At 41.4% G+C, this 72,089-nt stretch overlaps 2 protein-coding genes and 3 pseudogenes across 2 annotated transcripts; 2 read left to right on the top strand and 3 right to left on the bottom strand.

The window, feature by feature from the left end:
* Positions 1-18,773: 18,773 nt before the first annotated feature.
* Positions 18,774-20,558, bottom strand: LOC119725983 (annotated as a pseudogene).
* Positions 20,559-34,316: 13,758 nt separating this feature from the next.
* On the bottom strand, positions 34,317-40,005 carry LOC119725981 (annotated as a pseudogene).
* A 235-nt stretch (positions 40,006-40,240) lies between these two features.
* Positions 40,241-42,699, bottom strand: LOC119725980 (annotated as a pseudogene).
* Positions 42,700-53,796: 11,097 nt separating this feature from the next.
* Positions 53,797-63,565, top strand: LOC119725978 (deleted in malignant brain tumors 1 protein-like). Its single transcript, XM_038197603.1, has 11 exons — positions 53,797-53,896; positions 54,085-54,195; positions 54,711-54,818; positions 55,849-56,163; positions 57,252-57,563; positions 58,293-58,607; positions 59,342-59,653; positions 60,248-60,559; positions 62,065-62,163; positions 62,938-63,036; positions 63,192-63,565. Exons 1-11 carry the CDS (start codon positions 53,812-53,814, stop codon positions 63,563-63,565), a joined length of 2,442 nt encoding a protein of 813 aa, XP_038053531.1. The 5' UTR covers positions 53,797-53,811.
* A 394-nt stretch (positions 63,566-63,959) lies between these two features.
* On the top strand, positions 63,960-67,624 carry LOC119725966 (angiopoietin-1 receptor-like). Its single transcript, XM_038197592.1, has 9 exons — positions 63,960-64,334; positions 64,442-64,552; positions 64,874-65,043; positions 65,404-65,517; positions 65,698-65,768; positions 66,446-66,486; positions 66,641-66,737; positions 67,098-67,203; positions 67,465-67,624. The coding sequence occupies exons 1-9, from the start codon at positions 64,154-64,156 to the stop codon at positions 67,537-67,539; spliced, it is 966 nt and encodes a 321-aa protein (XP_038053520.1). The 5' UTR covers positions 63,960-64,153; the 3' UTR covers positions 67,540-67,624.
* The last annotated feature ends 4,465 nt before the right edge of the window (positions 67,625-72,089 follow it).

The following is a 72,089-nucleotide window of genomic DNA, read 5'->3' as shown; positions in this document are numbered from 1 at the left end:
CGCTCATTTAGTCTGCGCGCATGCGCACTCAAAATATGAAATACGGATAATCAGCAAATGGATGCCTGCAGTCTCAGTTTAACCCACTGGAAGTATCGGCTAACATCACGCTCGAAGTACTTTGATACTTTTCTCTTTCCACGTGGACAGGAATTTAAGGCAGTCAAAGTCACTTTGCAAACTTAGCGTAAAAACACAGAGAGGAGTTGATGCAATTTATTTGTTTTTTTTCCGTGTCGTGTAGTACGAAAGTATTGGGTCACTAATTCAAAACAGGCGGCAGTTTAGGGGATAATTTGTCAGTTTTGCCGAGTAATTATAAACTTGTGTTCACTGAAACATGGTAAATGATGCCACAGAAAGTGCGATGTATAAATATCATTTAAGTCAGAAATTATTTTAATGAGAAAAGTAAGGTCTCAGGTTATACGTTTCTTCGTTGCGTGTAACGTTATTGTGCACCTACACTGTACACGGACCCTGGATCTACCCCGTCTAGCCACGCATGAATTGCTAATTCGTTTGCACGAATTGCTAATTCGTTCGCACAAATTTCTATTTCGTTCGCACGAATTGGTAATTCGTTCGCAAGAATTACTATTTCGTTCGCACGTTTTCCTAAATCGTGGAAACGAATTGCCAACTCGTGCATCCGGGAACATGCCAGTAATTCGTGGGAACAAGTTGGTAATTCGTGGGAACGAATTAGCAATTCGTGCGAACGAGTAAGTAATTCGTGGGAACGAAATTAGTAATTCGTGCGCACAAATTAGTAATTCGCGGGACGAATTAGTAATTCGTTGGAACGAATTAGTAATTCGTGGGAAAATAATTAGTTAATTCGTGCGCACGAATTAGTAATTCGTGGTAACGAATAAGTAATTCGTGCGCACGAATAAGTAATTCGTGGGAACGAATGAGTAATTAGTGCGCACGAATTAGTAGTTTGTGGTAACGAATTAGTAATTTGTGCGAACGAATTAATAAGTCGTTCCCACGAATTACTAATTCGTTCCCACGAATTGTTATTAGTAATTCGTTCGAACGAATTTTACTAATTCGTGCGAACGAATTACTAATTCGTGCGAACGGATTAGTAACAAGACTAGATGGCACTCTAACATTTTACGACGTCACCTGTAATACCTTTCTGAATTACAGCATAGGTAGACACTCACATCGTTGAAAGCAAGTTTACATCTTTTGCCAATTTCAAATTATAAGGCTTCGCGTGATTTTGCACTTAATACCAATCATGAAGACCATGCAATATTGTATCGATTACCATAAAAGAAAACAAATTCAAATCTGTTACAGTTGATTTTATATTGATTTTCAAAGATTAAACATTGGAATCTTTATTTGTTTGTAATATGATACTTGATTATTTTGACAAACAGTTCCCGAGAAGAATTTGCTGAACAGAATAACAAAAATAGTAAACTTGTACAATAACTTCAGCCCAACACCTAAAAAAAATAGCGACTCGAGACCGACTCGTGAAAACGCCAGAAGTGAGTCGCGCATATCACATGGCATTTTATGTTACTTCGTGATGAGTATGCAGGCAGTTTTCACGCGAAAGAATGGTATAGTAAACTTCGAGAAAACCCATGTTCACGTTTGACCTATTGAGTGCCAAACGTGAATTAACTTTAATTAAAATTTTGACAAAACTATTTAACTCTGTGTAGTAGCTTCTTGAGGTGACAGATTATGTGTCATTATTCACCAATTAGGGGAAAAAAATCAAAATCACAAAATATCGATTTTTCGATGTTAGTGTCACTTTGTGGTGACGGTGATGAATTATCTCTAACAATCAGACGTTTCCCAGAGGAACTTTATTCGTGATGTGGTGGGGGCGGTTGCGGTGGCGGCGGCAGCGTCGCTTAATAAGATCTTTCTATATACTGAATTTCTTATTTAAGACTTACCACTCACTTATCTCAGCAAAGATGGACCCATGTGTCGTGTTCTCTGCCAGAGCAATTTCAGCACCGCGCTTGATGTTCACAGCGAAGTCCAAACGGAAAGGCATACTGAGTGGCTTCAGGATGAACTTGAACGTGGGTCTATGTGCAGCCACGGTAGAGAAGGAGCAAGCTGTTTTGCCAAATTAAAATCAAATCATCTAATTGTTTTCCTCTCGAAGCACTCTCAACTGTGAAATGTTGAACACAAGTTAAACAAGACAATACACTGCGTCCAGGCTGACGCGGGCGCCCTTAAGACGTGCATGTGTGGAGTGCTGTGGCCTCGTGGTTAAGGGCACAGTATTCGTGGTAAGTGGGTAAAGCTGCGGGTTGTGGGTTCGAGTCCAGCCTGGGGTCATGGAGCGTGTGCCCTTGAGCAAGGCACTTTGTCCCTCATTGCTTCTCTCCACCCAGGAGTTAATGGGTACCTAATGGGTACCTGCATCGAGCTGTATACTCCCCAGGGAGCTGAGATGGTATTTCGAATGTTTAATTGGTCCAATGATCGGGGGAAAACGCTTTGATCTTAGTTGAAAGTGTTTTATTATTATTATTATTTAACACGTGCCAACCCTAGTCATCGAAAAAAAAATGCAGTAGAAACTTGCGTCGAACGGTATGTCTGCCACCAGTGTCATACTGTTAGGATAGCAGCTTTCCAGTTCCTCGAAATACATATACTACGTGTCAAAAAGGCCAACTTTTGATCTGAATTACCAATGGGATCAAACCAAAATTTAAGATCATGTAAACAAGGCATGACAAATGTCATGGAGCTAGTTTCGTCAGCTTTTTGCAAAAGGGTACACTATACGGGGAAAAAAATAACCACTTTCAGAATCTGCCACTTTCAACTTGGCGTGCGCCAGTGTCGATACAGAGCTGGAGATAGTGACAGAAGGCGTGTGCTGCCGCCAAAATCTTTTGAAAGATGCAGGATTGCCCCTGAAGTCATTGCACACCTCTCCAATCAATTGGCGCAACACACGATCAAAGAAGAGTGCAATGACATCAGAGACGATCCTGCATTCTTTCAGACGCGTTTGGCCGCAGAACGTGCATTCCGCCACTGTTCTCAATTAAGCGCAGTATCCACATTATGTAAGTGCATACAAAGCTGATGAAATTCTCTCAATAAACTTTGCCAGACTTAATCTACATGATCTAAAATGTTAGTTAAATTTCATTTGCAAACAACAGAGTTATTTGGGATCAAAACTAGGACAATTAGGTTTTTTAAGTATTGAGGGTGATATTTCAATAATGAAATATGAACTCTTTTAAGATTGTCTCTGCAGAAAACGAAAAAAAAAGGTCAGCCGACAGACTTACTTCCATTGTTCGAGTCGACTTTCAATATAAAAAAAAAAAACATTTATCCAACAACTCAGAATGAAAATTCGCCCTGGTGCGTAACTCTCCCCATTTCCTTGACCCGATTCTCTCTTCTTTTGCATTAAGCTGTATCTTATTCAAAAACAAACAAACAGGAAATAAGACAATGTTTTCATTGAGATACATGTCTATTCAATTCGCTTCGACCTTTTATTGACGTCGATTTAATGGCAAAGCTATAAAGCACCTACTTACATTTGCTCTCATCCAGTTGGTCTTTGTTTAGCCGACATTCTTGTCTGAACGCCGCGAATGTCTTGTCACGGAGTGTGGTAAGATCATCACCGGCTGCAGCCTTCATCCTGGCACTACACATCTTTCCTCGTACAGGCAGCACAGCGAAGATGACCAAACCAAAAGGTAAGAACACAGCGAAACTCAGAGGATGCATTTCTACAACTCAGCAGAATGAGACTGAACTACCAGATCAAAATGTGCAGCTTGTAACGAAGCCGGTGCTCCGAAAATTAGAGTGAAAATAGTCCACAACCATGCACTCCTTAAAATGAAATAGCTTTTCTCTATTTTTCGTTTCCATGGTTGCAGGTGTAGGAGCCTAACTATAAATGATCTATATTACCGATGTTTTATGCATGGTTAAACGCACAGTGCCAAGAATAATTGACCTCCTGTTTTGCTAATTGGGTTGCTGGAAGCAAATAACCAGGAATTTGGAATTAAGGTCATGCTGATGATATAACGTCGGTGACAGACTTCAGTCGTGTTATGTACTCGACTGCCAATTAGAACTTCATCACAGTACACGACTTGAAAATGTCAACAAGGCATAAAACGTGAACAAACTTCACGGCCTAATTGTGTGTATGTAAACGAGCGACTCTCGCAAAGATAACAGCAGATTGATAACTTTATAAATGGACGGATGGCTCAAATTCAACGGAAACATCAAATTGTATTCTAGGTAGAGGTCAAGTCTCAACAGATCTGAGAATTAAACATCAGATGTTTCCATGAATTTGACAAATTATAATAAACCACTATAAATTACGTTGGTTGGTTTTTTTGTTAGTTAAGGAAATAAAAATGCAATTAAGGCAACTCTGAAAAGAATGAACTGCACACTTGACAGGCAAATCGTGAATTCGCGTAGAAACGGGTCCAGTAATTTCCTGACTTCATGCTGCTTCGTTTCACCCTTACGCCTGAAAACAGTTTCCTTCTAACGAAGACTAAAAGAAATTACAATGAAAAAAAAATGATCCATTTGGATATTTGACCTTTATCCGACATGAAGGAAGGAGAAATATTATCTGAAACTTGAAATTGCACAGGAATTTGACTCTCTCTCTCTCTCTCAAAAAAAAAACCCTCTCTGGACTTATAGAGGTAAGATTGAGTGGTGCCTTCTGGTGGCAAATTTGGACGAGAATCGCTTGCCTGCAATAACCAAGGAAAGACTAACACACCTTTGGCCTGGCACTGGGTCAATTGTACACTTGTACAAATGACTCAATACACTTGGTATCATAACAACAATTCTCATTTGACCAGTTCTGAGCAAAAACGTAATTTCCAGAAGTTCCTGGGTTTCAGTAACGACTCAATAGAAACGGATTTGTTGTGTCACTAAAGAATTTGGAGGACATCTTCCAGTCGTCGAGATCAATCAGCCGACTGACGAAATGTGCTTCGTTGGATGAATTTCATTGCTTTTATTTTTGTACTTCGTTTTGAATTTCGAGGTTTCTGGCAGTACATTTGATAAGCTCCTTCAAATGTCAAATATGGTGACATAGTTGAGATGTTTCTGTGTATTTGTATTCGAGTTTTAGGACTATAATAATTGTGTCCCTCTACTGCCTCGTGGTGGCATAAGACCGCAATTAAGCGATCACCCTCTCCAATTTTAGACATCGTTCTCAACCTGGCACAAAACTTGGACGGAAATGCTAAGTTATCAATTGGGATTTAGAATTTAATGGACAATGGGTAGTTAAAATAAATAGCTTTTCTCTGTTTTTCGTTTCCATGGTTGTCTATGAATTATCTATGTCGTAATATTACCGAGGTTTCATGCATAGTTAAACGAACAATGCGAAGAATAACTGACCACCTGTTTTGCTAATTGAGTTGCTGAAAAGCAAATAACACAGAACTTAAAGTACGCATTTCTCGAAGTCAGTCAGGAGAATAAGACTGAACAAGCAGATCAGAATCAGCAGCTTGCAATGAAGCCTCTGCCTTGAAAATCAGAGTGAAAATTGTGGACAATCGGTGGTAAAAATACATAGGCCTAGGTTTTTTTTCCCTGTATTCCTCGTTTCCACGGTTACGTTTAAGTCTTAATCTTTGAATTATTTACGTCGTTATAATAGAGAGTTATCGTGGTTACAACGACGTCCAGAATAATTGGTCTTCTATTTCAAATTCTAATTGTGAGTTATATTCCTGGCCAAGGTCACGATGCTGGAATGCAGAATAAGGAAAAATGCAGAATTAGGAACGGTGACATGATACATGTAGGATATTGTACTGCAAGTGCTTTTACATATATACAGTATTTTCACAATCACAAGAAAACAGATTTAATTGCATCATTGCATACACCGATGATCTCTTGCTTTCTTGGGGGCCGGGGGGGGGGCTGATAATGTCTATATGGCAAGGTAAAATACGATACCGGGAAAGTATCTCCTTAAACCAAGAGAGAAAAATAATCTTTGAAAATGTATTCATATATGTTGGGCATCTTTTGCTAGATACTTTTTTACTGATTACTAAACAAAAAAATATGAACAAAATAAAACCAAATAAATGGGTTATTTTTTTTTGCCATAGGTGTGTGAGCTGCCCCAACTGTTATTGAGGACACACAAAAACAGTGTTTCAGTTGAATTAATAGTATAAACATACAGTTCCTCAATTATTTGTATGATAGATTTTATATTTAATGTTTGTTCTGATACGATCAACACTTTGGGACCTCGCCTTAAATTAGGGGGATTACCTTGGGATTAGGGGCTTCACAAATCAATAACCAGTGATGACTCAGTATTGTTAACCCTGGCCTGATAGGCAGAGAAAGGTTTGCCAAATATATTTCCTGTAATGCACCTACATAACGAACTACATATTGAAACAACATGCACACATTCATGTTTACGTTGGTGGGCGAACTATTTGAAAACAAATATTTTCTCCCGTTTGGAAGACCGCATCCTCATGCAACGTTCAGAGTTTATTTCCCTTATAATGATCCAAGTATGTGCTAAAAATCTTTGTGATATGTTCATTACTTTTTGTTGAAATTTGAAAAATAGGCCTGGATACGTGCATTTTTGAAAGTTGTAACACTGCCATTTGCAATATCTGTCAATCGTGTCAAGCCTAACGAATATTAATAGGTTCTGATCCATTATTGTGTGCAGTAACAATTTGCAGAAAAGCCTCCTTCACGAGTTATTAATTGATAAATATCACCCTTTTTGCCGGCTTCCATTGGTCGATACCGAGACTAGACCCACGCCAAGTCTTGCCGGGTCTCGCTAATGGATATGTTAATATCCCCGTCGTCATTACGTGTTAATGCCGTACCGAAATCGGTCAACCGTAGCGTCTATAGTTCGAGGTGTACACAAGCAACAACATATTAGAGCTGAAATTTGGAATAGGCCTTTACTTAGATGATATAAGTCTTCAACAGACTACTCGTAAAATAACAACTTTCGGAGATTCCCAGAAACTGGTATCAATACATAGATTTGGGGAAGTTTTCGAACGATTTCTTCCAGACTTGAAGGTCAGCTTTACTAGTAACCAGTATTGACGTTTCGGCATCGATGACGGCGATTTTTTTTTCAATGACATGAAGTTTAGAATTTCTTCTTCCCTTGTAATTTCATGCTGAGCATATTTTCTGAGAAACACAATTGCCCAAAAGGCCATGGGTTCACGAATTTCACTGCTCTTTACAACGTCTAAGTACGTAATCGGATTATAGCTTTGCCTTCGCAACCACATGGCTGTATTGAGCAGGGTTTTGCTTTCATTCCACTGAAATCTGCATAAACACATTCATACAATACAATATCATAATTTTTGAACAACTGTTTTATCACCTTTTTGTATCACTGTTTTGAAACGGAATATTTTGTTGGGTGTGGGGGGGGGGGTATTTGGGAGAGGTTTGTTTGTATACTGATTCATATCTTCCACATTATTTAAATTTATCATTAATTGATCAAGCAAATAACACGTCATGTGCATGTGCACAAGTATGAAATTATGTAAGAGCGCAGAGTAACAACCGTAGACGTTTTGTAGTTTAACCTGTTTATAATCTAATCTTGTTCTGTAGATTACTGGGTATGTGTGACCTTCTGTCGCCTAAGAAAATATTGAATGGAAAGGGTTTTATTTAACTTATGTAAGCACGCCCATTAAAGGATTGATCACTTTCCAAATTAGAACAAGGGAAGGGATAAATTAGAGACAAGGGAACCCTTCACGGTTCCTCTGATGCATTGATCAACTTGCCGGAGTTTCGTCAAACCCAGTATGCCTCGATTGACGCCAAAGTCCAGTGGCGTAGCCAGGGGGGGGGGGGGGGGGGGGGGCGTGGGGGGCGACAGCCCCCATGAAACCTTGTCGCCCCCCCCCCAGTCGCCCCCCTGAGATTTTGAGTTTCTAAAAAAAGTATCACTGATGTCCATGACGCCCCCCCCCCCCATGAAATGTTCCAGCTCCCCCCCCCCGCCCCCCACTGAAAAATTCCTGGCTACGCCACTGCCCACGTCCCATCAGATGTTGTGGCGGAACTTGGTGTCGACCAGTTTGCATCCTCTGCCGACTTGCAGAATGGTTTCTTCCATAGGGTCTGTGATTTAGTGGTCGACCGTACCGGAGCAGGGAGCTTTCCGAAATTGGACATGACCAGACTGCGGCAAGGTGGCATAAAACCGTGTGACTGTGAACTAAAAAAAGACAAAAAAGACAACAGAAAAAAAAAACATGTGGGAGCATAACTAAAATCCTGAGGTTCTCATGTGGGGTACGGTTTAAATATACCAATAATTTTTCTATTTTTTTTTTTATGTAGCTGATACATAACATTCGATCTTAAACTTGAACATTTCAAGTTGGACAAACTGTAATAAAAAAGTTTGGCTTCCTGATGAAAAATGATCTAAAATCTAGAATCTAGAAAAATCTAGAACATGCATGTAACATGAAACTTGAAACAAAAAACATTATCTAGCAAGCACTCATGGCGTGCGAAAAGGTTTCTGACTGCGTCAATAGAGGGCGCTGTTTTTTTACTCATGCAGAATTGTCGGCGTTTTTTATCCCAGATTTTCTCGTTCGATTCCCAAACAAACTGTGGATCGGGGAACAAATGTTTTTTGTTGTTGATATAATACATCATAATCTACATGTCTAGAAAGTTAAATAAAATTCGGCGGACCAGATCGCGTATCTCGAAAACTAAAGCGTTTTTGGCCTCTCGTCCCACATACAGACTACATGCATATCCGCCGCATCCTCGACGCGTCGTATCCATCGTATCGTACGTGCTGTCGACTGAAAAGCGCCCTCATGAGGGTGCTTTACAAATGAAAGCCGTGCCAATTTCATGAATTTGCAGTTTAGGGCAGGCTCGCACTGAATTTCCACTACTCTTTCGACGAACATTTATCCACCTAATCCTCTGGAAAATCAACCACGTCATTCCATCATTGCGAATTTGAAGTTTATTTTCTACAACACAAACACAATTTGTCCGTATCTGTTTGGGATCACATTCACATCGCTAAATTGAGCGGTGGCTGGCTGCTGGCTTAATCTTTATCATGTTAATCATCGGAGTTCGAACGCAAAAATGGCGGAGAGCAGTGATTCACAGTCACACGGCGACATTTGTGAACAATTTTCCGGCTGTAATCGCACAGAACTCAACAGTTTGGTTCTACATCAGGAAGTGCCGGAAAAAATCAGATACCCGATCACCACTTACCTGCCGCCAAACAAATAAATTCTCACCTCACCTTGTGATGTCAACCAAGAGGAATCCGGTGTTTTTAGAGCACATTTTGCATGCACATGTAGTGCAGATCTGAGTTGAAACAGCCGGTCAAAACTGATTGAAGTGTCTGGAACAGCGGTACGTTATACGCATGACATCGATAACCATGACGTCGCATGAGCCGGCCAATGATAGTGCAATACGTCATTATGAATATTTATTTTCTCATGAATATTTAGTTCATTTCAATGGATACTTCAAATACGTCCAAAGATTGATCATTGCAACAGCGATCGGGCGCGGCCTAGCGGTTAAGAGTCTCGTGTATCAAGCAAGCGTCCGAGGTTCGAATTTCAATAAAGTAAGTGACTGATTGATAAATAGAAATTAAGGAAGGAGAGGGTGGAGGGAATAACCATAAAAGATGTAACTTTTGGCGCTAGAAAATTAATTGAACAAAATGGTGATCGAAGTGCCACATATGTACATTTATTAGAAAGATTCCCATCTTAAACTTCTGGTCAGTGCGCCGTTAAAAATAAAAAGCGGGAGGGGGGGGGGGGTAGTCCCACTAACTGGGTCGCCTTTTTTGACATTTGATTTGGAATGTTACTGTCGTACTAGCGACCCACTAAGGAACTAGTGTTAATGTATTAATTTCTCAAAATCACGCAAAAAACTTAACAAAACTACGAAATTTGGGTAATCCTTATCTTTAGGACACCTCTATTTTTACGGGTTCTGTTCAAAACTGATATTTGCAGATGACTGTCCAGTACCAAAGTGACCTTTGCAGGCTGAAGCAGTCTTTTTTTCTTCATATTAACTCATGTTAGTTGTAATTTTGAAAGCACTCTCAAAGAAAACGCGACTTTCATACCTTTTTGTGCAGTCAGACGTGCATGCTGACAGAGTGAAAGCCTACATAATGAAAGCCCGATGCTGATTGGCTGCTAAAAAAAATAAATAAGATGATTATTTTGTATCAGCCAATCAGCATCGAGCTTTCATTGCATCAAGCTTTCATGTTTGCCATCTTAAAGGCCAAGTTCGCGCAAGGACTATAGTTGACCAATGGTTAACTAACGTTTGCCCGAACTCTGTCTAGTCGACGGTGGTTGACTACGCTAGTCGACTATTTGGAACCAGCCTACTGGGGTTGGTTGCTTCGCTGGTAACCAATAGCCGCGCGCATTCATAACGCTAGCAGAGAGCCAGGATCCAGAAGTTTTGCGACGACATTTTGACCAGCGTTTGACTAGAGACGTTCGCACGTTGTTATCTTTGCGCAGGTGTAAGGTACGTCACAAATCAACCACTAGTCGACCAATGGTCCTTGCCCGAACTTGGCCTTGCTTTTTGAGTCTGTTTTTTGATTGTCATCGTCGTCTTTTACCCCTTAATTTCCCTCATAAATCAAAGCCCTGCTCTCTTTCCACAAAATTAAACCTGCTAATATTCAAGAAGATGTCATTGCCAATTGTTCAGATTTATCAAGGAATGTCAGAATGTCAAGTTTGAGTGTCATTTAGTCAACTGTTTTGGTGAGTCTTTCCCTTCCTATATCAATGTATATAGGAACGGGGTCCTAAAAGTAAGGATTACCGAAATGTGCACCTACTGGCTTCTCCACATGTCAAAGACAAAGTAATCGGGCTCCAATGATACTCACGATTATTTTTGGGGCTGCAAATCCGTGAATTTCAAACACTATAGCACAGACATTATCATACAGCGATCATTGATGGCTTTGATCTATCAACGCATTTCTATATGCACGTCACCATGGACATGTTTGTACATGCAAACACGTACGTGAAGCATGGGGACACGACCATGACCTGCGTCGGTAAACAAACTCCGCATGTACAACCTCGTCCCCAGGGTGTCGAGCAATATGCGCCCACCACTAGCTGCTCTCTCACCCTGGTATTGGATCATTTGCATGTGCAAGATTTTTGAACACGTATGCAAATGAGGACTAGTCTGGTGCCTGCATGTGCGTTACATTAGCGTTTGTTTTTGTATGCGGTGTCTTGGGTAAAAACAGAGTCAATTCGTCGCAGCGCGAGCATGGCGTGAGTTACGAAAACACGATTTATTCAATTAAACTGTTACGATTTTATCGAAACAACATGCAGTATCACATTTCATATTAATATGAACACATTGGAAAGGAAATGAGTATTTTCGAGAAGTCGTGAACAATTGATCGCGAAAACACGTACTGCACGTTTTGAATAACAACACCAAGTACACGATACAATCCATTTCTATCCAATTGAGGTATTGAATCAGGATACAGGAAGAAAGTTTCCTATCCAGGGTTTACTATTGGAAACGCGGTTGGAAATAAAGTAAGCACTGGGGACGAGGTTGCCGCATGTAGGCCTAGATCGGGGATGTACCTACGACTGTTTCATGGCAAGGCAGTCACTGCACTGTACATGTATCATGTAGCTTGTCACGCATGCACGACGATTGGACAATGGCTATGTGCTTGTCATGAAACAGTCGTAGGTGCATCCCCCGCATGAGGAGTTTGCGTGATTTTTAGAAATTGTTACATTGACAATAGTTCCTTAGTGGGTCTCTAGTACGACAGTAACATCCCAAATGTCAAAAAAGGAGTTCTAGCGACCCAGTTAGTGGGACTAGGGGGGGGGGAGGCTCTATGGATCGCTTTTTTAACATTTGGACACGGTCGGGCGATAGTAGAGTCCTAGGTACGTGGCCGTATACGGCGCAGCCTGCATATATCGCATAGCCGTGTATGCGAATTGTGCAGGCTGCGCGCGCCATTCAGGAAACAGTCGCCGGTGTACGCGTGCACACACGATATGCCCAACTGTGAATGCGGGCGTGCGCTTGGCCGGCGCGTCGTACGTCATCAGTTTGACCTCGCAATTTGAATGAATCGTACACAACAACAACAACATTCAAGATGGCTTTTACCGGCACGACAGCTCGGCAAGGCTTGGTTTCCGAATTGAAAGTGAAATTTCTCTTTTCTTCTCTAAGGTTTGTGAACCTAACCACCACCATTTGTATTTAAGGGTCGCAGCCTAAAAATAGGGTCGGTCGGGTAATCGGAAGCAGAAGTATTATTTTTTTGGGCCCAATCGTTCTGGAATGTTAATGAGTTACCGATATGAATCAATCAGGGCACCTTTTTGGTGGATTTGTGTTGGGTCATTCCATGTCAATTCAACAAGATTTTGGACCCGATCCTCACAGATTAAAACGGTATTTGGTGTGATGATTGGCCTATATGAGAACTCCCAAGAACTGATTTTTTTGTTGTTGTAAGGGAGCACGGCGAATACCCTGATGCAGGAAAGCCTTTGCAATGTCGAGCTTGGCCGCGGCCCCTCGGCCACCTAATCCTCCCTTTGTGTTTCATTCAACAAAAGGCAGCCTGGAAATCATTAAAGCCGAACGTCTGGCAGTCCTTGTTGAGCCACGGCCCATCCAAGCGTAGCTCATTATCTCGGGACCTTTGTTGGAGGTTTATTGTTCACTAAATGGAAGTAACACACGGACATTTCTTCGAGGGGCCGACAAGGTCCTATCACGGTGGAGACAAGGAAATGCAGATCAATAAAGCTGGGCTTTCTGAAGAGCTGTTTTTTTTTTGTATGAAGTACAATGTACAGTGTACATGTAGTTTTAATAGTACAAATTCAGTTTTGGGAACTCATTCACTGTTAAGTTTTTCTGGGCACAACTATTTATACATTTTAGTACCATGAACTACAACATTTGTTTTTCACTATGAAATTTGCTATTGAAAGAATTTTTTTTTTTCCGAAGCCTAAAATACGCCGATTTCTTGTTACAACTGAAAAAAAAAAAGAGCCTGATAAAATACATGTCACGTCAGGCCTTGAACAATTTTTTAAAAAAGGAAGTTGCCTTTCGGGCAGGGGATGCTTGAAATCTGGTTGCCCGTAAATCATTTTCCGTTGCCCAATAACTGACGAACTTTTAACCCTCCGGCGCAGAATCTAGCCCTTTTGGGGACCCAATTTGGTTAATAACCTTAATTAAAAAAAAAATTCAAACCAATTCTGGTGATCTTCCATCTAATCCTAGCAAGAGACACCCTCTACGGATATATGCAGTCACCTTTAGTGTGTGACCCTGGGTCAGGCATGTCTGAGCCTGACAACCTGGGCTAAGGACCGACGCAATTTCTGCCCATCCAGGGACCCACCACATTACGAATTTCTCCCATTTAAACGAATCCGAGTTAGACCTTTCTAACTCGGAAAGAAAACATCCATTCCTAAGTGACAGCTCCCCTCAATGGACATAAATTTAATACCCCCTTGTGGCGGTCAGCCCAAGAATATATGGCCTATTGACCTCTACAGGTACACCATATGCCACGTGGGTAACGAGTAATTGACTGATTTGTTTCATCCACTGATGGTAGTGGTCACTACTTAAAACCACCAGCTTGTATGTGTAGGATTATAAAAATTGACTAGAAAACCTTGAAGACAAAACGGGCAGGAAAATTCTCTATTGGAAGTCCGGTTCAGGCGATTGATGAGTTAGAAAGATGGTGTGCTGCTAAGGTACAGTCAGAGATGATAATGTTAGGGGTCATCTAGTGAGTTTTACGGGATATATCCTGGAGATGATATCTTGGTGGATGAGGATTCGATTAGACATCCAATACTTCACTATGAAGAGCAACAGAGACGTAAGTAACATGTTGAACAATAACATCCCATACATTAATTAGTTGTAGGCATATCAATAAACTGTAAATGAGTGGATATTTCACCCCTTCTCATATACTCAATCAACTTGATTGGAAAATAAATATCTAATCAACAAAAGGATACTTGAAATTTATGAATACCAACAATTAACATCTGACGCAGAGTTCACGATGAACGATCTTATATGTACCGTACCAAAAGAAAAAACCCAATTTGATAGGATCAGTAAAATGGCATAATTTTATTTATTTACTAGTAGGCCTAAGCAACATTTTGCATAATGGATAAATATTTCCTGTGAAATTTATTGTGATACAGAATTCTTACATGGATTTTCTTTATCAGAACAACATAAAGGCTATGACACCCCAATAAACCTAATAGAAAAATATTGGAAGGTTGTCCCGTATTGGTCAATTATGATCATGTACATGAATATCACAAACTGCCATTTTGAAGCAAGGTTAACAATAATATGACATTTTATGTTTGCATCTAGACTTTTCTGGCAGAACAAGGTTAACCAAACATCTCAGTGCATGAATACATGTACACCAATATTCCCCAATAAATACAAAAAAAACATACACCCCTACGTTTGAAATTTTGCTTTCGGTGAACATACAGCTTTACGTTTGAATATTTTGCTTTTAGGTGAATGTTATCCTGATGTCAATTATCATCATTACAGAAAGCTGCAGGCAAGCCTCCACCAAAAGAAGACAGTGTAAGGCTAAGAGGAAACACTTGCAGTTTTTGAGAGAGTGCCAGCAAGACGATCTGGTTGAAACAGTTGATGGCAGGATGATTTGAGGAATGGCAATATTCAAACAGTGGATCCCTTCAAAAGGCTTATTTTCCTGCAAGACGGAGCTGCAGTAAGCCTTGATAACATTTCATTGCCAGGTAAAGATTACTCAGACCAATTTTTGTAATGAATCAAGAGACAGTAAACTAATGGCAAGTTGACTCTGTAACGGTGATGATTAATTGAATGATTGTTACCATATACAGTCTTTTTAAGGCAACACTAAGGGACAGTCAACAAAAATGTACCATGTCCTTGTCAATGAGCAAGCAAAAATCAATTCCAAGAAATTTCCAGATATTGTAAGATATTCGGTTGCAGAAAAAAAAATCCTTGATGCATTATTGAAAGTAAACGATTACATACCGGACCTAACAAACTACTCAGGAAAAATTAATCAGCAACCAACACTTCGTGACAAATATTTCTGTATAAAGAAAACACGTATATGATAAGTCTCATTAAAAAAAAAAAAAAAAAGTACATGTAAATCAAAACAGTCTAAGACTGTTTTAAATTTGCGTAAAATAAAATACTTTTTTCAACATTAAGATTGTAAGGCTTACAATCTTAATGTAATTTTTTTTTTTTAAACATCATTTAAGTACTCACAAGGTTTCATTCCCTGAACAAGCAAAGTTATTTCGCAAAGAGTATTCAGGGCTCTCTAATATTGAAGAACACATATATCTGGAAATGTGGAAAGCAAAGAAGTGGCTGAGCATCGAACAGAAAAAGCAAACAACTACGGTGGACGATTACAACTCTGCAGTTGCTCATTTATACAAAACTCTTTAATTTAAAATTCTGAACAACGAATAGTTTCTTTGTAATTAACATTTGGAATTATACGTCATAAAGCCTGATCTTTTCAAAAGGACAGAGATCGGAATGCATCTTTAAAGAAAAATCAAATAGGTCAGTTCCAACCAAGTATTTTTGTATATAACACCAATTAATCAAAAGTCTACAGATGGTATTATTTTCTGAGTTTCAGGGCTAGCTGTCATGGAATTACATGTGGCTTATACATTTACAGTGCAATTATCCAAAGAGATTTTCCGTTTGAAATTTCGCAGGATATTTATAATGCAATAATCATGATTTTGTTGCTTGGGGTAGTGCAAGTGTAAATTGTTTTTGTTATATAGACTTCTTGTTCTTCCAAAAAGGCCCTTATGAATCGTACCGTTGATTGTACTCATTCTAGCGAAGTATTTCACAAATGCAAGACTCTTAAGTCAGTGATTTATATTGCTTGGGCTTGGAAGTTTTATGAATCAACTTATTTTTCTTGAATTGATGTACTTTGTTTTAGAGTATCTTTACAATTAGTTTTCATTATACACAGAGAATCTGGTGATTGTCTTTTCCCCATGTAGCTCAGACACTTAGTCATCATAGCGTCATATTGCCTAAGTGATTTAAGAGATTTCAAGCGTGTCTTGTGTGTACATGTATTATGTTACAATAATTCTTTTCAATTATTCTCTTGTGTCTCTTCCTTTACTCTTTATATGCAACTAATAATCCTTTTCCATGCTGCAACATTCAATTTTGAACAATTGGCTGAGTTGTTTTTTTGTAAAAACATAGAATTCATTTTGGATATTAACATTGCTCAATGCACATGAACTCCAGCTCCAATAAATGCACAACTAGACTTATGTGGTTTTAGAAATTACAAATGTAAGCAAGTTTATTTGTTCGATTAAATTTAAAACAACATACTCTTCGAAATTTCCCATAAAGAAAAACAAATAGAAGAGCATCTTTGTACAGTTGGTTTCCACTTCATCATTGTCCATTTTATTTGCATACGTTTTGTGGTTCTCCATGTTTTGGGTTGCTTTATTTTATTTTACTCTACTGTTTTAGACCTCCACAAACTGTTGTTAGGGTTTGCTTTTTTTGAAAATAAACTGAACAACACGTGAAGCTACATTTTTTAAACCATCATCAGTGACCTGGGTCCCTATTTTTAATACCTAAGTTTAAGTAAGTTATTGTGCAAGTTTTGATTTATAGTATTGCCTTACAGCACTTCTTCGGTACAGTTGTGCATGTTAGCAAAACTGCTTTGTGTATGTAGTACTTGCATAATTAAATATGCCACATCTTTGATTTTATGTAAAGTGCGCCAACAGTTTATTCTTTGCAAATAAAAAACTTCTTTAAACATTCAGTTGAATGGGAACAAAATATTTGTTTATAAATGTTGTTGTTTTAGCACTTTAATCAGTTGTACATCATTATTTGTTGTTTTTTATGGAGTCAAATATACCTTGATGTCATCAAAATGGATCATTGAAGGTTGTAAAATTTTGGGACACAGACATTTTGAAAAGAAAACAAGGGGGCATACGTTTACCCCTTGGAGGATACCCCCTCCCCTCCGGACCTGCCTACGATTAGGCCAATTTCTAAGTGTTTAATTTTGATGATGACTCTGCAGTATTACATGGTAAATGATTGAACTTGTATAAAATAGGCCTATTTTTTTTACTTTTAGCGTTCATTTCACTGTGTTAAAAAACCCTGAAGTTAAAACTTTCTCAGCAACTTTTTTGAGTGCATATTCTGAATCTAGATTCAGTACTATGTGTACCGGTATGTACATGTATACAATGAAGGGAAACCTGCATCAAACACTACCAACAATTTGTGTAGGCCTATGCACAAATCCTATCTGTATCTGTGCATACTAGTACATTGTGTACAGTGTGGGCCACTTATTATAATAATTTGCCCTCCAGTTGGTGTGGAAACTCTCAGAGGAGTGCTTATTACTGTGTATAGCTTGAACTTAGCTGACCCAGAGTCAGTGCATGGTCAGTTTGGCAATACCATGCCCCCAGACCACCTGTTGGCAACCTAGGTTGACTGTGGACATATCACAATTGGCAAGTTTTAGGAGGCGTTGAGTGATTAGACTGATACTTATCCCCATAGGAGACATGTTCCCATTAATCTTCTCTTTGAAAAGGATGTGGGATTTTGAGAGAATTTTAAATGGGAGAAATTCGTAATGATATACACGCGCACAAAACAACTCCGACGCAATTTCTGCCCACCCGGGGACCCACCATATACACGTGCACAAACAAGGTCACTTGCGAGTAGACAGTGCACGGCTTGACCACAGAATATGTATACAAATACACCTCCTTAGTCTACAGACATGGCAAGATTGTGTTCATGTGGATACAGTGTTGTGTAGCCTCAAACCGTGGCGCTAAATATTTGGGTCCCCGGGGGACCCCTTACTGTAAGTGTGTTACTAAATGGGCTTTCTGCGTCGGAGGGTTAATATAGGTTTTCCCGGCCAAGTTAGCAGATTTGGCGGCCAAATTGGTGACCAATCACTCATTTTCGCACGAATTTGAATGCACGTTAAGATCAACATTCAATTACCTAAAAACACCAATAAATTTCATATTAAAAGCGTGCGATTTCACATTTTAATCATGCAATTTCAACGATAGGGCATTCAAATTAAAATTGCACAAACAAGCATCCAAATTCACCGGAGCTTCCAGCTGTGTAAGTTTGGTCATTCGAATTCGCAATCATGTGTGGACATTAAGCAAAGTAATTCGAAAGAGGTCCATGTCGTTCCGTTGTTTGCAAGAATAAGATGGCGTGCTTTTGTTCCAATTTGGAAACATGGGCGTCGCAGAGGGGGCGGGGGGGGGGCGCTTTCTCCCCCCCCCCGCTTTCTTCCCCCCCCCCCAAAAAAAAAGGGACAAAAAGAGAAAAAAGACAATAGAAAAAGAGGCGCGAGGTCATATTGCTGTAAATTTAATGGGTTGGGGGAAATGTCCGTGCCCCCTCTAAAACTGATAAATCGAGAATATGCTGGGAAATACAGGCATTTTTTTTTGGGGGGGGGGGAGGGAATATGTTTTGCCCCCCCTCTAGAAAAAATCCAGGGGACGCCCATGTTTGGAAATATAGATATAAAAACCTCCAACAAGACTCTGCGACTACTCTGATCACCATGCAAACTGTTAGACTGAAGCGCTAGAAATATCAATATGCCGGCTAATGGGCGTTACATGAAAATTCAAATGTAGACCCTGGTCGTTTGATCGAAGCTTTTGCTGGCAATGCTCAAGACTATCTTGAACTTGCAGACAAGCTTGCCATAAACAGATCTACTGACAGGTCAATTGTAGCCACGTATACCTGGCAGACGGAAAAACCTGCCAAGAGGAGGGGCCAGAAACACAAAAATGGACAACGACCTGAAGCAGAAAAAAAAATGAAAGGAGGAAAGAAATGAAAAGACTCGCATCTTCTACTCTCGTTTACTCTTATTTTGAATGCCAAAAGTGCTAATAGAATTGCGGAAATGAGAACGAAAGCAAGAGTCTGAAGCAAATAACCCTAAACCAAACCGACTGCTAAATTGAATGATCACTTAAAGTGAATGACATAACTTCAAGTTAGGATGTGTTAAAAATGAAAAAGTAAGGTCTTCAAACGAATTTGAATGCCTGAAATCTAATACGAATGACAGCAGGGTGCTACTTCGCTTCAAATTGCCCACTATCAAGATAAATTCGAATGCTGTTTTTGCGAAATTGGCCGGGAAAACCTATATTGCCCTAAACCGAGGGATAAATCCTTTTTGTAGCATGGCTGCTTTACCTGAAGTGACCCATGGGCTGGCAAAATTGGCTGTCCGACGCCACGTCCCGGGATAACCACAATATTTTGTACTCAATTTCAATTCAAGAAACATTGATATCATACTCCTTTTGAGAAATGCATCAATAAATCAAAGATATCTGGTACATAGCAAGATAACAAATTCGATAAATATGTCACAAAAATGTAACAAACGGAAAAATACGCTATTAACAAATGTTCAACTATAAGTTTGGATTATGTATAGGAGAAAATATGAGTAAGCCGAGGCTTGTGAGAAACAACCCTTACAACAATAACAACAGATAAACAAACTACAACGAGACACAGGCAAAACGGACAAGACAAAAGTGACACGACGAAAGCTGACATGATGTCGCCATTTTGCAAGCTTGCGTGGCCGGCCAGCAGTGCAGTAATGGACATGTATAACTTGGGGTTATTGCGTTTATTACTAGGGTGGATGTTTAGGCGATGATCTCTCCGTCCGACGTGAAAATAAACCGGCAGCCAGGTTGCTCGTAGCGGCCAAAAGGGCTGTCACGGACGGAGGGCATGTGGTCATCAGGAAGCCCCCGGGGTCTTTCAAGGGCTTCACGGAAGGTCACGAAGTGGCCAGGTAGAGAAGGTGACGGCTCCGGTGTTGGGAAATCCCATAGAAGCTGCATCACCTCATCCTTGGCGGTGCATGGGCGCGATGAGCAGTGTGCGCAACTCAGCTTCTTGCATTTGGAAAGAATGAGTTGTCCCTTCCGTTTGTCCATGTGCTCGTGAAGAAATATGTTCTCCCGGTGGAGTCTTTAATTCTCCTGGAGCTTCTTTGAAGAGGCATTGATGACGTCCTTCACCTCATGGTAATCGCCATAAACGCCCCGCCCAGTGCCACTTTCGACGTGGGATACTGCCAACGGCTGTTGACAGTATTTGTGAGGGCGCCACCAAGTGAGGGCGCCACCAAGACATGAGTGAGTATTGATTCGTAACTCTCCCGATATTTCAATTAAATTCATCCCAAAATCGCCGCTTTTTGAATTAGCTAGCTCTCAAATTCCTCGTCATAACATCAACAAGATCATGGGGAATGAAACGGAGGAGAAACCTGCAGCAAAAACCCAGAGGAAAAGGGGGAAAAACACTGCGTCAGTGTCCGATCCTGCGTCATCAGCAGAGGCTACACACAATTGCTGCCAAGATGGCTGCCATGGCGCAGCAGATGTTCACCACAAACTAGACAAGATCATCAAGAGTTTAGAATCTATTGAATATAGACTAACAACACTCGAGGTGAATTACCATAAGATCACATCGCAGGTAGATGACCACAGCAAAACCATTCTTGAGCTGCAATCTGCTGCTGAATATGCAAGCAAACGTAATGCCGAACTGGCGAGTCTCATCAAAAATCGATGCGATGGTAACCACATCTACTCATGTCAACTCGAGGATAAGATAGAAGACCTACAGAATCGTTCCCGACGTAACAACATAATCATACATGGAGTACCTGAACGATCTGAAGGGGATCAACCCTGCGAGGCCTTCGTCTCTGAATTCCTGACGCAACATATGAAATTAGAAGGTAGTGAGGATATCGAGATTGAGCGCGCCCATCGCACCCCGGCTCACCGACCAGCCACCGCGGGTACCGGAGGCCGTCAAAAGCCAAGGCCAATTCATTGCAGGCTTCTCCGGTCCACTGATCGGCAGTACGTGTTGAGGAATGCGGCCAAACTACTGAAGGGCAACCCAGTACAAGGGGTCATCCATCTACATCTCTGATGATGTAATAAGCAAAGTCCGGAACTACCGCAAAAAACTTCGGGATGAAAATCTGCCATCCATACGCAAAGACGAACGTGTACAATTTGCGTACATCCCATGGTCTATCCCACCAGTCATCAAGTATAAACTGCATACAGGAGAATTCAAGACCTTCACCGGGAAGTAAATCACAGCAATACAACACATGATAATGCACACTTACATTGTAATCTCAATGTCTATATCCTACCACCTTGTTGTGTATTCATCATTATTATTATTGTTATTAGTATTATTGATCTTGTTACAGTAATTGTATCCTCAATGTGATGTACATATTACCCCTTTTTCTTTCTGGAGTGATTTGTTAAGTGTTAGCTCAACAATAATCAGGTACCAGCCATTAACACCTGGAGCAACATCTTACGTAATAATCGATATACTGCGGCCATTGAAATTTAAATTCTACTAAGGGAGAAATGTCACTACTCTTTTCACACCACTTGTTCATTCTTACATTGCGTTTGTAACTCATGTCATTTTTTGCCGTCCAATGTATTGTTTCTATGTTTGTCCGTGTGTACAGGAGTAAATTTTGTGTTATCCTGAATTTCGTCACCTAAAAATAATGTATTAAGTAAGCCTTTCCGTGTATTTTACTGTATTTTTGCAGGCCTTATAAATTATCGTAAAAATTTCCTCCAGTTTTATGAATGATAACATAGATCCCGATATAAATTTTGCAACTCAAGAAATAAATTCCGAATATTATGATCAAGATGAGCTCATGAACGAAGTTCATAAAACCACTCACGATCCATTGATGTTGGTTCACATTAATGCAAGAAGTTTACAAAAGAATGTTGACAATATCTCTAATTATGTTAATCTTTTGGATAATTCGCCCTGTGTGGTAGCGATATCCGAAACATGGTTGAAAGATGTTCAAGACCCCTTGGTTCAAATGAAATACTACTCACTTGAAGGTATATGTAGACAAGATAAAATAGGTGGTGGTGTGGCTCTGTATATCAAGCATTATCTTGTTTATAAAATACGTCATGATATATGTGTTAACAACCAAGATATTGAGTCATTCTTCATAGAGCTAATCGGCATTAGTAATAGAAATATAATTGTCGGAGTTGTATACAGACCACCAAGTGCCTCTGTTGATAATTTTACTGATACCATGAATGAAATGTTAACAAGTCTTACAAATGAACACAAAAAAATGTTATATTATGGGTGACTTTAATATTAACTTGCTACATTATAGCAGTGATAGCTCCGTACAGTATTTCATTGATATGTTATCTTCCCATTCGTTTTATCCAACTATTACTAAACCAACAAGAATTACTCCTCATAGTTCTACTTTAATAGACAATATCCTGACAAATGACTTCCAGAATCATACAGCTGGCATTTTAGTAACTGATGTAAGTGATCATTTACCTGTATTCTTGATTGCAGAAAAATCCAAACCCATTGAACGAAATGTAAACAAGCAATTTAAGCGTAACTTCGGTAGTGATGATATTTCCCAGTTTGTCAATGATGTAAATTCAACTGACTGGAGTTATTTAGTTATTTATCATCTTCGGATGATTTAAATGATGTATACAACAGATTCCTACAAACTATAATTAAATTGTATGACAAGCATTTTCCATTACAAGAGGTTAAATGCCGATATGATAAGTGCAAGTCTCCCTGGCTTTCTAATGGTATCTACAACTCGATAAGGAGGAAAAACTTCTTGTATAAAAAAAATCCTTAGAAATCCTAATCCTCATAATAAATCCATTTATACCTCATACAAAAATAGATTGAATACTTTGATACGAAATGCGAAAAAAAATTATTTCTCAAAGAAATTCGGCCAGGAAAAGGGCAACATTAAAGGGACATGGCGTTTAATTAATAACCTACTTAACAAGGGTAAATCGAAACCCAACCCGTCTCATGTAGTCCAAGATGGCGTACAAATAAATGGTAATGAAGAAATTGCCGACACATTTAATGAGTATTTTGTAAATATTGGAACTCAACTTGCAGACAAGCTACCATTATGTAATACCGATTGTCAGTCTTTTCTTAAAGACAGATGTTCACATTCTCTCTTTTTAACACCAATAACAGAAGAAGAGATTGAGGATACCCTCAACCAAATTCCAGGTAGTAAGGCACCTGGCTTTGATGACTTAAGCCCTTTTGTTATGAAACAAGCAAGGAGTAGTCTTTCAAAACCACTGGCTAAAATTTCAATAAGTCCATGGCTATGGGAGTTTTTCCTGAAGGGCTAAAAACAGGTAAAGTTATTCCAGTGTATAAAGGGGGAGATGAACATGAAGTTAGTAATTATAGACCTATTTCAGTTTTATCTACATTTTCTAAGGTTTTCGAAAAGTTAATTTACAAAAGACTTATATGTTTTATAGATAAACACAATATTTTATCAGAATCTCAATTTGGATTTAGGTCAAACCGCTCCACCGAGATGGCAACTTCTTATGTGGTAAATAGACTTCTTGAGGCCATAGACGACAAAAAGATCGCTATCGGTGTATTTTTAGACTTGTCTAAGGCCTTTGATACAATTAATCATGATATCTTGATTTCTAAATTAGAGCACTACGGAATTCGAGGAATAGTTTTAGACTGGTTCAAGAGTTATTTGTCAAAAAGAAAACAGTTTGTATCATTCAATTCTGCAAAGTCTACATGCAAGACTATTACCTGTGGAGTCCTGCAAGGTTCTGTTTTAGGACCACTTCTATTCATTCTGTATATAAATGATATTTGCAGTACATCAGATGTAATTGAATTTACTTTATTTGCTGACGATACAGGTTTGGTGTATAGTCATAGTAATGTAGATGCTGCTGTAAGTAATCTTAATCATGAATTTCTCAAAATAAGCACTTGGTTGGTAGCAAATAAACTTTGTATTAATCTACTTAAATCAAATTATATCATTTTCTGTCCTAAACAAAAGAAATACGCACAAACCATTCCTTTAAATTTCAATGGTACTATCATGAAACAAGTCAAAACAACCAAATTTTTAGGTATACATATTGATGAAAACTTAAATTGGAAATTTCACATTAATACCATATCTGGCAAAATATCCAGAACTGTAGGGATTATGAATCGCCTAAAGTTTTTTGTGCCGGAAAATATCCTTATCATTCTCTATAATTCTCTGATTCTCCCTTATCTTATTTACTCGATTCTCACGTGGGGTGGTTGTTCTTCCCAATGTGAAAAACTACTAATTTTACAAAAAAGAGCAATTCGTATTGTAGAGTGTGCGTATAATATGCATGTAGTGTTTACATGTAGTTAAGCCACGCCCCTTATTATGTACGTGACCTGTGCCTTGCGTAACCCTTGACCGGCACCTCACTGCCGAATTCTCATACAGGTACGTTGTCAACTTCTGAAGCTCGTTTTTTGAATTGAAATATCATTTGTTTGCAAACTGCACGCTACCCAATATTGCATTAGGATTTGTCCGCTAGTGTTCATAGATAATACTGGAGGCATTAAAGTAAAGTTTTGATAAGATATAAATGTAGGTTTTGGGCTCCAAAGTGTGAGCTCGTTGTGGAGAGTTTAGCGAACATTGTGCGTGTAGTATAGGCATACACGCGTTCACGTGCAAAATGTGACAGCATGGTGCGCGCACACGTGATATTCCCATGTAATTGTGTACATGTATAACGTTACGTGCGTATTTATGTTCATGTATAATTTAACATGGGTCTTATTGCGCATTGTCAGATTCCAGTACATGTACTATGATTATCTAAGGTTTACATTTAGGGAATAATAACCCACAAATAATGGCTCTTCCTGTTCATTGAGGACTGGTGTGTATGAAAGTGGTTGATAGTGTGTATGAGTGTGCCTGGCCAGCATGTGTAAATGTGAGCCTGCTCCTTTATGTTCAGCATTGCCTGAGGTAATTCTTATTTCATGCGAAGATTGTTTATTTAATTTGGGGAAATAGATCTACATGTACACGTTTATTGTAATTTTATACCTGTATAACACTGACATGTGCGTGCTTTTTGGTAATTTGTATTTTTTGTATTTTGACCTCACTGCCGAATTCTCATACAGTGAGAATTGGCAGCTGGGCTGGCAGGTTGGCAAGAATAAATGGCAGTCATTGAGCCTGAGGCAAGGAAACTAACTTCTCAAGCGTCACCTGTTCACTAGGACCTGCGTGCCCGTGTTGCCCTCCCAATCACCCATTTAGCCAGACCCAGAGCTCTTCACCAGTCAGTCGTACAACCCACACTAGTAGTAGTACTACCTCATCACCCAACCCCACCCCGTCCCCTAGGATTCTCTACAAGCGTAGTCGGCAGGATGGTGGAGTGTGTAGCAGACGTGGAGATCAGATCGTGCCCGAGGGAGCTGGAAACGTAGTGGAGTTGCAGCACAGCTATTGAACTGACTGTAATTATTTTCGGTTTTAGCCTTTTGTGCAAATTTGAATCATCAAAGGTCATTTCATACATTGTTTCCAACATATTATCCCCCAATTACTGATTTTCGTGATATCAAAGGTGTTATTGAATTTGTATCATATTCACCAAAGAGAAGTGGTTTCCTTGTACATGTAACTGCTTTTACTCACGTAAATTTCACACTTCCTGTTGCAAATTGATAGCAGGTTGACTTCAAAATTGTTTCATATAGTTTGCCCATATTTTTTACACAGCTTGTGTTTTGAGGTTTTCTTTTTGTCCAATCGGAGTGTTGACTTTGTATTCACCGTTCCAAGTGTTAAACGGAATTAGCTTGTTGTGCCCACGTATTTGATTTCCATGTAGTTGTGCATTAAGCTTACAGTGTTACTTGAGCAAGTCAGCATCAAGTAATTTTAAGGCATCTTGGGCACTTCTTGTAACTTTTCTTAAATACAGAGGAGTGTTGGTACTGTTTTTTTTCGATAAAGTTGTTGAATCTACCGGTTGTACGCAGTTTAGCATGTAATTACAAATCTTATTTTCGGAAAAGTAATTCCCGAGTTGTGCATTGCCAGATTTTGAATTGATACTTTGGAAGGAACATAATTTGTTTAGATTGGTAATGTAATTCATAGTATTTGATATTGTATCACATGCTTAAATTCTAGAGTTGGTTGTATTTTGTACATTGATGTAGCTCTGCTCGAGGTTGTGCATTTTTTCTCAAGCATCCATTGTAGTTGAATTTAAAGGTACAATCTTGTGGAGTTTTTTTTGTGAATTGATATTTGTAGTGCCACATTACATACCAAAATGGATGCACACTTGTAATGATGTGTATTTGTCATTGTTGATTTTACACTGAGGTATCATACTTACCATAGAGTAGTAAGAGCGTTCAAGATTCAGATCAGTTAGGAATTTAGTGTTGCATTGTGCTACTTTCAGAGGGATTATTGCATTTCAAGTAGCATCCTTGTAGAAATTGAGAGTTGTTAACTTCTTGTTGCATTGATAAGGTCAAGGTGTGTGGGTGAACCTTGTTACCCCCCCCCCCCCTTGTTTCAGCATTAAGTTTTAGAAATACATGTAACTTGTCCTCACTATGGCTTATGTGAGAGTTCAAGGTGCCAAGTCTGTACAGCGGTTTCCGTTGGAGGAGGAGGGAGGACCGTTGCACCTTACTGTTCTGCGGTCACAACACCCTACTGCTACTGGCCTACTCTACACTGAGGGAGACGATAAAGTAGTTGTTCCAGCCCAGGGTGACGTAATTAAGCCGCCACCTGATGGATGGGGAGAGCGTGTATACGCAGTGCTACTTCCAGAGCCAATTGCAAGCACCGCAGAGAGTCCATCGATTCAAGGTCTTCAGGAGCAACTGACAAAGCTTCTTTCCAGACCCCAAGCACCACTTGTGATGGCACCAGATCGCAAGATCACTGCATTTGATGGCAAGGCGGGCGAAATCCAAGACTTCCTCACCAGCATGAAGAATGCATTTGAGCGCTACTCAATTCCTGAAGACCAGAGGGGCCATTTCCTCCTAGATTATGTCCGTGGAGGACCGCGAGCAGAAGTAAAGGCCTTGCTCCAGGAAAAGAAGGATGTCACCGAAATTCTGGCCTTCCTACGGGAGTCCTACGGTGAAAAACTTGCGGTTGGGGAGTTACAGTGGCTCTTTTTGGAGAGGAAGCAACACCCAGGTGAAGGCATCAGGGATTTTGCTGTGGAATTGGAGAAGCGCTTTCTCAGGCTTACTCGACGTGATGCCAAGCTTTTCTCCTCTCCAAATTCTGCTCTGGCTGAACAGTTCATTGAGGGGTTGGACGACAATTACCTGCGGAACACGTGTAGAGACTTGCTCGAGCGAGGATCTGTGACCTCCTTCCGCGACCTGCGGGAGTATGCCCTGAAACGAGAAGGGCAGGAATTGGCACGCAGCAAAGCGACCGCACCCGGAATGGCCTACCAAGCAGCAATCCAGACAAGCAGTGAAGGTAGCACCAGGAACATCACTAACGAGGATGTCTTGGGAGCTGTTCGGGAGATTGGCAACCAAGTAGTTCGAGCAGTCAAAGAAGTAGTGGCTTTTCCACCCCCTTCGCAAACCAGTCCTGGACATCCACACTCAGATCAGGGGGCGATGTATCAAGCTGATGGCTCATACCAGACGGGCTATCGTGACAGGTGCTATACATGCGGTCGTCTTGGACACTTCGCCAGGAATTGCCCCACCCGAGGTGGACCAGTTCGTAAGACGTGGCCCAGAGGACGGGAATCCCCGCAGTGGTGTCCAGATCCCAACATCCCCCAGCGTCAACCAGAAGAGATGCCAGCGCCGCATCGAGCTCCACAAGATTTAAATGTCAACCCTCTGCTGTAGAGAGCCATACCGCAGAGGTTGGTGTGAGAGGCTCACCTACCAATGTGGATCCACACTTTCTCGCAAAGACTGTGGGTGAATGTTATTCTGTAACTGCCATTTTTAAGGGTGTAGTAGTGAAGTGCCTACTTGATCCGGGCTCGCAGGTTACTTCGGTTGGAGAACAGTACTTCAGAATGCACCTGAGTCCGAGGGGTTTTCAGCTTAGACCAATACCTGAGCTTTTTTCCCTTGTTTCAGCTAACGGGGCAACCATTCCCTATGCTGGTTATTTTGAGACTGACATACAAGTGTTGGGGCACAATGCCGAATCTCGCATAGTGCTTGTGCTGAAGGAGGAGACATCACATTTGACATTAGGAAGAGGTGTGCCAGGCATACTTGGCATGAACGTGTTGCAACACTGCCTGACCAAGATTCCCTGGCCAGGTCAAGATGGAACTTGGCAGAGGGCGATGCAATTGGTTGAAAAGACCATGAAATTCGACTCAAAGCGTGGGAGCGTCGGACGGGCATACCTTGGGGGGCATGCAGTTGTCGTCTCTGCACGGCAGGGGGTTGTCGTCCACGGCAGAGGGAGCATCTTCCCTGGAAGAAGTACTTACGAGGCTGTCCTAGAGCCATCAAAGAATGGAGGCCCTCCAGCTGGAATAACAGTTCCGCCGTGTCTTGTCAAGGTAGAGCTGGGTCGATTCCATGCTACGCTGTATAATGAGACTAATGAGGACCTTCTTGTGCCAAAGTCTGCAGTTCGGGGAACCCTGCACCTGGGATCAGTGCTTGACAAATGCGACGAGAGCCAGTCAAAGGGTGAAGCCAGTGCTTCTGTCAAGTCTAGCAAGGTTGCCGTGGTCAATAACCCTGATTTGATGCCGGTCCCAGTAGCTGTGGGATCCCAGCTTACGGTTGATCAAAAATCAAAGGTGTCAACCCTTCTGCAAAGACACAAGGAAGCATTTTCAACAGATGAAGCAGACCTGGGCTACACACAGACGGTTGCCCATTCAATCGAAACAGGAGATGTCCACCCAGTTCGCCAAAGGCATCGCCCACTACCTCCATCTCAATATCAGCTGGTACGGGAGCATATCAGGGACCTGTTGGAGAAAGATGTCATCAGGGAAAGCACCAGTCCTTGGGCGTCGCCAGTGGTTGTGGTTCAGAAAAAAGATGGCGGCATCCGATTGTGTGTTGATTATAGACGGCTTAACCAACTCACACGCCATGACTCGTTCCCCCTCCCGAGAATTGAAGAGTCACTGCAGGCACTCGGAGGGGCAAGATTCTTCACAGTGCTTGACCTGACAAGTGGATATTATCAGGTTGCCATGAGTCCGAGTGATGTCGAAAAGACGGCCTTTGTGGTGCCGTTTGGCCTCTTTGAGTATCTGCGAATGCCGTTCGGCCTTACTAATGCCCCAGCCACATTTCAACGGCTTATGCAGAGGTGCCTCGGGGACCAGAACCATGACAATGTCCTGATATATCTTGATGACGTGATTGTCTACTCGCCGGACTTTGATTCCCACATGGCGCACTTAGACAGGGTATTCAGGAGGCTTTCTGAGCATGGGCTAAAATTAAAGCCGGCCAAATGTCATCTGCTGCAACCAGAAGTTCGCTACCTTGGGCACCATGTGTCAGCTGAAGGTGTTGCTGTAGACCCAGAAAAGATCAGAGTGCTCCAACAGTGGCCAGAACCATCAACTGTGCGAGAAGTACGTGCCTTTCTAGGCTTCACGGGCTACTTTCGGCGGTTCGTTGAGGGCTATGCATCAATTGCAGGGCCCTTATTCCGCCACCTCAAGTTAGACCCTAAGGCCAAGAAGACCCGATCGCCAAATGAGAAGATAACCCTTGGGGAGGCCGGTCAAATTGCCTTCAAGGACATCATTGGTCGTCTGACCAAGGCTCCTGTTCTCTGCTATGCAGATTTCTCAAAGCCTTTCCGCTTGGAGACTGATGCCAGTGGCACCGGCTTGGGTGCTGTACTGTTTCAGGAAGATGATGAGGGGAAGCAGCGAGTGATTGCTTATGCTTCTAGAGTCCTGAAGCCTGCAGAGCGGAGTGGCCGCTACAGCACGTTCAAGCTTGAGCTGCTGGCTATTAAGTGAGCTGTAACGGAAGTATTCAAAGACTACCTGTTGGGGCACCAGTTCTCCATCGTAACAGATCACCAACCTCTTCTGTTCCTTGACAAGGCTCGCTTGGGTTGCACGGAGATGAGATGGGTCTTGCAGATGAGTGCATACAACTATGACCTGGTATACAGACCAGGAAAGGCCAATCAAGTTCCTGACTTTCTATCGAGACGGGCGGAGTTCGGAAGTTGTGAAGGTACTCCGGCGGAAAATCCTCTGGACTGTACCGCCCCTGTATCAAGTGCGACAATCAATGTTTCCCTAGATTGGCATCTGTCCCAGACAGCTGTCCCGGTCTCGGTCCGCGACCACATAGAAGCATGTCAGATAGGCGGTATCTCTTGCCTCCCTGGCCGCCCGGTGGAGCAGATAGCAGCTTTTCAGCAGGACGACTCCACACTGAAGAGCGTTATCCATTTCGTTGCAAGAGGGGTGCAACCTACACATGGTGAACGAGCAACCGTTTCCAAGGAGGCTTTGGCTCTCTTGCGTGACTGGAAGCGGCTATCCATGCAAGATGGTCTTTTGCGAAGGAAAGTGGTGTCTCCAGCTACTCACCAAGTTTTGTTCCAACTTGTGCTCCCTGATGCTCTCCAAGAGGAGACTCTTGTTAGGTTCCATGACGAAGCAGGGCACTTTGGACCAAAGCGAACCTTCCAACTCCTCTGGGATCGGTTCCACTGGCACAACATGGAGAAGGCTGCCAAGGACTGGTGTGCGAAATGCAAGCGCTGTGCAGTCAGCAAGGCTCCAACTCGACAGACCCGGCCGCCATTTGGAACATTGGCAGCAACTGCCCCACTGGAAGTCTTGGCAATGGATTACACCCTCTTGGAAGCTTCTAGTAGTGGCCATGAGAACGTCTTGGTGGTAACAGACGTCTTCACCAAGTATGTGTGGGCGATCCCCACGAAGGACCAGAAGGCTTCAGCAGTTGCCAAGGCCTTGGTCTCCAATGTGTTCTTCTCCTTCGGATGCCCTCTCCGCCTACATTCTGACCGTGGGCGTAACTTCGAGTCCCAGGTTGTATCTAGTCTGTGCCAGATGTACGGAATACAGCAGAGTCATACTACGCCTTATCACCCTGCTGGTAATGGTCAATGTGAAAGATATAATCGGACCTTGCATAACATGCTTGCTGCACTCCCGGAACACAAGAAGAAGAGGTGGCCTGAATATCTGCCAGCATTAGTCTATGCGTATAACAACACAAGACATGCGACAACGGGAGTGGATCCATTTTTCCTAATGTTTGGGAGAAATGGACGCTTCCCACTGAGTACAGACGTAGGCGGGAAAGCCCTACATGCTGGTGATATGGGAGACTACATGCGTCGCCATCAGTCACACTTGCACACGGCGAGGAGGATTGCCAGGGGAAACAACGAAAAAGCTGTCCAAGCAAGAAAGGCTGTGAGAGCTGCCAAGGTTTTTGAGCGGCCCCTTGATGTTGGACAGTATGTCCTGGTCCGTTGTCGTAGTCATAAAGGTCGTGCCAAGATTCAGGACTACTGGGAGCAGGATCCCTACTTAGTTGTTCGTCGTCCTTTCCCGGACGGTCCAGTCTACGTTGTTAAGAACCACTTCGGCAAGGAGAAGGTTCTCAATCGCAGTGACCTGAAGCATTGCCCTTGGTTGTTGGAGGGACCTGCTCATCAGTCTTCCACAAGTGGGAGCGACGATGACTCTTCTTCAGGGGAGGAATCCCTGCATAGGTCGACTGGCCATGTTCTGTATCCAACGACCACTGCACCAGTCCATGGCGAACCAGTAGACTTCCCCTTGTTGCTTGGCAACGCCAACTCAGACGTTAGTTCCTCCCACGAGGTGGCAGATGCAGATGTTACTTGTGGGGAGATTCCTTCAGATGCTGGTACCGGGACACATGATGCGAGCAGATCTCGCTATCCAGTTCGTGCCACTCGGAACAAGCCCCCAGATAGACTTAAGTTGTAGAGTACATCTTTTTCACTTAGAAGAATTGTTAAAGTTGATCCCTGTAACTTAGTGTTAAGCTACTTCACTTAGAAGAATTGTTAAAGTTGATCCCTGTAACTTAGTGTTAAGCTACTTCACTTAGAAGAAATGTTAAAGTTATCCATGTTATCTAGTGTTAAGCTCCTGGAGCTTTGAATAACTGTTAAAGTCGTTCCGAGTTATTTAGTGTTAAAAGTATTTGGACGATTGTGTTAATCTTGCCGTTAACTGCCAATTCCTGCCAGAAAGTTGCCTCCAGGCATCGAGGGCGATGCCTACCTAGGCGGGAAAGAGTTGTAGAGTGTGCGTATAATATGCATGTAGTGTTTACATGTAGTTAAGCCACGCCCCTTATTATGTACGTGACCTGTGCCTTGCGTAACCCTTGACCGGCACCTCACTGCCGAATTCTCATACAGGTACGTTGTCAACTTCTGAAGCTCGTTTTTTGAATTGAAATATCATTTGTTTGCAAACTGCACGCTACCCAATATTGCATTAGGATTTGTCCGCTAGTGTTCATAGATAATACTGGAGGCATTAAAGTAAAGTTTTGATAAGATATAAATGTAGGTTTTGGGCTCCAAAGTGTGAGCTCGTTGTGGAGAGTTTAGCGAACATTGTGCGTGTAGTATAGGCATACACGCGTTCACGTGCAAAATGTGACAGCATGGTGCGCGCACACGTGATATTCCCATGTAATTGTGTACATGTATAACGTTACGTGCGTATTTATGTTCATGTATAATTTAACATGGGTCTTATTGCGCATTGTCAGATTCCAGTACATGTACTATGATTATCTAAGGTTTACATTTAGGGAATAATAACCCACAAATAATGGCTCTTCCTGTTCATTGAGGACTGGTGTGAATGAAAGTGGTTGATAGTGTGTATGAGTGTGCCTGGCCAGCATGTGTAAATGTGAGCCTGCTCCTTTATGTTCAGCATTGCCTGAGGTAATTCTTATTTCATGCGAAGATTGTTTATTTAATTTGGGGAAATAGATCTACATGTACACGTTTATTGTAATTTTATACCTGTATAACACTGACATGTGCGTGCTTTTTGGTAATTTGTATTTTTTGTATTTTGACCTCACTGCCGAATTCTCATACAGTGAGAATTGGCAGCTGGGCTGGCAGGTTGGCAAGAATAAATGGCAGTCATTGAGCCTGAGGCAAGGAAACTAACTTCTCAAGCGTCACCTGTTCACTAGGACCTGCGTGCCCGTGTTGCCCTCCCAATCACCCATTTAGCCAGACCCAGAGCTCTTCACCAGTCAGTCGTACAACCCACACTAGTAGTAGTACTACCTCATCACCCAACCCCACCCCGTCCCCTAGGATTCTCTACAGTATTATATGTAATGTCAGTTATCGTGAACACACTACTCCCTTATTTGCTGCCCTCAAGATTTTACGATTTAATGACCTTTATTACCTAAATTTAGGTAAATTCATGTATAAATATTCAAATAATTTACTCCCATATTGTTTCAACAATTTCTTTACTTTCACCTCGAATATTCATTCATATAATACTAGAAGCGTTTCAAAGCAAAACCTTTACGTTTATTCCAGTAGAACGTCAATGTTGAAAAACGGCCTTGTCCACCGGGGCATTGACTTTTGGAACAGGCTGAGTGATTCAGTTAAATCATCGTTAACTTTATCTACATTCACCAAAAAAATGAAAACTCAATTGCTTAACTCTTATAATGTCTGATGAATAATTATGTTTACTCCTGTTTGTTTTGTTATGTTCCTGTTTTGTCCCTGCGTTTTGTCCCTTTTCGTAACTTGTATGGTAATAATAGGTATTTGTCCAAAGGTTGGGGTACAAAAGCTATGCTTCACCCTATACCTAACGTTGTTCCAGTATGTATGTTGTTGATTTATGATAAATGTTGGTTTGAATTCAATTTATATCCAGTTATAATAATGGAATTATAACATTAATTTTGTGTATTAATGAACAACGTTGAATAAATGTCTAGCAAATTGAAGTATTTGACACCGGACAGGTAGCGTTCAAGGCGAGTCATGGCCAAGTTGAACACACGGTGCTCCTTCTCACGCTTCTGGTCGTCTGGAAGTTGGCTTTGGTGACATGGTGGGCGATCCTCTCCTAGATAATCAAAAAGGAAGAAGACGGTTTATGTTTAAAAAAAACACACACAAAAGTTGCGACAATTGTCCGCCCAAAGTGTACATGTTTACTTCACTTTTGTTCGTGTATCTTTTTTTCGAGACGGCATACTAATTGGATAGCGCTTCGGGCCGTGGGGGATGAAGCCACATGACGCCATTTTAAAGCTCCCTTTGGCCACGTAGAAGTATATACAAACACATCAAATGAAATAAAATATATATCAAAACATGAACGTGAGTAAAATAACACTGTGAGCACAACCGATAAATGGTGATACAAATCGCTTCCGAAAATTGTGTAATTCTGTGCTTCGTGCGGTTTTTTTTTTAAGGGAGCTTCAAAATGGCCGCCGCGCGTGTGCGAGGGCGACACGGCCGTGTGCACACGCATAGGTCAAAGCGCTATCCAGGCCTGACCAGTTCAATATACATGAACACTTGTGCAGATGCATGTGCATAAAATGGGCCTCAAGGCAAAAAGCGAAAAAAATAACCGTGTGCTTCGGGCCCATCTACAATACACTGGCAAAAATGATTTCACAGTGCAACGGACGGTTGCGAAAAAAACCCGCAATATGCCGATTTTTGCGAAACTTCGAAATAATGCAGTAGGGCTAATTGTGCAAAATGATGCAATAATAATGTGTGTGTAACGTGTACATTATGATACGGGTTGCAAACGCTCCGAACTAAACAACGGGGGAGGAGGGGGGGGGGGACACAGGAAAACCGATACACGCGAGGATGGGGCCTTACTTGGTAGATGACAGTGCGTTGGTAACCTGTCCCCAGAGCCGCTCGATAGAATTCAGGGATGAGGGTCCAGGACAGTACGACGTGACTACGAGCCCATCAAGATTGGTGTCTCTGAAGAGTCGACCATAGAAGATCTCTTTGACAGGATGATTGATGTTGTAGTCGCAATCCTCCGTCGACGATGAGAACGAGGATGGTCTTACCCACAGCTACCATGTCATGGACCATCTCGAGCACGTCCCCGATGTGGGTTTCGATGGTCACCTCGTCGTGTGGACTTTTGTTGATCAGGAAAGCCGGCCCGATCACTGGATGCCTGGAGAGAAAATAATATTAATAAATAATATAATAAAATATTTACTAAAGGGCTACTTAAAGGCAACAGTTTTATTGAAATCTATAACAATGTAGTATAGTATGGACTAGCCATGGTCAAGCTCCAAATCAACCAACAGCACTGTCTTAAGGTCATACAAGCATATGCACCAACCTCGAGCCACACAGACGAGGAAGCTGAGGTTTTCTATGAGAATCTCAACAAGCTTCTGGACACGGACAATACTACATACATCCTAGTTATTGGTGACTTCAACGCAAAGGTGGGAAGACGTATGGATGAACAAGAAACATCTATGGGTTCATTTGGAATAGGGGACAGGAATGAAAGGGGAGACCGATTAATAAACTTTACTTTGTCAAGGAGTCTTGTGATTGGAAATACCTTTTTCCAGAAAAAGGAAAATCGTTACTGGACTTGGGAAAGCCCGAATGCAGAAACGCACAATACCATCGACTTTATTCTATGCAATCGCAAGGATATTCTCATGGATGTGGCAACAGTTCCTAGTGTTGATATGGGAAGCGATCATAGGATGGTCCGAGCGAAAGTTCGCTTTGACAAGAAGATTGAAAGGATGAAGAGAATTAGACCCCCGAGACGAAGAAACATAGATATCAGAAAATTGGTTTCACAAGAAAAGGAATTTCAGATAGAACTGAATAACCGATTCAGTGTCCTGGACGATACGTGGGAAGATCTCTCGATGGAAGGGAAATATAAGCAACTCACAGATGTTGTAATGGAGAGTGCAGAGAAAGTTGCAAAGGACGAAAAAAAGAGAAAAGAGGAGTTTGTAGCTGAAAAAAATGAAATCAAAAGTCTCAATGACAAAAGGAAACTACTGAAACCCCAAAGAAGAGAATCTATCAGAAACCAGGTAGAATACACAGAGCTCAACAAGACCATAAGAAAGAAGCGACGGTCGCTAAGCAGAAAGTACAAAACAAAGGTTGTAAAAGAGGCACTGGAGAGAAATAGAGGACCAAAAGTGGTTGATGGAAAGCTACAAAAAGGAAAGAATCTTATGTCGGCTATAAAATTACAAGATGGAACTGTTACATCAGACAGAACAAAAATAAACAAGCGTGTGGAGGAATTCTACACTCATCTGTATGATAACCCAAATCCAGACTGGAGAACAACTGTAGACTGGGACGAGAAGGCTACTGATGTCCCACCGATTATGAAAGAAGAAGTAGAACAAACACTAAAAAATATGAAGAAAAGCAAAGCCCCAGGAGAGGACCAGCTTACTTCTGACATTCTACAAGTTGGTGGAAATGAACTTTTGGAGAAAATAACAACAGTCTTCAACGAAATAATGGAAAAGGAAGAACTTCCTACGCAGTGGAATTGTGCAAAAATCATACTTCTATTCAAAAGAGGAGACAAACAGAATGTGAAAAACTACCGACCAATAAGTCTGCTCCCCCACCTCTACAAGCTCTTCAGCAGAATTATAGGTGCCAGAATAGAGCGAATCTTGGAGGAAAACCAACCAAGAGAGCAGGCAGGATTTCGAGCTGGTTACGGAACTGCGGACCATCTTCACACATTAAATCAACTAATAGAGAAAGCAAGAGAATACCAATTCAGCCTGCACCTTGGATTCATCGATTACGAAAAAGCGTTTGACAGTCTGGATCAGGAATCTATGCTACAAACACTGAAGAAATTCAGCGTCGAGGCCAAGTACTTAAACATAGTGAAGTTGATCTACAGAGATCCTTCGGCAAAAGTCTACATCGGCTCCTCCATCACCAATGTGTTGCCAGTTAAGCGAGGAGTTCGTCAGGGAGATCCGATCTCACCTAGACTTTTCACTTCAACACTAGAGGAAGCCTTCAGAAGCTTGGACTGGGAGAACAAGGGTGTCCGTGTTGATGGAGAACAACTTACCCATCTGAGGTTTGCGGACGACATCCTTTTATTGAGCCACGACCCAGAGGAACTGAATGGTATGATGCAAGAGCTCGATGCGGCAAGTAGAAAAGTTTGCCTTAAGATGAATATGAAGAAGACGAAAGTGATGTCCAATTCCAACACAGGCATAACACAATTTAAAGTGGGGAATGAAACACTGGACACAGTAGATGAGTACATATATTTGGGACAGAAGATCACATTTAAGGTTGGGAATTCAGAGGAGATTCAGAGGAGAATACAACTTGCATGGGCAAAATTTGGCAAGTTGAGTTACATATTCAAGGACAGAAAAATACTGCAAAAGATGAAGCGTCAACTCTTCGACCAGTGCATCATTCCAGTTTTAACATATGGCGCTGAGACTTGGGCACCTTCAAAGAAATCAGAGCAAAAATTGCGAGTCACCGTACGGGCAATGGAAAGAATAATGGTTGGGGTCACAAAGAGAGACAGAATAAGGAACGAAGATCTTAGAAGAAAGACAGGGGTGCAAGACATAATAGTTGAGATCAAAAAGAAAAAGTGGAGTTGGGCAGGACATGTCATGAGAAGAGACAACCACAGATGGACCCTGAAAGTAACGGATTGGACGCCATTATCATTGAAGAGGCGAAGAGGAAGACAGCCTAAGAGATGGCGAGATGAAATCTCTGATTTCATAGGGAAGAAATGGAAACAACTGGCAAGGGATCGAAAAGCATGGAAAGTTAGTGGAGAGGCCTTCATCCAGCAGTGGATTGAATTAGGCTAATGATGATGAATGAATAGTATGGAATATGTTTTGCAGGGATAAATTTTCATGGATTTTTTTAGAGACTTCAAACAACTTTGAATTATTTCAGATTTTTAGCATGTCTGCGTAAAAACTTCTGATCCGTCATGAGGGGCCTGCCATGCATGTGATATTTCCGCAAACTGGTAAACTGGTATTCAGACTTACGCGTATTATTCCCTGCCGTGCTCGTCTGTTGTCGTAGTTGGGCTCGCTGTCGTTCTGAGACGCAAGAACCCGCAGGGCGTCAGCAAGTACTTTGGGGTTGGAAAGTCATGATCATAGTAATCGGGACGAGCGTCTATGGGGAAAGCCGCTTATTCCTCGTCCTTCGGTCCACAGCAAGCGTAGTACGACCGACCTTTATATTGTCCTTATTGTCCATGGCCAGCACCTCTGCTCCTGCCATAGACGCGAATTCCCACACGCAGTTCGCCCTTGCCGTGTAAGAATGGTCGTCATCGTTCCCGACATTCTTCTTGTTGACAGCTGGCATGATTCGAACATCAAACGTCTTGCGGTAGGCAGTGGACGAATTCCTTCCCTGATTGGGAGGCATCATCATCCGAGAAACAGTTATGTCACCTTTAGAAGAAGAAACAAAGTCACGTTATTAAATCGAACAATTTGTTGACGCCAAACATGGTGTAGACCCCTCGATTGATAAGTTTGGACGAAATCATGCAGAGGTATTACATGAAACCTTACATATTATGTTACATAAAATTGCAGTAGCTATTCTGCATATAAATTGTTAAATAAATGTATATTATTTTTTTTCCTGTTCCTTTTTTGTTGGTGCTCGGGGGCAGGGGCGGCAGGGGGGATTGTTACAGTGGAAATGTTATACTCACTATTATTCTAACGTTCTTTCTTAGAAAATTGCGCTGTAACAGCGCCCCCATACGTCAAAAATGACCTATTCTCTGGCAATGGCGCAAATGTCAAAGTTAATCGGTGCCCACATGACGCCGTTTTCCCCTTCGAAGTATACGGCAGGAACATGGTCGGGTTTCATAATCGTGAAGTGATGCAAAAGGTACGTGCAGAAGACGAAGAGTTCCATCTTGGCGGCCAGGTGCTCTCACAGACACATGCGGCGACCTGATGATAATGACATGAAAAGAGACAAAAAGGAAAACAAACATAAAAATCGGTGTTATTATACTGGCACAAAAATTGGTACTGCTAACAGGGTAGAAGTTGCTTTTCAGCACGAACAGACCTTGGTAACTCGAGTAGACTGGTTCCGCTTCCAACGTTATGTATTCTGCTAAGGGGCGGGAACTAGTCTACATTGATTTAAGATTGATTGAATCACTTACCAGATTTTTTTTCCCTAGAACTAAGCGTGGGTACGGAAAGTACATCTTTAATGATTGTATACCGTGTAATCTGAAATATATGTAATGTTTTTATATTTTAGACTAATGTTCATTTGTTTAATTCGTAATATTTTAAAGAATATTTTGGATCTTGATATGCACATTAATCTGCGTGAAATAATTATTATGAATATTCAACGGCTGTTTGCTCACCACATGCCAATGGCATGAGCTCCTCCCGGGGACGAAACTTGTCATCTCCGTCAAGGAATCGCTCCGAACGAAACTTCTCAGGCTCTTCCCATACCAGTGGGTCGAAGTGGTTGTGCCAGATATTAGCTATGATAGTCCTACCTTTAGAAATGTTATACCTGTTGTCGTAAATAGCAAATGTTAGCGTACGACAGCTGGTCCCAGAACGTGCAAACATATTTTCAGTTCATTCAGAATCAATATTCACTTGTAGTCTGTTCATGCACCAGACTACATAATGCACAGGATGCAGAACGTTCATTGGCATCTCTGGGGGAAATCCTATGCGATAGTACTGCCAGACTCACAAGTACCATCAGTCAGTGAGTCAGTGAGTCAGTGGGTCAAGATACAAGAGGGAAAAAAGGGACAAACACGTAGGATATACAGAAAACTTTCATTGGTTGGGGTGATCATAACATGTAGTTTAAGCTTCTACCAACCTGACAATTAGTGGGCAAGCATTCATCCACTCCTGTGGACTTTCTCAAGCCAAGTGATTGTGTACTCAGTTTCTTGCAGTCTGTTGTCCCGAGATCACTGGGGCGTAGATAGGTGATAATGAGTAACCAGAGTCCCTATTCAGTGAGGGATTAATCATTTTAATCCAGATGAATTCTTTCACCTTTCTTGGCCAGATATGTGTTTCAAAGTCGATAATGTGGGCATTGTCCCATCCAATGTTGTGTCCAGTATTAAGGGCGTGTTTTGCAACTGCTGAAAGAGATGGATTGTTCAGTCTAAGAGCTCGTTTGTGTTCTTTCAATCTCTCCTTCAATGTTCTCCCTGTTTCTCCAACGTAGGAACTGTCACAATCAGTGCAAGCTATCTTGTAGATAATACCTGTTCTCGCTTCTATGGGCGATTTGTCCTTGGGATGAACTAGTTTACTTCTAAGGGTGTTTGGACTTCTAAAAGCAACACAGATGTCCTTGCTATAGAAAGCACGTTTCAAACGCGATGCTATTGTGTTGACAAAAGGAAGAACTATACCCTCTGACTGAATTCCTTCTTTTCTTTCGGGAGAGCCTTGGAACTTACTCTGTCTTTCGCTCTTTTTCTAGTCCAAGCTGGATAGCCACAAGATGATAGTGCCTTGTCAATGTGCTGGAGTTCACGTAGGATATAATATAAAGAGGTTACTGAGAACCAACAGACGCCATAAACGCGAGTTCCCTTAGGCCTACCCCGCTCTGTGGTTGCGTGCGGCGCACCCAGCGGCAAGATGGTTGCAATGCGCTGGATCTCACACAACGCTGCCTCAGTGTACGGAAGCTCAGACTTGTCTGCGATCCTGGGAAGACGATTGCGAACAGTGACGTCATCCAGTTCCTTCTGAACCCGGGCTTGTACCTCAGGGTGCGCCATCATGTACAGCATGCTCCATATAAGACTGGTGGCTTTGGTCTCGGACCGGGCCGCGAACAGGTCGCCAACGATGTGCTTCAAATTCTCCGGTCGCAGAGCCGCATTCTCAACGCCCTGTTGCTCCTTAATTTTGCGCTCACTCAAGAAAATATCAATAAGATCTGCGTGATGATCGGCGCTCTTCTCCTTGCTGTGCTATTCTAAGAGCATGTTGATTTGACCGAAGAAGTTCTTCAAGTTGGCGACATATGTCCGCACAACTGGAAGCAGACGATAATTCGAACATGGCCCTTGCCTGCAAATTGAGATCATTTAGGACCTTCAGGAGTCCCTCGAACACTGGATCGGTGTACTGAAATCTCCTGCCGAGCACCACCGTGCAGATGATGTTAGACACGGCGTTGCCCAGGGCGTACTTGGGGTCAAACGCCTTGCCGCTGTGTCTCTTGACCTCCTCGATGAACATCTCGGCTTCTGTGACGATGTTCTGCTCGAACGCGGACTTACCCACTACGGGTTTCCTGAGAACAGTCAGGGAAAGAACCGGCAGAGCTGCGCTTCGTTTAGTTCTCACCCGAAAGCATAAAGAAACCTGCAAAATGTCAATGTTCTATTAAAAGGCGAGTATCAACCGAGTGCCTTAAACAATTTGTACTAAATACACTGAGTGTTTGTAAACATTCATATGACTTGTGAACCTTGAACAATAGTTGACAAATAAGGTCCAGGGATGAGTGAAGGTCCAACATTTGGAATCTTAAAACAAACCTACGAGAGTTCTTTCAAAAAATAGAATACATTCGAATGACACCATGAGGTCCACGACTGGAGGTGTTGGAACGCCTGTGTATCTGGCTATCGTACACGAATGTGGAATGCGATAGCAATAACAGTACTCCGTTGACCTGAGCCAAGGTCCTTATTAGGCTGTTTTTGTGTGTACAAACTAATGGGATATGCTAGACAAATTATCAATCTAAACAATTAACATGGATAAAAGTCATCAGTTGTTTAGTAAAATACGGAGTGACTTGTGCGTGTATGTATACGCATGCAAAGTTGCCCCTTGAACAGTTGCGTAAACGTTTAGGTGAAGAATTGAAGACTGTTAGAGGAATATAAAGCCAATGTAGGGACTTCCATAAAGTTTGGGAGTAAGCAATTATGTGAGTTTTTTTCCCAAATCAAATCTTTTATGTTTTACTTCCCCCAGGGACAATTGCTTGGGTCAGGCGGATGGATGGACGTTCGCTGTGCTGCTGCCCAGAGAACGCATCCCATTACCATATCATGCCCATGCAGAACGATTATGGCTACTGCTGGCAGATTGATGCGCTTAACATTATCATATCTAAACATGTCCGAAGTGGTTAGAGTGATTAGGTTAGCATTAGCATTAGTACGTCAGTGTCCCACAAAGGTGTCTTTAAGTGTAACTTTTGCATATCTCGTAAGTCTTTACCTGCACGTGATAGCCCCACCATAGGCGATTGTGCAGTAGCATACAGATACAGAAGTCCGTGCACTGGTAGCCATACACCCTCAACGGTGAACATGACAATAAATGCCGATCTTGCAGGAGAGTTTGAATCCAGTTTAGCAAGTTTGAGCGCAAACTATGGTTAAATATATAATAATCCGACACCAACATTATCATTCATTACTTAGGGGTATGATATCACGCTAGAGGTACACGCACACGGCGCTCATTTTCATTGACCAATATGTTTTTTGAGATACATGCGCTTTCAACATCTAGAATATGAGAGCCCAATTCATAAGCGTTCTTTTATTCTCAGAACCATTCAAATCATTCATGTACTTTTCAAGGTACGGAATTTTAAACACGGCATGATTTCAAACGTCGTGCTACTGCCACGTCGAATATAATGTCAATTCGAATTCGACTAGAGGTTTGTAACTAAGTTTGATGTTTGATTCAGATTTTTTTTTAAAAAATATGACCTCCTTAATCACTTTTTTTATCATACTGACCAAAAACAGGTCTGTGATATGGCTAAATCATTTAAAACGGTAAAAGTGCGGGATAGGATGACGTAAGCGCAGACGTTTTAAATTTGTTATTTCCAAGGTTAGTCGTCCATTAAGCCATGTTTGTAATTTGCCCCTTTCTGGTGGTATTTTTCCTGATAAAATCAAAACAGCTAAAGTGGCCCTCATATTTAAAACTGGAAATCAGTGTTAAACCGGTAACTACAGACCTATATCTGTCCTACCATGGTCCTCTAAATTACTTGAAAAGATCTATATTAGAACCTCTTCTTTTTATCTAAATTGTCCATCTTGTACGACGGTCAATATGGGTTTAGGAATAACCACTCTACAGACATGGCACTAATGGATATGGTCCATAAGAACACTAAATGTTTTGAAAATAACTGCATATCTATTGTTGTCTTTTTAGACTTATCAAAGGCGTTTGACACTATCAATCACATCACAATATTTTAATGCATTAGCTCATTTTTTTATGGAATAAGGGGTACTCCTTTGGACTGGCTTTGTAGTTATCTTTATAAAATGAATCAATATACTAAAATAGATTCTTGTCCTTCTCATATGGAGTACCCCATGGATCTTTTCTTAGGCCACTTTTATTTTCTTCGTGCATAAATATTATTTGCAATGCTTCGACGGTCCTTTCTGTTATCCTTTTTGCCGACCAATATATTGTACTCAAGTAATAACATAAATGTAGAAACAATTGTAAATGTTCTTAATGTTGAATTAGCAAAGTATCGGTTTGGCTCCAGGCTAACAGATTGGCACTTAACTTGAATAATTGTACATTTATGGATTTTCGAAATAGTACAAAGAAGTTTAATATATCTAATTGTCAAGTTTAAATTAATAACGAGCTTATATTGTGAGACTAGTGTCACACACCAAACTTCCAAAAATATTGGTATCATGAGTAGATAGCAGTGGCGTAGCCACCGGGGGGCGTGGGGGGGGGGGGGGCAACTGCCCCCATGAAACCTTGTCGCCCCCCAGTCACACCCCCCCCCCAATTAGTTTTTGAGTTTCTAAAAAAATGTCATTGATCTACATGACGCCATGGGCGTCAATCCTGGGGGGGGGGGGAGGGGGAACAGGGGAAATGTCCCCCCCCCCCACTTTTTGAAGGGCGGGGGACACAATATCAAATGTCCCCCCCCCCCCCGGATTTTTGAAGCCGTGTCTCATTTACATGGACCTATTATGTACTACAATGTTTCTTTTGCTCAGAAAATATTAATTAAAGTGGTCAGAAATTGCCTCAGATAGCACCACAGAGCATTTAGAATTCAAAATTGTTCGGGGCCCTTAAGCGGGCCCCGAACCCCACGCCTAAAGATCAGAATTCGGGTAGCTGATTCAATGACTCCAACCTCGAAAGCAATGTTCAAAAAAATTTCTTATGCCTTTATCTGAGAAAACCTTGAAATTATGTTTAAATTATTATCTTTTGTGCTATGATAATTATTGGTTAAAGTGGTAAGAAATTGCCTCAGATCACACCAAAGAGCATCGAGAATCCAATTTTGTTTCGGGGCCCTTAAGCGGGCCCCGAATCCCACGCCTATAGCTCAGGATACCGATAGCTGATTCAATGACTCCAACCTCGAAAACGATGTTCAAATAATTATCTTTTGCTAAGAAAATATCAGTTAAAGCATGGAGGAAAGTAGTAAGAAATTGCTTCAGATCACACCAAAGAACATCTAGAATCATTTTTTTTAGGGGCCCTTAAGCGAGCCCCGAAACCCACGCCGTAAGCGCTTCGCGCTTCGCGCTCGCATCAGTTCTGATCAAGGTATGTCCGCCCCCCCCCCCCACTTTTGAGAAGCGATTGACGCACCTGCATGACGCCCCCCCCCCATGAAATGTTCCAACGCCCCCACCCCCTCCCCCCCCCCTTAAAAATTCCTGGCTACGCCACTGGTAGATAGATTGAAGTATATTCTTCCGTCGAGCATTCTGCGTACTTTATATTGTTCATTAGTCCTCTCTTGATCAATTGATTAAACTGCAGACTAGGGCAATACGGGCGATTCCCAATAGTGCGCTTCCAAGAGTTTGCAACGCGTTGGCCAATCACAATGCGCAAAATCAGTCGACCTCTTCAAACGCGCATTGGGTCGACAGATTTTGCGCATTGTGATTGGCCAACGCGTTGCAAACTCTTGGAGGCGCACTATTGAGAATCGCCCGTATTAGTATCGTATGTAAGGTGCACGCTAACGAACACACCACTCTATTATTTAGGAAACACAAGCTTTTGTCTCTTACGAATATCAATGTCTATCAACAAGATGTTTGTATGTATACATTTGTAAATAACCAACTTCCTGAATCGTTACACAACCTTTTTTAATTTAATAGATCCATACATGATTATAATAATAGGTACCCACCCAAATTACATATACCTCAAGTCAGAAAACTCCTTCTCAACATACCATTTCTTTCTCTGGACCGAAAAACTGGAACTAGCTTTCACATCTTTCACCGACTATAATTAATTGCCCTTCAAGCAATACATTTAAATATAAACGAAAAACAATCGTACTCAATTCTCAGAATACCTGATTCGTTATTAAGTTGGCTTTTGAAGTCGTTATTGATAGGTTGTTTATTGACGTGTCTACTTCGGTTAACCGTTATAATTTAATTACTGTTATTATTTCTAAATTATATAATTAGTGGTGTTTGTTTTGTTTTGTCTTGTATTGCTGGGCACATGCCACCACAAGCTTCGGCTTTTTAGGATGGTGCCTTCACAGTGTGGAAAAAAATGTTTTACTGAATTGAATTGATTTAAATGGAAACCACTGCCGTGCTTATGCCGTGCTAAAGTCGCACTGAATTTAATTTTATTCGACACGGCATAAGCAGTTAAGCACGACGGCTGAAACGGGTCTTAGGTAGAAATATCAAGGCGGCCACCGTGTATATTCACGCTATATTTCGTTACCAGCACGACTCCATGTAGACTTAGTACTGCAACAATGCTGGTACCTGTGTGAACTATATTTAACCCGTTCAACAGGCCACGGTATTGAGTATGAACTACGCAAAGGATGAAATCGCCAGGTGAGTCATAGAGAAGTTATCAATTGGAGTTTTGTTTCAATGGAACTGTGCCGAACTTGTCCGGTCAACCCTGAAATTGTGTATTCAATCTGGAAAAAAAACACGCTTTATGAAAGTAACACGACGTGGCAAATATTGTCTGAAAGTGATGTTAAATTGAATTGCAGGAATGCTGAACATTGTAATTCAGTTTCGTTTTTGAGGGGCTATTGGTGGGTATGGGACCTAAATGACAGTACAGTCCTGTATTCTTTTTGAAGCCCCCATGGTTGAAATACTAGGACTCCATCCATTTGTAGCCACATTGCAGTAATAGCACATGCCAGGGAAAGTTGTTATTTAGAAAATTGAAATCGGGAATTTTTTCTCACTTGATATTCAATATAAAAGGTACCTGGTTAATATAACCAGAGGAAATTAATATGTTAAAGGTGATGAACCTTGAACTTTGGGGAAGAAAAAATCTAGACGATGGGACAGTTCAGATTATGAATGGAAACCTCAGTCTTACCTCGTTTCTACCAATTGGTCCACCGTCAATGCTTGCACTGGAGAGGCCTTTGGTTGATATCTTGTGCCTGGACGTTTGTCAACAGAATATCACGGTTTCATGACATTTTCATGGAGTGTTTCCTTTTTTTGCACGTGCCTTTCATGCACAGTATTCAGGCAATCGGTACACAATATAATGAAATTGTTCATTTTATGATAAAAGCATGGAATTTGGCACACAGTCAGAGTATGTCATGGAAAGGTATTGGGCTATAGGGCCATTGCATATATTTGCACTTTAAGAAAAATATAAGTAATAACCAGTACTTTTCAAAATTTTCAAAATGACTGCCATTGCATGTAATTCTACACATTTTTTTTTTTCAAAGGACAAATCTGCGATGGCCCTGTAGCCACAATCTTTCCCATGAAATACTCTGACTGTGTGGTAAATTCCATACTTTTATCATCAAATGAACAATCCCATCACCGATTTGCCGTACTATATAGGCCTAATTGAGCCCCTTGATTTCCTCATTGGCCCAGGCCTATCTGACTTTATTTTGCCGTTTTGCTTTTGAGCGTTGATTCATACAAACTGTGTAGATAGTTTAATCACATTTCTGGGGGAAAAGATGAATTTTGATTTTCAGGGATAAATAAATCATTTGAATCAATCGTAGAAAACAATGGGGTAGATAATCGGGGTTTTTTTTTGTTAACGCTTGTGGCTTTATTGTATTCTGAATTACTAATTAGGAGGCTGAGTTTACACTAGCCTGCACGTTACCATGACAATACCATATTAAATATCAATTGTAAAAAGTAAATAAGAGAAACCTATCGGTGTAAACTCGAACGACATGCTAAATACAACTTGTACCTGGCTAAGAAAAAAAACAACGAAATTTAGAACATTAATTGGATCTGTTTATAAGCTATCAGTGATTGCACTAGCAGCTTTTCCTGTTGAGTCAAAAATTAAAAATGTCCTTGACTCGACATGTATAATAGTGGGCTAACAATGTTTAAACTCTACAAGCACAATTTTTATCCGTGAAAGTATATGGATGACAACAGGTGAAATGGTAGGGTGTGCCTTTTTTCACAGTCAACGACTAGAAACCCCAAGCCTCATGTACTCAGTCACTGCACAACATTATATTAGTTACATGTTTCAAACATGCAACAGCGAATAATTTGCGTGTCTTCACCTTACACAGAACTCGTTCAATGTTCAGTTATCTTTGACAGAGGTGTAGGGTGTCGTGTACACAATTGTCAAACAAATATGCCCATATACATGTATAGCTATGAGTGCATCGTTAATTATTTCTAAGATGTCTTCAACACAAACGAGTGGTTGCTGTAGTTGTTAAATTTGTCTGAATCGATTACGGACATTCATGTCAAATCCTCTACTAAGAAGAAAGAGTTAGGCTTATGTGCAGACTTCAGTTAGGAGGAAACCGTGTTTGTATCTTGACATCCCCATTAAGTACACTGTCTGTTATCGTTTCTTCAACTTTATTTCCTTCTTTATTGCGTGACCTGATTTAAAACTGTCGCTAGGGGTGTGCTAAAATGCATTAAATCTAAGAATCCGGGATTTAAAGGTAGAGTCCATCATTTGTTATTTGTGCATGATGTTCATTTGAAGCAACACAGGTGTTCAAAATCTAAGGAAGGGTGCTAAACAACCTGATGAAGTCTTATAGCTCAGTGAGTGCTGTGTATTCCGAGAAAAAAAAAACAATATTCTAGGATCTCGGTTTTAAACCAAAAGTAGCCGAGTCATGTTTTGAATTGTGCCCGAAATCAGCGTTCTCATTCAGCCGATTGCAGCTACGCGATGTTGCGCAATGAACCGACGAATTAAAGCAACCGCGAGGCGTGTGCGTCGTGTCAACGCTTGCGCGCGCTTTCCAGTATTAAAAACGACCTACTAAGACGCATCATTGGGAATTCCTTTTGTCCTTGATTTCTGCAATATGACAGCTTGCCAGAAAGAATAATTTCACAGGGAGTTTAGTCCCATTACTATCTATAAACCAAGTATGCTTTTCAACAATAATTGTGTAAATTACGTGTTTGTATAGCTGCAAATAATGACTGTAGCTTTAACCAGAATCCAATCCCAAAGAAATATATTTCATATTTTAAAAAAATATGTAGCACTAAAAATAATTATGACTGGTAAGTCAATTTAATAAACTACTTTTTGATGAAAAAAAAAAAAAAAATTAATTGCTCAATCCGTTCAAATGATATCACCATTTAAACGAAATGACCCTAAAATCTGTTTCGTCCAAAAATTTCAATAATTGTCGATACTATTATTGTCTGCAAACATTACCAGCGATAAAACAAATCTCAGTTTAAAAGTAAAAAAAAATCAACAAAGTCATGTTGAATGCCTGTCTCTAAAAAAGTGGATTTTACAAGTCCAAAGTAGGGTTGTTAATAAAATTATTGTGTACTACAGTAATAACTGTTGTCAAAAGTAGTATTCTGTGTCATTTTCTTTGTTGTTCCAAACAGTCATAACCCATAGTAAACTGCTTTGTTTTGGACGAAACTGATTTTAGGGTCATTTTGTTTAAATGGTGAAAAAAATATGAACGGATTGAGCAACAATTTTGTTTAAATATGAAGTATATTTCTTTTGGTTTGGTTTTCACCGTTTTTGACTCACCCTGTATATTGAGTGACGAAATTGTAAGGCTACTTTGGTGTAAATAAATCTCGACACACCTTTCAACTGTGTTGACCATGCCACCTTTCCAAGATATTGCCATATCTTGAAGGATGTGACTTTGTGATTCATTTATCTCATAATCGTCCTGTCCTGTTCTTCCACTGAATTTTTTTGAGTGATATGGTGTATGAGAATAATCTATGGAGCCCAACCACTTAATATTCATAGAGATAACGTTATTTAGGCTTCTTTTTCATTGTTTCTGTGTTTTCACTCATGCAAGCATTACCAAACGACGAGACCAATTTACCGAGAATTTTTCGAGTATTCCGTGTTCCTCTGTGTCACAGGGTTTTGCGATAGGCACCTAAATTTACCAGTGACATGTGTCCTTGGCTTTTCTGTATAGCTTCACGTTTCTTTTTTGTGGGTTTTGACCATTAAGTACAACGACGGTCAACGATCAGTGATCTCATACAAATCTTCCATTTTAGTATTCGGTATAATATACGGGACTGGCTCATAGTACGCAATGCAGCTGGAGTCGCGTACACAACAGTGTACATAGTCAGTGCATTTCGATTATGGTACCTGTTGAAATATGAGTTAGGAACTTCAGATCGATCGTAAACGGTTGACAAATATTTAGACAAAACACTAAGTAGTAACTGTAGCACTGAATCGAGAGATCTACTTTAGTGCCTCTCTGAACTTGTTCACAATAAATCATGGATCTGAGTGCCAGGAAAACGGAACCATTTTTCCCTGCGTTACTTTGTGCGGTTCTGGTTGTCATCGTTTGTTGTGCAGTAAACGCAGGTAAGCGGAAGTCTTGTTAAACAAATATTGGTGCTGGGTTTCATATTTTGTTGAGGCCCAAACGTCGAAATTCTGCCTTGTCTAGTTTAATTCATTGCAGTCGAAACAAAAAGTGACCGAATTTCGGCAGTTGCTTCAAATGTCGATTTTCTCTTGAACGTACTTCGGTGTTCAAGATGGCAGATCTAGGCAGGACGTGACACGTTGGGTAAAGGCCAAAACTATAGGCTCCCATAGACCTCAGTGGTAATTACGCGCACTTCAAAAAATACTCATAACTCTCCAAGGTATTTTTGGCACCCATCGAATTAAAGCTTATGTCATCATCTTCATTTCCTGTTTAACTTTGTGGGGCAAATTGATTTGTTTCTGAAGAAAATTTCATCCAAAGATGAAGATCAACCCTAAAGTCCAGTGGCCTATCGCCATTTTGAAAAAAGAAAAAAAAAAGATGTCTGCGCTCCAATACAAAATATAGCATATTTAGGGACCAATTTCATCCGAATTTTACAGAAATACGAGCTGGCAGTCCTGTGCACGGCTTCCACCCATTTCTTACTTTTTTTTTCAAACCCTCAAGTTCGTGGCCCACAACATCCTCTAATAGCAAAACAAGTTGAGGCATTAGATAATTGTGATTTGGCTCGCATAGGCAATTTTTGGCCTATTTACTGGCCTGCACCATGCTACTCCGACAAATGATGCTTTTCGCTAGGAGAAGGGGTTAGGCCCGATGTTGGGGGTTTCCTGTACAAACTCCCACGCGGAGTATTTAGGAGATGAACCAACCAAGAACCAAGAACCAAGAACCAAGCTGACTGATTCAAAAATGACGCGCATTTCTATCCCCTCGCACATATGGACCTGACGCAAAGCACTCATTCAAGCATACCAATCAAAATACCAACACTTCACTGACCATGGCTATAACTTACCTTATACCTTTTCTAGTCTTGGAGAGGGTTTACTGTCTCGACTCTGACAGTATCAAATAAAACAAATACAAATAAGCCATAGATTTGTCTAAAGACAAGAAATTGTGGTAGAAACATATTTTTTAGCCTATTTCTTGGCTGCAGTTTGTCTTAGAACTTCCATTATCCTGGCTTAACTGGACCAGTACAGTAGTCAAAGTAGTTTCCTGTTTCCAATTATTAGTGATCCAACTAGTCCGACCAATCTACTATGTTTCCACCCGGTCCATAATTGGGTTGCTACCCAGACCATCCAATCCAATCAGTGTCTGTTTGATCCAAAATATAATATAAGCAAGTTATTGATATGCCTCATAAAACATTACACATTTTACAATGTTGTCAATTGATGTAACCGGTTTCACTTTTTCAATCACTCCATCTAGAATCACCAACGACTGCCGCTTTTATGTCCCCATCAACGGACTACCTCACACAAGCTGGCACTACTAAATACCCCCGTGGCAATGAAGCAACAGACTCGCCAATTCAAGGTGAAATCTTGCATTTGAATATTTATGAATCGTTGGTCGTTCGGTGACCTCGGTCTCTCGGTCGGTCTGTCCTTCTGTCGGTACAGTGGCGTAGCCAGGAATTTTTCAGTGGGGGGGGGGGGGGGCTGGAACATTTCATGGGGGGGGGGCGTTAAGTAGGGGCGTCAATCGCTTCTCAAAAGTGTGTGGGGGGGACATACCTTGATCATAACTGATGCAAGCGCGAAGCGCGAAGCCCTTACAGCGTGGGGTTCGGGGCCCGCTTAAGGGCCCCGAAAAAAATTGGATTCTAGATGTTCTGTGGTGTGATTTGAAGCAATTTTTTACGACTTTCCTCCATGCTTTAAAGGGAATATACAACATTTGCAAACATCGAAAAATAAAACTACCAAGTTTTTGCGAAATACCTTAATAGGATGTTGGTAAATGACAGTCTAAAGCATCCTGTAAAATTATGGCACCTGGTATACTGTCATTTTCAAGAAAAGTGTTATTTTTGTATCAATTTCCAACGCTGATCGGCCGATCAGCGTTGGAAACAACTGGCTTTTTTTCAAATACTGGCCCCAATTGACCATCGCACTTGTTTACAATCGATTACAAACCTATGAACGGGTACGAGCCAGCTAGACTGGTTCCCTAACCTTACAATTCCCCAATGTATGTAAACTGCTCTGTTTCTTCTTATATAGAGTCAGGGAACCAGACTACAGGAAAATGATCGTTTTTCTTGGTTTTTATAGCATTTTTGAACCCAAAACCTCCAAAAAGTCAGTGTAACTATATTTGCTTTATATTTCCAACCCCCCAATTCCAACCATTTCTGAAAATTACAGCAAAAGCAAATGATGTATATTCCCTTTAACTAATATTTTCTCGGCAAAAGATAATTATTTGAACATCGTTTTCGAGGTTGGAGACATTGAATCAGCTATCGGTATTCTGAGCTATTGGCGTGGGGTTCGGGGCCCGCTTAACCCTAAAGTTATTTTGACCACATCACTTAGCCGGGGGGGGGCGGATTCCCCCCCCCCCTTAAGATCTCGGCCATCGAGTGACGAAAATGTTGGAAACTCAGCACATGCATAGAGCAACTCTTCCTAAACATGCCCAAGAAATTTCATGACTATAGGTCAAAGGGTTTTGGAATTAAGGCTAGTTAATTATTCATATGTATGAATGGCAATTATGCTCGGTGTACACGACGTATATGCGAAAATTCAGCGGGAAAATTTTTCGCTACGTACCAACCCGTGGTCCGATTTTTATGTTTTTGGTATCAAAAGATGCGCAAAGCTCGAGGCTAAAAAGTCATAACAGCTCGGGTCGCGAAATTTTTTTTTAGAAGCTATCGCGGAAAATGTTGAGGGGGGGGCGGATTCCGCCCCCCCCCCCCCCGGCCCCTTTAGGGTTAAGGGCCCCGAAAAAAAATAAAATTGGATTTTCGATGCTCTGTGGTGTGATCTGAGGCAATTTTTTACCACTCTAACCAATAATTATCTTAGCACAAAAGATAATAATTTAAACGATAATTTTCGAGGTTTTCTCAGCTAAAGGCATAAGAAAATTTTGTGAACATTGTTTTCGAGGTTGGAGTCATTGAATCAGCTACCAGAATTCTGAGCTATATGCGTGGGGTTCTGGGCCCGCTTGAAGGCCCCGAACAATTTTGGATTCTAAATGCTCTGTGGTGCTATCTGAGGCAATTTCTGACCACTTTAACCAATATTTTCTAAGCAAAAGATACATTGTAGTACATAATAGGGCCCATTGCGTCATGTAGATCAATGACAATTTTTCTAGAAACTCAAAATCTCAGTTGGGGGGGGGGGCGACTGGGGGGGGGGGCGACAAGGTTTCATGGGGGGCGGTCGCCACCCCCCCCCCCCCCCCCCGGTGGCTACGCCACTGTGTCGGTAGTTCGGTCGGTTGTTCGGTCAATCAGTCGGTCGAGTAAAGAAGAGGACACTTACACGTTAATGATTACTTCTTTTTCACTTTCGCCATCACTCCACCTAGAAACACCAACGACTTCCGCTCTCATGTCCCCATCAATGGACGACCATAAACAAGCTGGCACTACTGAATACCCCCGCGATGATCTTACAACTGACTCGCCAACTCAAGGTGAAATGTTGCACTTTTTTTCTTTGATTCGGAGGGTCGTTCGGTCCCTTGGTCGGTCGGTCAGTCTATCGTTCGGTTGTTCAGTTGGTCGGTTAATCGGTCGTTCAATCGGTCAGTAGAGTATAGAAAAGGACACTGATACGCTAATAATTACATATTTTTTTCACTTTCTCCATCACTCCATCTAGAAACACCAACGACTGCCGCTCTTACGTCCCCATCAATGGACGACCATACACAAGCTGTCACTACTGAATACTCCCGTGACGATCTAACGACAACCAACTCGCCAACTCAAGGTGAAACGCTGCACTTGAATTTCAATAATTCGATTGGTCGTTACTGTTCGGTTTCTTGGTTGGTTTGTCTGTCAGTCAATGGATCAGACAGTTGGTCAGTGAGGTATAAAAAGACATCAGGCCTGTCCATTGCCCCTACCAAAGTCGGCTACGAGAGCCAAAGCGAAAATGCAATTATTCTTGATCAATTATAACATTCAATATATTACTATGACATATTCGTGTTCGTTTGCAGGATAAATGAAGACGTGCAGTGTAGTTTATATTACCTGATTGTAAATAAGATTGCAAAACCGTGTCATGTCGTTTAAGCATGAAGAATATTCTAGTTGGATATGCTCATGTTTTGAAGAATCACTTTATTTAATAAGCAAAATTGCAATATTCCTCATTAAGTGTTTTTTTTTTTAATGCAAATAATTGCAGTGTCTGGTTGTACAGAATTACAATGCAAGCAAGTCATTGAGGTGTCCAAATGATTTATACTGTTTCACTTGCCCCATCAATCCATCTAGAATCATCAACGACTGCCGCTCTTATGTCGCCATCAACGGACGAGTACACACAAGCTGGCACAACTGAATATCCCCGTGACGATCTAACAACTGACTCGCCATCTCTAGGTGAAATCCTGCATTTTTATGATTCGGAGGCTAGGGTCGTTAAGACTCTTGCTTGTTCGTTCGTTCATTCAGTCTGTAGTTCGTTCGGTCCATATAAGCGTAGCCGTGGGCGGGGGGGGGGGGGGGATAAGGGGGGTATTTACCCCCAATATTTTGTAAAGACTGCCTTTTTCCATTCAAATGCTTTTTTTGCAACGGGCTTAACCCCCCCCCCCCAATAATTTGTAAAGAGTGCCTTTTTTTTACAAAGTGCCCTTTTTTCTGAAAAAGTACCATATAAAAAAAGAACAAAGAAGTGGTGCCCTTTTTGTGGAATCTGCCGTTTTTGGTGCCTGAAAAGCACCATATATTAGCCGTTTGTGTGCGTAATTGCCAGTTTTGAACAGAGCCCCTATCGAAAGACGGTACCAGCTATGTGGACTTTGTCTATGGTCACTTTAAAGGATGTATGCAAATAAATACGAACGACAAAAGTGGAAGTGGTCGGGCAAGACGAAATACAAAATCAGAACAAAAAGAAAGGCTTTTCCGCAAATTCAAATTAATTGTTAAGGGGAAATTATTAACCTGGGTCACTTTCTTTTTTGACTCACTTTATTGTATATCTGTATTATTACCTTACAAAATATTTTTTTTTTTTTGAACAACATCTAGTTGAACAAATATTCAACATAATTGCCCAACAAGTACTGCAAAAATGTGGGAAAAGTGTCTTGCCCTTTTCATAGCGCCGCCTTCTGATTACAAAGATCCTACGCGACCTATACCAATGCCTGCCTTTGGAAATTAAGCGAGAAACGACTGCACGACAACGCTATATCTGGCTCTTTTTAAACAAAAGATAAGCAATTCGAAAATCGGGGTTTGTTTTCCTGAAAGGCAGTATAACAACAGTATGGCATAGATCGCAAGCTTCAAAAAGGGACCATCTTGGAAAAAAGTTACCATGCAAATGCTACAAAAACTACGCAGACGTCGTTTTCTTTGTTGAACATTGCCAATTTATATCCGTTTAATACCAATCTGGCAGTTCGTCTACGGGACGGAGGGTCCATCTACGAAGGCCGAGTGGAGGTCTACGTTAACGGGGAGTGGGGCACCGTGTGCGACGACCTTTGGGACCTGAACGACGCCAACGTGATCTGCCGTGAGCTGGGCTTCGGAGTGGCCCTAAGGGTGGCCTCGGAGGCAAAGTATGGGCCTGGACAGGGACCGATACAGATGGACAATGTGGAATGCACTGGGCCAGAGAGTTCCATCTTTCGCTGCTCGCATCGTGGGGCAGAGGACCACAACTGTGAACACTCGGAAGATGCCGGAGTGGAGTGCTCCGAGCCTACGTCAGGTAAACATAGAATTACCTGAAAGAATGTATAATGTGTTACACTCACAATGGCCTAGGGAAGTATAACACTTGAGACCCAGACTAGGATGCAATGAGTGCTTGAGGTGGTAAAACAGTCTCACATCACGACTGCCAATATTTTTTTAATGCCAATAATTTTATGTCAAACGATGGATGTAGTAACTTTCTCTACACACGCACAGATACAGATGGGGGTTTTAGGGATCGACACCCCCCCCCCCCCACACACACACACACCCACTTTGTTGTATATCTGTGCTGGAATTTACTACCTTACGGAGACATGAACACAATAGGGAACAAAAGATTGTATACGTCTCCAGAAGAACATTTCTATAGATGAATACGTCTCCACAAGAATTTCACGAAATAGATATATGGATTTTACTCAAAAACTAGGAATTTCCAAGGTAGGTTGATTTGTCGCAAATGGAAGAGTTTTAGAAAAGGGATATTTAGTCCAAATTTCAGCACAGGAAATTAATTCTGGTTAAAATAAGAGCATTTTGAAACTTCAATTTCACACTCGAAAACTTTACTACACGAGAACAAAGAAATGTCTCCACAGGAATACAAATTCCAGAATGGGTGTATTATTACCTTACAAAATATTTTCTCTTCTTTTTTGTAAAGAACAGCTAGTCGACCAAATATTCCACAAAATGTCCAACAAGTTCTGCGAAAATGCGGGAAATAATGTCCTGCCGTTTTTTTATAGCCCCGCCTTCCGATTACAAATATCCTACTCGACCTATACGCCTGCTGTCCCTAGGAAATTAATGGGAAACGATTCCGTAACCTCAATATTTCTGGCACTGTTATCTTTAAAAAGATAACAAATTCGAAAAAGGGAAGTTTGTTTTCCAGTAAAAACAGTATTGTAAAGGACAGTGTATGGCATGGATTGCAAGCTTCGAGGAACATCCATTTTGGAAAAAAAAACTACTATGCCAATGCTATCAAATTTTATTATGTTCTACGCAGTCGAATACGAAGATATATTTTTTTTTTTTTTTTTTTTTGGGGGGGTGTTTATTGCCAATTAATATCCGTCGCCTATTCGGCAGTTCGTCTACGGGACGGAGGGTCCGTCTACGAAGGCCGAGTAGAGGTCTACACTGACGGCCAGTGGGTCACCGTGTGCGACCACAGTTGGGACCTGAACGAAGCCAACGTGGTCTGCCGTCAGCTGCGCTTCGGAGCTGCCGTAACGGTGGCCTCGGACGCAACGTACGGACCTGGACAGGGACCGATACAGATGGACGATGTGGAATGCACGGGGCAAGAGAGTTCCATCTTTCTCTGTTCTCATGCTTGGGTACAGCGGGACAACTGTGGACACTCGGAAGATGCTGGGGTTGAGTGCTCAGTGCCTAGAGGTAAATATCAAATTACTTGAAAGAATATATAATTTGTTATACTCACAATGACCTAGGGATATACGGTACTTGAGACACAGCGTAGGATGTGTTTCCACGAGGTTTTGAAACAAGTGGCTTATCACGGCTGCCAGCACTCATGTCAAACGAAGGCGGTATTAGTTTTCTCTGCACAGACAATGACACATCAAATGGGTTTTTAGGAGTCGAAGCCCCTTCCCTCCCTTCTCTGACACACACTCAAAAAATTAAGGGACAAATAATATCCAGGTCACTTTTCTGTTTTTATTCACTTTATTTGTCTGTATTATTACCTTACAAAATAGTTTCTATTTTTTTTAACAACATCTAGTTGAACAAATATTCAACATAATTGCCAAACAAGTACTGCAAAAATGTGGGAAAAGTGTCTCGCCTTTTTCATAGCGCCGCCTTCCGATTACAAAGATCATACGCGACCTATACCAATGCCTGCCTTTGGAAATTAAGCGAGAAACGACTGCACGACAACGTTATATCTGGCTCTTTTTAAACAAAAGATAAGCAATTCGAAAATCGGGGTTTGTTTTCCTGAAAGGCAGCATAACAACAGTATGGCATAGATCGCAAGCTTCAAAAAGGGACCATCTTGGAAAAAAAGTTACCATGCAAATGCTACAAAAACTACACAAAAGTCGTTTTCTTTGTTGAATATTGCCAATTTATATCCGTTTAATACCAATCTGGCAGTTCGTCTACGGGACGGAGGGTCCATCTACGAAGGCCGAGTGGAGGTCTACGTTAACGGGGAGTGGGGCACGGTGTGCGACGACCTTTGGGATCTGAACGACGCCAACGTGATCTGCCGTGAGCTGGGCTTCGGAGTGGCCCTAAGGGTGGCCTCGGAGGCAAAGTATGGGCCTGGACAGGGACCGATACAGATGGACAATGTGGAATGCACTGGGCAAGAGAGTTCCATCTTTCGCTGCTCGCATCGTGGGGCAGAGGACCACAACTGTGAACACTCGGAAGATGCTGGAGTGGAGTGCTCCGAGCCTACGTCAGGTAAACATAGAATTACCTGAAAGAATGTATAATGTGTTACACTCACAAGGGCCTAGGGAAGTATAACACTTGAGACCCAGCCTAGGATGCAATGAGTGCTTGAGGTGGTAAAACAGTCTCACATCACGACTGCCAATATTTTTTAATGCCAATATGTCAAACGATGGATGTAGTAACTTTCTCTACACACGCACAGATACAGATGGGGGTTTTAGGGATCGATCCCCCCCCCCCCCACACACACACACACTTTGTTGTATATCTGTATTATTACCTTACAAAATATTTTCTCTTCTTTTTTGTAAAGAACAGCTAGTCGACCAAATATTCCACAAAATGTCTAACAAGTTCTGCGAAAATGCCGGAAATAATGTCCTGCCGTTTTTTTTTATAGCCCCGCCTTCCGATTACAAATATCCTACTCGACCTATACGCCTGCTGTCCCTAGGAAATTAATGGGAAACGATTCCGTAACATCAATATTTCTGGCACTGTTATCTTTAAAAAGATAACAAATTCGAAAAAGGGAAGTTTGTTTTCCAGTAAAAACAGTATTGTAAAGGACAGTGTATGGCATGGATTGCAAGCTTCGAGGAACATCCATTTTGGAAAAAAAAACTACTATGCCAATGCTATCAAATTTTATTATGTTCTACGCAGTCGAATACGAAGACATTTTTTTTTTTTTTGGGGGGGTGTTTATTGCCAATTAATATCCGTCGCCTATTCGGCAGTTCGTCTACGGGACGGAGGGTCCGTCTACGAAGGCCGAGTAGAGGTCTACACTGACGGCCAGTGGGTCACCGTGTGCGACCACAGTTGGGACCTGAACGAAGCCAACGTGGTCTGCCGTCAGCTGCGCTTCGGAGCTGCCGTAACGGCGGCCTCGGACGCAAAGTACGGACCTGGACAGGGACCGATACAGATGGACGATGTGGAATGCACGGGGCAAGAGAGTTCCATCTTTCTCTGTTCTCATGCTTGGGTACAGCGGGACAACTGTGGACACTCGGAAGATGCTGGGGTTGAGTGCTCAGTGCCTAGAGGTAGAGGTCAAATTACTTGAGAGAATATATAATTTGTTATACTCACAATGACCTAGGGATATACGGTACTTGAGACACAGCGTAGGATGTGTTTCCACGAGGTTTTGAAACAAGTGGCTTATCACGGCTGCCAGCACTCATGTCAAACATAGGAGGTATTAGTTTGCTCTGCACAGACAAGGACACATCAAATGGGTTTTTAGGAGTCGAAGCCCCTTCCCTCCCTTCTCTGATACACACTCAAAAAATTAAGAGACAAATAATATCCAGGTCACTTTTCTGTTTTTATTCACTTTATTTGTCTGTATTAATAGTTTCTATTTTTATGAACAACAGCTAGTCGACCATAATTATAACATAACAACAGGGAAAAAAAATGGCGGGACATCCTGACACTTTTCTTGAAAAAGAAAAACAATTGTGTCCCTGTAAAAGCAGTTTAACTACAATATGACAGGGATTGCAAGCTTCAAGATGAGAACATCTTTAAAAAAAGTTTGCCATTGCTACTGAATTTACTATCTTCTACGAAAAATACGCATACCCTTTTTGGGGTTGCTCAATGCCAATTGATATTCGTTGCCTACCCGGCAGTTCGTCTGCGGAACGGAGGGTCCATCTACGAAGGCCGAGTGGAGATCTACGTTAACGGCGAGTGGGGCACCGTGTGCGACGACAATTGGGGCCTGAACGACGCCAACGTGATCTGCCGTGAGCTGGGCTTCGGAGTGGCCGTGACGGCGGTGCCGAGGGCCGCGTACGGCTATGGAGTGGGACCGATACAGATGGACGATGTGGAATGCACGGGGCAAGAGAGTTCCATATTTCACTGCTCGCATCTTGGGGTAGGGAACCACAACTGTAGGCACTCCGAAGATGCCGGGGTGGAGTGCTCCGAGCCTACAGGTAAAAATATAATTACTGGAGAGGATATATAATTTGTTATACTTACAATGGCACTTAAGACAGCCTACAATCCCGGCCAAAATGGTTTGGACACTTGGAAATACCCTTTGCCTCCCATGGTCACCAACTCCCCTGCTCCCCGGGCAATGTTGTTTTCTTCAGCGGATCGAGCACATACTGCGCAATGAGAGAAACAATTGAGTGGAGGTTGGGGGTTGGGGGCCCAGCGAGATTTGGCCAGGATTGTCTGAATTGGTTTCATTTTTCAAAATATGCATGACGTGCCGTTTAGGGAGCCGTTTTCCTGAGTTTTGTTTCCAAAATGAATGGGTGGCCGAAGGTTGAATGAAAGAACAATATTTAGGTCAGATAATAATTATTGATAGTAATACAAAAATGAAAATTAAAAATACAAATGTTCCAAATCACAACTCTGTTGTTGCGTTCATCGTTATGGACCTCTGCAAGGCTTAAATCGTTAACTTATTTGAAGCTGTGGGAGATCGCATTCTCAACAGCATCATTGACAAGAGCAATACAAATGGTGGGGCCAAGCTTAGTGCCCTGCGGCACCCCGCTTGAAAGGGTCTGCCATTCATATAGTGCAAAGTGATATTGTACTCTCTGCCGCCGATATTTGAAGACGTTGCAGAATCAGGGGATTATTTCACTCCTCACACCAAGGTCATACAACTTCTGGATTGCCAAAGTATGGTCGACGCAGTCAATAGCCTTGGAGAAGTCCGTCACCACCAGCGTGCCGACTGAGTTAGCTTTATCAGTACCGTTATAGAACACATCGAAGTTTAATCAAACACTGGGTAGTTGAGACACTTAATACTCCCATGCTGCAGGCGCAGTGCTAGAACCAATATTTTTTTTTTTTTTTTTTTTTTTTTTTTGGGGGGGGGGGGGGCTAGCAGGGTGGATCCAGATTTTTTTTCAGGGAGGCGTGCTGAAATGTATACCCGTTATTTGTTCCAGACACTTAGGTCTCCGAAAATAAATAGGGGGGGGGGGGGCGGGCTCATGCCAAATTTTCAATAGGGAGCCCTAATAAAATCCTAAAATCATTCACACTATATTAACTAATGCACCCTTGTCACGACTATTTTTTTAGAAGGAGACTGTTCGCATGTACATTACAATCCATCCTTCTTTTTGTCAATGCATTTTTTTTTACGGCATTTTTTTTTGTTGGGGGGGGGGGGCTAGACAACATTTTGGGGTTTGGGGGCTAAAGGCCCCCTAGGCCCCCCCCCCCCCCCCGTAGAAGCTCGCCTGCCATGCTGATTGCTGGCAATTGAGCAAGAGATGTCTTCAATGTCTTCAAAACTTCATTTGGAAATGTTTGGCACTAACATAATTGTCTGCCAAACACCCAGCATTTGTAACCCAATCAACGCTAATCTCTAGCAATGAAACTTGGATTGTAAGATTGTGTTTCTACTTTAAAGTGTTGTCACAATGATATATTTTTTTAAAGAATTTTGGGTTTTCTTCAGCCATTGAATCAGCTGCACCATCCACGGAATTGACAGAAACAACAGCACTTGTAAAGAGCCTAGCACCAGTAACTACACGACCGATTACTAGGACCGAAGGTAAAACAATGTGCGCGTTTGTGCTGCTTGAAAGGCATCACATGATTCCATGGTGTTTGAACATTGACCACAATTATTTCCCCTGAGGCTGAGTTGTATTAAAGTATTGCCCTGTAATGCAAACACATTATTACTCAAATAAATCGGGTATACCTGATTTCATTTTCACAGTTTTGTAACAAATACATTTAATATGTGGTGCTTGACATACTTATGAAGTGCTCCAATGTGTCCTTTCTTTTAGTTTTACTCTCTTCTGCAAATAAACGTGTTACAATACTTTGCTCTACAACCCCATCACCATAATTAACATCAACTGCTATGACGACATTTAACTTCTACTAAGTACATAAGAAACACCCCCTCCACCATCTCGAATAGATTTGTTGCCCACTTCCCGGGAAATATAAGTGACTATTAACAGGTGTAACATAAATATGCCACCCAATACCCAACCCCCAGCCCACTGGCTGTCCCCTCCTCTCCTCTGTAGTGAGAACGATAGATACGACGTTGTATAGGCCTAGATAAAACCGAGTTCCATCTAAATTATCTAATTGTACAGATGGTGTATACGTGTTTTTTTTTTTTTTTTTGTGTTTTTTTTTTTCTGGTTTGGCACCTCGAAAACTCAACGTTCGAATATGACTTGACGATATTCCAGCACAACATTATTTATTTTTAAATCGGAAATGACGTTAAATGTATATTAAATGTATACTCACGTTTATCAAGCCTCTATGATATTTTTAGAATTTTTGTCGTTTTTTTCAGCCATTGAATCAGCTGCACCATCCACAGAGTTGACGGAAACAACAGCACCTGCAAGGAGCCTAGCACCCGTAGCTACACTTCCGATTACCAAGACCGAAGGTAAAACAATGTGCGCGTTTGTGCTGCTTGAAATACATCGCACCATTCCGTGGTGTTTGAAGTAGAGCAAATTAGCCCTTGAAGGGAAGTATTAGGCCTTTTCAAAATTACCATCAATTGAATCATAATATTAATATTGTGATTTTTTTTATCAGCAGGAACTGATAGCAGGACAGTTCTTATCCCAGTCCTTACTGTCGTCATTATCTTGATTATCCTGGCTGTTATTGTGGCAATATTTTTTCTGCGTCATCTAAAAGGTAGAAGTCAACCAGCAGGAGAGCTAGAACTGGTGGGTGTAATCAATCATGATTATGAGAAATGTTTGAGCATTGACTCACGCATGTCCTACACAACATGCATTCTTATCTTTCAATTTCACACATCCATATTAATTCATTACCCTCCACAACACAGTAATAACTCATTTGTAATGTTGAAGTTGGCACACTCTGATTTAACCCTAAAGGTGCCGGGGGCGCCCCCCCCCCTCCCCCTCGGCCTCTTTTTCCTCGATAGCCTTAATTAAAAAAAAAAAATGGCGACCCAAGCTTTTATGACTTTTTAGCCTCAAGCCTTGCGCATCTTTTGACAACAAAAACATAACAAAATCAGCAGAGGGGTTGTCGCGCAGCGAAAGTTTTTCCGGCGCTACGCCCCACGAAAAACTGATTTGTTTTCCCATATACGTCGTGTATACAGACCAGAATTGCAATTCATATGAATAATTAATTAGCCATAATTCCAAAACCCTTTGACCTCTAGTCATGAAATCTCTTGGGTATGTTCATGAAGAGTTGCTCTATGTACCGAGCTTTACAATTGTTCATCATCGATGGCCGAGATCAAAGGGGGAATCTGCCCCCCCCCCCCCCCCCCCCCCCCCCACGGCTGAGAGGTGGTCAAAATAACCCGGCCCATTTAGGTTTAAAATCACCTAAGTTGTACTTACGTTGTCGATGTATTTGATGTCTGCTTTTCATAGATCAGTTTTGAGAATCAGATATCTCCTGACGGGGTATTGGACTATGAGAGTCGGATATCTCCACATGAGGTATCAGACTATGACAAAGTTGCTCGTGATTGCACATCATCATTGGAAGTAGTTGCAGTCAATATGTCATCACCAACCTGTGAGGATGAAGGTCTGCCGTCTTGGGCACAGAGCTGGCATATCCCATTTAGGAATATGATGATCGGCGACATGGTTTTGGGCAAGGGAAATTTCGGTGAAGTTCGTTACGGAGCAGTGAAGGTTGAAGGAGAAGATTTCAAGGCTGCTATAAAGACACTGAAGGGTACGTGGAGTGTTCATCTTTTGATATCTCAAACAATACCGACTAGGAGCCTAATCTGTCGGTTACTTTTATTGCTAAAGTTTTGTTTATTTTAACATTTTTCACAGCTTACGAGTCGAAAAATGATCGACAGAATTTCATGGATGAATTCAGAATTCTGACCAAAATTGGACGGCACCCGAACGTGGTCAGTATTCTTGGTGCTTGTCAACATGATGGTAAGTGAAATTGGTAGAAAATTTGAGTGTTAATGTGCCAAGTATTTTAAGTGTTTACATGGTAAATTTAAAACGAAATGTTACTTGGTTAAAATATGGTAATGGTACCATTCCCCGAGTCAAATTATTCGGTCTGACGATCCGAACACATGATTGCATGTCACAATGTTCAAACAATACATACTGTCATTTTCAATACAACACTGGCCGTTAATGATAGTTTTGAACCTTTCCAACTTTCTCAAAAGTCTTGCCTGAACCCGTCACAGACATACAGACCTCGAGTACATTAATCAAGATAAAACATTCCTGATTCACCAGACATTCTGTACGTGGCTTTGGAGTTCATGCCGAACGGGGATCTGCGCACCCACCTGAGAAACGCTAGATCCCAGGATGACGATGGACAGTCATCTCTGTCTTCATATGCAAAGCTGATTCAGTTTGCTTTCGATGTTGCCAAAGGAATGCAGCACCTGGCTGCATTGAGAGTCAGTATTAGTCGTGGTCCTTTTTTATTTTTTTTGAATAATGATTGTTGGTATAAACAAAACCCAAGTATTCCTCAAAAGTGATCAGGCATGGCAGCCAACCATCTAAAAGGCAAAACTGAAGACGCAGAAATTTTAGTTTTAGACATGAAATGGGTGGGGTAACTCGTATATCATAGGGATATCAACTGGGATATCAAATGAAATTCATTTTTTGGGAATCCAAACCATGCCACAGGGAAAGGTCGATTAATGTTTAAATACACAAGTACTACAAAACAAATACCATCAACATGCTGTTTCTAATAGAGACTGTTTCTGTACAACCATTTATTATTAAAACATGTTTGGTTGTCGCAGGTGATTCATCGTGATTTGGCGGCAAGAAACATCCTTCTTGACAATCAACTGGTTGCCAAGGTTTCTGATTTTGGTTTATCGCGAGGGGAAGATATCTACGTGCAGACATCACAGGTAAACGAAATTCCACAATAGTTGTTAGTTTGTTTGGCTTTTCGACAGAGAATAGATTTATTGGTCTGTACTTGCGCAGTTATCATTTACAGCAACTTTCGAGACTGTTGAAATAATGCTTTTAAGTTGGACCTAGTCTTTTGTTCTCAAGTGAAAGTATATTCTATATTTTCTTCGTAGACTCGTGTTCCTACTCGCTGGCTGTCGCCAGAGTCGTTGACTTATAATGCCTACACATCCAAGAGTGACGTGTAAGTAAGATCGTATCCCTTTTTAACGAGCGCCCCTTATTAATGGGAGTCTCTCTAGTCCGACGTCCCATTGGTCTGACAGCCCATTGCTATATAGGTCCTATTGGTGCAAACCTCCTATTGGTCCGACGTCCCATTGGTCCGACTTCTCATTGGTCCGACTTCCCATTGGTCCGAACCGAAGTCCCATTGGTTCGACGGTCCATTGGATTATAGTTAGGGTTAGGGTCAATCAACCTGAACCAGTGGAACTACACAGTATTTTGTTTCGTAGGACCAATGGGACTTTGGACCAATAGGACTTCTGATCAATGGGACTTCGGACCAAGGGGACGTCGGTCCAATGTGACTTCGGACCAATGGTACTTCGGACCAAGGGGACGTCAATCCAATGTGACTTCGGACCAATGGTACTTCGGACCATTGGTACTTCGCATAACCGACACGTAATCCGTTTTAAAACGTCGCACAAACTTCGGCAATTCTGCTCACATGCAAACGCTACCTATTTTCAAATAGTGCGCACGATCGTCTGCACGGATAAGCCGAGTGCAATTTGTTCATTCTACCCCCTCCCTTCTAAGAATGACCTTGCTACGACTCTGCAAACAATTTCATTTACATCAAACAAGTCACACATCATGACGTTTAATTATTATTATCATTTCATCTTTTAGATGGTCCTTTGGAATCCTTCTCTGGGAAATTGCGACCCTAGGTAATGTATGGCGTTGTTAATGAAGGAAGAATCTCCCGTGCTATGTGTACTCCCTAAAGACAATATTTCTCAGTTAACAATTCACGCAGTAGTGCGCTGTAGGCCTACATGCTCTCTCACTATTATTTGTTTCGTTGAATAATGTTCCTTCAAGGTGCCACTCCTTATGAAAACATAACAACTAAGGACCTGATGTCGAGGTTGGAGATTGGATATCGGATGGCCAAACCAAGCAACTGTGATGATGAAATGTAAGATGTGTTCATTATTAGGTTTAAACATATACACATGCTTTCATATCTAATAGTCCATGCATCAATACTTATTTGTTTTGGTATCATCTCAACTTAACTTAACTAGTTCACTTGTTTGAAACTGATATTGAGCTTACCTTGTTTTCTGTCAGTATGTGGTTAGGTCATATAGTTCCTGTCCTATAGTTCCTAAACAAAGTTCACGTCACTCTCACATCATTTTTGTTACAATTAAAATTAAATTTTAATGTGTGAAGTAGCTATAATGTCGTTTGTAAACAATTCAAAATACAAAACTACTCTGTGTAGTAGCTACACTGTCGTTTGTAAATGACAAACAAACATGTTGTTTTGCAGCTACAACCTGATGTTGATGTGCTGGCAGGTAGACCCGGCCAAACGGCCTAGTTTCAATCAACTAGTGACTCGTCTGACCAGTATGGCTGACAACCCAAATGAGCAAGTGAGTGTTGAATAATAAACCTATTGAAATTCGTGGGAAAAAAAGACAAGGGAATTGGGTTAGGGCACAATGAAGTTTGAAAAATGTTGTGCACAAGTCTATGGGAATGTCTCCCAAATGACCCATTTCCCGTTTTATTAGGTATTAAGTTTGGAGGGGGGGGGGGGTGGGTGGGGGTCAGTGTTTATCACATTTTCGCAAGGTCCAAAATAAGACATTGATTTCAACACATATTATGGTGAACGTATTCTCTCTCTGTAGACGTACATGCGAATGCTACCGAAGACTGAGGAATACATGCACATGATGATTCGCCCAGAGTTTGATGACAACTAACAAAAAAGCAGTAAACATCGAAGCTGAAGAGAATGTAAACCATGGCTGAAGCGGATCTTTCAACATTTTTAAGCGCGTAAAAACGCATGGTTTATTTTGCAATCCATATGGATATTTTTTTTAAATTGAGCTCGCTATTAGTCATTGTTCCGTTCCGTTTTTTTTTTAAGGTATTTGACAGCAATTGCAAACATTTAACCGACATGATATATCATTTAATGTATGTAAATACAGGGATCAGTGCTTTTGTGAAATCCTTGCGCCTACTGATGTTTTAAGGAATTGTCGTCATTTTCTCGAAATGCTGAATTCAAAACCGCCGCGAACAAAATTATTGTTTCCCTTTATATTCTGCTCCCTACTTACCAACTTTAGTTTAGTTTGCAATTGGTTACATATCTGCAAAGGTGAATTCTTTTCTCAATTGTCAAACCAAATAACAAGAGGTTGGAAGTCAAAAAGTATAGAAACAAAAATTTGGAAGGAGGAGATTTCAACAAGATTTCGCTATGTGTCGTGGTAAAATGGAGATGCAATGTTTCTCAAATACCTAAATCTACTGAATCTGTAGTTTCGACATATTTCATTCATTTTGATTGAATTGTTGCTATATAGGGAGAAACGTAGCATTGACTCTCCTCAATGCTTGTTTGAAAGAGTAAAAGAAAAAGAAGTAAAAATCTAAATTTAATTACATGGAACTTGCATATTTCATGTTTACCATATATTACTTGACTTGTTTAAGCCTGCTTTTAACGGCAAAGTTTATTGTATATTTTTGAAAATGAAGTTTATTGTATATTTTTGAAAATGTTTCACTACAAGAGAAATCGGAACTGTTTGTTTGAATTTGGTGGCAGGTTATATCTTATTTTGGAACTATGTAACAATTATGTACTGGAAATTAGCCGTATATACGCAGATATCTTTAAATGGTTATTATAATTTGCTGCTAGGAAAACGTTATGCAAAAATTATCCATATTTGTACTTTTGATGCTAGTGTTGGGCCGTTGTATTTCTGCTTTCATTTGTATTAACAGCTTCGTGTTAAGCTTATATTGCATTAAAAAGGGGTATAATTGATATTCAATTAAAAATTTAAAATTATCAGGCCAGGCTTGTGTGGAACGCGTAACCTCGGCATGGCGTGGCCTCAGCAGTGTATGACGTAACCACATCAATGCGTATTGTTGATGTACCCCTAAAGCCCCTGTCACACTTTCGCGTATCCTAATTCCTTATGAGTTCCTGATCAAAAATTTTCAATACGCAGCCGTACGCTCAAAACGTCGATGTGCGACGCACATCTAGCGTACAAGTAACGAATTCAGCGCATCCATTGCGTATGAGATTCGTATGAATTGCGTATGCAGTGGACAACATTATTTTTCGGGCTGCGAATAGGTCGGTATGCAAGTACGCTATGTATACGTCCAATATCCTGTTCGTTAGTGAAAACGTCATGCACGCACGCGCACCACTGATAACTAGTGCCCATTGGATAAACGCTCGAGTTGCTTTAACTTCCGGTTCCATTCGTGCTATGCTACACCGTGTGAGTTACACATGGTTGAATTGAGATGACGTCACACTAACGAACCGGATAGGCGGCTCATCATGCTGACGGGGTGCGTGCCGGGAGGTCAGCGTATTACTGCGTATGAACCGCTTATCCCCCACGAACACATAGCGTACTCGAACCGTGCTCGACCGATGCGGGACCGATGCGCTGCGTATTTATAACTTATGACCTGCGTAACAGCGTACGCAGCGTAGTTTTGTGCATGCCTAAAAATATCCAGCGTACTGGGCCGTACCATGCGTATGCCTGCGTACATAAAACTTACACTAAACGATAGAGATGCATATGAAGTTAGTATTGTGCGTACGACTGCGTATGAAAAAAAATGTCAATGCGCAACTCATAAGAAATTAGGATACGCAGAAGTGTGACAGGGCCCTTCCATGGCACGGCCCCTAACATGATGCAGTTTGATTTTCGCTCCTAGTGCCTTGCTAGAACATTTTCCCCCTAGCAGGTTGATGTGGAACCGAGTTGACTTGGGACCAAGTGGACCTGAGACCGAGTTAACCAGGTACCGAGTTGACTTGGTAATGAGTTGAACTGACATGTATTGGGACCGAGTTGACTCGAATCCAACTCGGTCGAGGTCAACTCGGTCCCAAGTTAACTCAGTCCTTAGGTGCCAAACAAAATAGATTGAGAACATTTCTGCAATTTGATTCACACAAGGTTATCTGTCTTTTTTTGTGTATGTATTTTCTGTGGTTACCCTTTTTATGTACTCACTTGGTTTAATAATTGATTTCGAGGCTGGATACCGATTGTACCGCTCTTACTTGAAGCAGCGTGTTTCACCGCCAGCGACAAAGTTGAAATCCTGAGTGTTTTTAATGTTTATTTTCAACCTGACTAGCCTGTTGGTTGCTGTTAATATGCAAACGGGCAAATATCTGTAATGTGTTATCTACGCGCGTGCATCTCGACGTAAGGATTAAAGGTCAATGAAGATATGCAGTAAAACGGCTGATTGTGGGAATACGAGTATCTCAATCTTGCAACATATAAGTCCTGGTTTATAGCACTGGACGCCATTTACCCTCCACACTCCTCAGTTTTCCACTGCACTTTACTCGTATAAATTCATATTTAATTCAATGTTATAGTCAATTTGCAATTTCACACACAATGTATCGGTATTAATGTGTTGTTTATTAAATGGTAATGGCATAAAACTGGATGCATCGTATTTTGCGATGACCAAAAGACACGTCGTAGCTTGCTATATGTGTTGTAAACTGTTGTCACTGCAAAATTCGATGTTTGCAGCAACTGCGCCGCACTCCTGTTTTAAAGTTCGGCAGAAGAGCGACAGAAATCTGAACGTCGAATGTCTGCCGTGTCGAATTCAAATTGCACGTCCCCATTCAGAAACGCAATGATCCCGTTTTAAAACGGGCATGCAAATAGCACGCCTATTTGGGGGAAACAATTGAGCGACCCATATGTCCCACATTTTTCTGATGATGGATTCACACATTTCTGCATCAATGGCTGGGAGAGTAGACGCACCTACATCAGTCATTTCAGCAACAGTGAAATTATAATATCTTCTAGCCAGTCTATACAGACAAAACCCCAACCTATGCCTCGGAGAAATTGGGATTCCTGTCACAGTGTTTTGCTCCAAGTCATGTTTATTTTGTAAAAGTATGAATTCGAAGGTTGCCTTGGATAGGCGAAGCGCATTTTGTATTTTTTTGTTTCTGAATGCGCATTAAGCAGCAAATCCAGCCATCCGGTATTTTTTTGCTAAACGCCGACAATATCTGGATATTGTCAGTTTTTCTCGAGCCAGAAGTAGTACAGAACTACCGAGCAAACAAATAAAACTCTCCTTAAGATGGCCTCAAAAAGAATGGATTGCTGAAGTAGAGTGGTTTCCTCTAGCAGAAGGAATTTGTTGCAGAATCACGTTTCTTCTCTTGATTCGCCATCTTGAATTGCCGAGTTACATTCGGCAGAAAACCGGCGTTTAGACGAACTGCCGCACTCCTGCCTCAACATAAAGATCCGACCATGGGTTGCCTCGCAGCCAAACAATTTTTGTGAAAAGCGAATTTCCACATAAATGTAGTTTACACAAAGCACAATTAACATTGTTGCATATGAATAATTAATAAGCCATATTTCTAAATCCTTTATCCCATAGTCATGAATTTGTTTAGGTATGTTCATGTTAAGTTGCTCTATGCATGCACCCAGTTTCATAATTTTTGGTCACAAGATGGTTGAGATCTAAGGGCTGTGAGATGGCCAAAATAAACCTGCTCCTTTAGGGTTACAGAAAATGGTCCTCTTTCAAGGAATATCGCTTTTAATTTGCTGCCTGATGACGCCAGGTATAGGTAATTACAGGTTTACCCAATACACCGCATAAAAAAACCGCTAATGTAACGCACATGCAGGCACCAGACTTTTCCTTATTTGCATTCGGGACGGTGTTCAAACATCTTGCACATGCAAATGATCCAATACCAGGATGAGAGAGCAGGTAGTTGGGGCGCGTACTGCTCGACACCATGGGGACGAGGCTGAGGACTAACCTGTCCCAGCCTCAAATCCGTGGGTGCGTGCACTTTCCTTCACTAACCACTGGCCGTGAGGAGTGCATAAACAACGCTTATTATTTGCGTGCATTTTGAAGACCGCTCGACCATTAAAAGATTGCGTAATGCGCTTGCGCGTTATCCCCTTCACGTCACATATTGTACGAGCATGACTTTGTTTCCAAATTGCTCAATGCGTAAACGGTTTGGGTACCCCCACCTACCCCCCCCCCCCCAAAAAAAAAAAAAAAAAAAAAAAAAAAAAAAAAAAAAAACAGAAGAAACGCAAAAAAACCCTCAAAACCTAAACCTTAAATATTACAAAAACTGCTTCTCGAGACTGCGTTCCTAATTCAAATATTCCAAATAGTGGGACACAATGCCCGGGGTTAAGTAAACGATAACAGCATGGCACAT

The sequence above is a fragment of the Patiria miniata genome, unplaced genomic scaffold (assembly GCF_015706575.1).
Source record: "Patiria miniata isolate m_02_andy unplaced genomic scaffold, ASM1570657v1 HiC_scaffold_19, whole genome shotgun sequence".
Classification (NCBI taxonomy): domain Eukaryota; kingdom Metazoa; phylum Echinodermata; class Asteroidea; order Valvatida; family Asterinidae; genus Patiria; species Patiria miniata.
The sequence above is the reverse complement of the archived record's forward strand: the minus strand, read 5'-3'. Positions and strand labels throughout refer to the sequence as shown.

Excerpts from the sequence above, each read along its gene's own strand:
- LOC119725978 (XM_038197603.1), top strand. The coding sequence starts at position 53,812 with ATGTCCCCATCAATGGACGACCATAAACAAGCTGGCACTACTGAATAC. Across the intron at positions 59,654-60,247 it reads TGAGTGCTCAGTGCCTAGAG|TTCGTCTGCGGAACGGAGGG; the intron begins GTAGAGGTCAAA and ends CCTACCCGGCAG. Across the intron at positions 63,037-63,191 it reads TCCGATTACCAAGACCGAAG|CAGGAACTGATAGCAGGACA; the intron begins GTAAAACAATGT and ends TTTTTTTATCAG.
- LOC119725966 (XM_038197592.1), top strand. The coding sequence starts at position 64,154 with ATGTCATCACCAACCTGTGAGGATGAAGGTCTGCCGTCTTGGGCACAG. Across the intron at positions 65,044-65,403 it reads AGCACCTGGCTGCATTGAGA|GTGATTCATCGTGATTTGGC; the intron begins GTCAGTATTAGT and ends TGGTTGTCGCAG. Across the intron at positions 66,738-67,097 it reads AGCAACTGTGATGATGAAAT|CTACAACCTGATGTTGATGT; the intron begins GTAAGATGTGTT and ends GTTGTTTTGCAG.